We start from the raw sequence: 67363 nt of genomic DNA on the forward strand, positions 1-67363 counted from the left end.
CGCTGAGTGAATCTTTGTCTCGGTCTTAGTCTATCTGGGTCTCTCTCTCTCTGGAACTCACCCTGGAGCTGTCTCTCCCGTTTCCTTCAGCCTGTTTTATTTGCGCCAGGGTCTGGGTCTCTGTCTCGTCCTCGGATTGTATCTGTGACTGCGAATGCTCTCTTCTTAGCTCTAAGTAGTAACCGTGGCCTCCAGAAGGAAACTGTTGTTTAAAAAAACAAAAAACAAAAACAACAACAACAAAACAAACAAACAAACACGTGCATCTATCTATATGCCTGTGTGCGCAGCTGCTGGATTTATTCGGTCAGCCCATATTTATTGGGTGCCTCCCGTGTGCTGAGTACTGGAAGGAGTACATTGGGTCTGGGCCTTCCTGAAGCTTACGTTACAATGGGAAAGACAGACAATAACTGCGAAAGCAAAAAATAACGTAAGATAGCTTCAGATGGTTATGAGGCTGTGGAAAGAAAACAACAACAAAACAAAAACAAAACAAAACAAAAGGGTCATGGCGATGACTTGAAAGTGAAGGGCTACTTTACTCTGGGTGGTCAGAGACAGCCTCTGTGAAGAGTTGATACTTGATGCCAGCGTAGTCAGCAGCCTTGAGTCCAGGTAAAGGGAACTGCAACTACGGGCTCTGAGGCAGGAGAGCTATTTGCTGGTGGGAGCTGGAGAAAGAGGTCCAGCGAACCCGGGATGGGGAATTTGCAGAGTGGCAGAAATCAGATTGGAGAGTCAGGCGTAGCCCATCCCACAGGATCTTGGAGAGTGTTGAAGGGGTTTGGATTTTAGTCTAAAGGCAATTGGAAGCTAGTGGAGGATTTTCATTAGGAAAGTTATATTATCTGACTTATGTTTTAAAAGATCACTTTGGGACCGGGCGCGGTGGCTCATGCTTGTAATCCGCGCACTTTGGTACAGCGAGGCAGGTGGATCACCTGATTTCAGGAGTTCGAGACCAGGCTGCCATCATGGCGAAACCCTCTGTCCACTAAAAATACAAAAATTAGCCGGGCGTGGCGGCACACGCCTGTAATCCCAGCTACTCGGGAGACTGAGGCAGGAGAATCGCTTGAACCTGGGAGGCGGAGTTTGCAATAAGCCGAGATCGCACCACTGCACTCCAGCCTGGGTAACAGAGAAAGACTCCGTCTCAAAATAATGATGATAATAATAATAATAAATCACTTTGGACCGGACGCTGTGGCTCACGCCTGTAATCCCAGCACTTTGGGAGGCTGAGGCGGGAAGATCGCTTGAGCCCAGGAGTTCGAGACCAGCCTGGCCAACATGGCAAAACCCCGTCTCTACTAAAAATACAAAAATTAAATGGGAGTGATGGCGTGTGCCTGTAATCCCAGCTACTCCGGAGGCTGAGGCAGGAGAATCGCTTGAACCTGGGAGGCGGAGGTTGCAGTGAGCCTTAATCGCGCCACTGCACTCCAGCCTGGGCGACAAACCCAGACTCTGTCTCAATGAAAAAAAAAATAAAGAAAAAAGAAAAAAAAATTAGTCAGGGGTGATGGTGCGCGTCTGAGTGGGGAGGTTGCAGTGAGCCAAGATTGCGCCACTGCTCTCCAGCCTGGGCGAGACTCTAGACAGAGATAGATAGATAGATAGACAGACAGACAGACAGACAGACAGATAGATAGATAGATAGATAGATAGATAGATAGATAGATAGATAGAATTAAAAGATCGCTCTTGTTGCTATTTAGAGAATGAAGGCAGAGGGCTCATTTGGGCCTGGAGCAGTCTTCTAGGCAATGCCTTGAGGTGGTGGTGAGAAGAGAAAACATGAAGGGGTTAACTCCCAGATCTTTGTCTTAGGTACAGTCATGCATTGCTTAACGTGTGGATATATTCAAAGAAATGCGTTGCTAGGCAATTTCATTATTCAAATATCACAGAGTGTAGTGATGCAAACCTACATGGTAGAGCCTTCTACACACCTAGGCTACACTGTGTAGCTTATTGTGCTCCTAAGCTACGCGTACAGCTACAGCATGGTACTGTACTGAATACTGCAGGCAACTGTACACAATGGTAAGTATTTGTGTACCTCAAAGGTAACGCATGGCACTACAATGTTATGATAGCTATGCGATCTTTAGGTGATACGAATTTTTCTTTCTTTTTTTTTTTTTTTGTTTTTTGAGTCGGGGTCTCACTGCGTTGTCCAGGCTGGAGTGCAGTGCGGCGGTCCGGCTCACTGCTACCTCTGCCTCCCGGGTTCAAGCGATTATCTTGCCTAAGGCTCCCAAGTAGCTGGGATTACAGGCCGGTGCCACCACACCCGGCTAATTTTTGTATTTTTAGTAGAGATGGGGTTTCACCATGTTGGTCAGGCTGGTCTCAATCTCCTGACCTCGTGATCCGCCAGCCTCGGCCTCCCAAAGTGCTGGAATTACAGGCGTGAGACACCGCGCCCGGCGATAAGGAATTTTTTTAGCCCCATTATAATCTCGCTCTTGTTGCCCAGGATGGAGTGCAATGCTGGGATCTCGGCTCAGTGCAACCTCTGCCTCCCGGGTTCAAGCGATTCTCCTGCCTCAGCCTCTTGAGTAGCTGGGATTACAGGTGTTAGCCACCACTCCCAGCTAATCTTTGTATTTTTAGTAGAGACGGAATTTCACTATGTTGGCCGGGCTGGTATGGAACTCCGGACATCAGGTGATCTGACCACTTCGGCCTCCCAAAGTGCTGGGATTACAGGCGTGAGCCATTGCGTCCGGCAATCACCATTATAATCATATATATATGTGTGTGTGTGTATATATGTATATATGTGTATACATACATGTGTATATATATGTATATATGTGTATACATACATGTGTGTATATATACATATATGTATATATGTATACACACATGTGTATACATACATGTGTATATGGTACACACATATATACACATATACATATATACACATACATGTGTATATAGTACACATATACAGTACACATATATATACAGTACACATATATATACACATATATACATATATACACATAGCCGGTAGAGTGTCCCAGCCTCCCTTCCCCCATTGCGAAGTCTCCCCAGTCCTGGTTTCCAAGACTTAGCTCCTCCCTCTTCAGTTCTTCAAAAGGAAGGCTGGTTTCCCGGGAGCCCCTGGGCCCTGGGTAGAGGGAGTTCCTGGAGGGTTGAGTCCTGGGGCATTGGGGGTTGGGCAGTAGGAGGACCAGGACCCTGGGCCAAGGAAAGACCAGGATAGATGCTCTCCAGGCCCACAAGGCAAACTTCAGGTCTTGCCCTGCTCCCCTTGCCTTGGGTGGCAAAATCAAAGAAAAGAGAAGGGGCAGCACAGACCCAGGCAGAGAAAACAGGGCAGTGAAACCACTTAAAGAACTTAAAGCCCTGCAGACACAAAAGGTCTGGATCCCTGAACCTCCTTTATTCTTCAGCACATATTTACAGGGTGCATACTGTGGGCCTCCATCTGTCCTGGGCCCTGGGGATATAGTCCCAAAAGAAACAGGCAATGATCTCTGCCCTTACAAGTCATACATTCTCCTAGGGGAAACAGTCAATGTACGTTATACAAAGCACATCATTTGTTAGATGGTGCTATAGAAATAAATTAAACATGGGCACGGCGCGGTGGTTCACGCCTGTAATCCCAGCACTTTGGAAGGCCAAGGCGGGCGGATCACCTGAGGGCAGGAGTTCGAGACCAGCCTGTCCAACATCATGAAACCCCATCTCTACTAAAAATACAAAAAGTAACCGGGCGTGTTGGCGGGCACCTGTAGTCCCAGCTACTCGGGAGGCTGAAGCAGGAGAATAACTGGAACCCGGAAGGTGAAGGTTACTGGGAGCCAAGATCCCACCACTGCACTCCAGCCTGGGCGACAGAGCTAGACTTCTTCTCAAAAAACAAAAAAAAAAGGCCAGGCGCGGTGGCTCACGCCTGTAATCCCAGCACTTTGGGAGGCTGAGGCGGGCGGATCACGAGGTCAGGAGCTTGAGACCACGGTGAAACCCCATCTCTACTAAAAAAAGTACAAAAAATTAACCAGGCGCGGTGGTGGGCACCTGTAGTCCCAGTTACTCGGGAGGCTGAGGCAGGAGAACGGAGTGAACCCGGGAGGCAGAACTTGCAGTGAGCCAAGATTGCGCCACTGTACTCCAGCCTGGGCGACAGAGAGAGACTCCGTCTCCAAAAAAAAATAAAAGAAAGAAAGAAAAAGAAAAGAGGCCGGGCGCGGTGGCTCAAGCCTGTAATCCCAGCACTTTGGGAGGCCGAGACGGGCGGATCACGAGGTCAGGAGATCGAGACCATCCTGGCGAACACGGTGAAACCCCGTCTCTACTAAAAAAATACAAAAAACTAGCCGGGCGAGGTGGCGGGCGCCTGTAGTCCCAGCTACACAGGAGGCTGAGGCAGGAGAATGGCGTAAACCCGGGAGGCGGAGCTTGCAGTGAGCTGAGATCCGGCCACTGCGCTCCAGCCCCGGCGACAGAGCGAGACTCCGTCTCAAAAAAAAAAAAAAAAAAAAGAAAAGAAAAAAGCAAGCAGAGAAGGGGAGTGGAGAGTGAGAATTGTAATTTTAGATGTCATCAGGGATGATCAGCAAAGGATTCACTGAGAAGACAAAATTTAAGTGATGACTGGGCAGGTTATGGGATAACTGGGGAAGAATGTTTCAGGCAGAGGGAACTGCTAGCACAAAAGCCCTGAGGTGACAATATGTCTGGCATTTTCAGACTTTCAGAAATTTGTCAAGAATAGTACAAAGAATATTGATTGATTGATTGACTGATTGATTGATTGAGACAGGGACTCGCTCTGTTGCCTAGGCTGGAGTGCAGTGCTGCCATTATAGCTCACTGCAGCCTTGAACTGTTGGGCTCAAGTGATCCTCCTCAGCCTCCCAAGTAGCTAGGACTGCAGGTGTACACCGCAAGGCCTGGCTAGTTTTTTTTATTTTTTGTAGAGATGGGGATCTCACTATGTTGCCCAGGCTGGTGTAGAACTCCTGGGCTCAACGAATCCTCCAAAACTGTGGGATTTGCACAGGCAGGAGCCACTGCGCTTTATTTATTTATACCAGTATTGATTTTGGGTTTTTATTTTATTCAATTATTATAATCCATCACAATCTTTATTTTAATGCTCAAATTGTCCCAGATTTAGCCAATGGGCACCCCTTTGGCTGCAGACCCTAGCTGCTGTGTCTTTTTTGATACATACCAAATATTCTTTAGCATTTCTTTACATTCCGGTGCAACAAAATGTTCCAAAATGTCCCCAGTCCTGGAATCAACCTCTTCTTTTTTTTTTTTTTTTTTTTTTTATAGAGGGAGTCTCTCTCCCTGTTGCCCAGGCTGGAGTGCAGTGGCACTAAGGAAGGAGAGCACTACTACTCCTGCTGCCCTCCTCCCCCCACCTTGCCTAGTTCAAAGACAGGAGAAAAGAGAGAGAGAAACAAAAGTAAGATAAATAGCCAGACAACCTTGGCACCACCACCCAGTCCTAGGAGTTAAACAAAGTAATAATAATAACATCAATGCCTGGCCTAAACTACTTGTGTTATCTGTAAATTCCAGACACTGTATGAAAAAAAGCATTGTAAAACTTTTTGTTAGCTGATGCACGTAGCCCCCAGTCACGTTTCCCACACTTGCTCGATTTATCACGACCCTTTCACGTGGACCCCTTAAAGTTGTAAGCCTTTAAAAAGGCCAAGTATTTCTTTCTCGGGGAGCTCGGCTCTTAAGACGCGAGTCTGCCGATGCTCCCGGCCGAATAAAAAACCTCTTCCTTCTTTAATCCGGTGTCTGAGTTGTTTTGTCTGCGGCTCGTCCTGCTACAGCAGGATCTTGTCTCACTGTGAGCTCCGCCTCCAGGGTTCACACCATTCTCCTGCCTCAGCCTCCCAAGTACCTGGGACTACAGGCGCCCGCCACCACGCCTGACTAATTTTTTTTTTTCTTTGTGGTATTTTTAATAGAGACGGGGTTTTACCGTGTTAGCCAGGATGGTCTCGATCTCCTGACCTCGTGATCCGCCCGCCGCAGCCTCCCAGAGTGCTGGGATTGCAGGCGTGAGCCACCGCGCCCGGCCGGAATCAACCTCTTCTCTAAGGAGTCCTGGTTCATTTTAGCAAAGAATGGCATTTAGTAACCAAGATCTGGGGCTTTTAGTGTGGGATATCATTGTTTCTAGGCTCACTCAGTGGACAGAGCTAGGAAATATGTGTGTGTATATGTTGTGTATGTGTATATATTTATTTCTATATCTGTACACATAAAAACCATGAATTCATATTGATACCTCCATTAGAAGACTTCAAAGAGAAATGACAGAATCTGATTTATTTTTTTGTTTGTTTGTTTGTTTGTTTTTGAGAGGGAGTCTCACTCTGTTGCTCAGGCTGGAGTGCAGTGGCCCGATCTCAGCTCTCTGCAACCTCCGCCTCCCAGGTTCAAACGATTCTTCTACCTCAGCCTCCCGAGTAGCTGGGACTATAGGCGCCTGCCACCATGCCCGGCTAATTTTTGTATTTTTAGTAGAGACAGGGTTTCACCCTGTTGACCAGGCTGGTCTTGAACTCCTGACCTCGTCATCCACCCGTCTTGGCCTCCCTGGTGCTGGGATTACAGGTGTGAGCCACTGCGCCGGGTCCTTGATTTATGTTTTAAAAGGATCAATCTACCCAGTGTATTAAGAGTAGAGGCCAGTTGGGCGCGGTGGCTCACACCTGTAATCCCAGCAGTTTGGGAGGCTGAGGTGGGAGGATCATGAGGTCAAGAGATCGAGACCATCCTGGCCAACATGGTGAAACCCCGTCTCTACTAAAAACACGAAAATTAGCCAGGTGTGGTGGTGCATGCCTGTAGTCCCAGCTACTTGGGAGGCTGAGGCAGGAGAATTGCTTGAACCTGGGAGGCGGAAGTTGCAGCGAGCCAAGATCGCAGCCACTGCACTCTAGCCTGGGCCACAGAGCAAGACTCCCTCTCTCAAAAAAAAAAAAAAATAAATAAAAAAATAAAAGTAGAGGCCAGGAGTGGTGGTTCACGCCTGTAATCACAGCACTTTGGGAGGCTGAGTGGGGGCAGATCACTTGAGGTCAGGAGTTCGAGACCAGCCTGGGCAACATGGTGAAACCCCATCTCTACTAAAAATACAAATTTTAGCTGGGCATGGTGGTGCACGCCTATAGTCCCAGCTACTTGGGAGGCTGAGGCACGAGAATCGCTTGAACTCAGGAGGCTGCAGTGAGCCCAGATCATGCCACTGCAGTCCAGTCTGGGAGGCAGAGCAAGACCCTGCCTCAAAAAAAAGTAGACTGTCATGGAACTAGCCAGGAAATAACTTAGGGGGGTATTGCAATAATCTAGGTGAGAGATGAGGGTGGCTTGGACCATGGTGAAATGGTGAAGGTCATGGCAAATAGTCAAATGTTAGACTTTTTTTCTTTTTTGTTTAAGACAGGGTCTCATTCTATCACCCAGGCTAGAGTTCAGTGGTGTAATCACTGCTCACTGCAACCTCAGCCTTCTGGGCTCAAGTGATCCTCCCTCCTCAGCCTCCCAAGTAGCTAGGACAACAAGCATGCTCAGCTAATTTTTTCCCCCCCCCACAGAGACTGGGGTCTTGTTATGTTGCTCAGGCTGGTCCTGAACTCCTGGACTCAAGGAATCCTCCTGCCTTGGCCATCCAAAGTGCTGGGATTACAGGCGTGAGCCATCACACCTGGCCCTAACATATTTTAAATAGAAATTGCTCATTCGATGTAGAGTGGGAGAGAAAGAGAACAATCAGGGATAATACTAAGGTTTTTAGTCTAAACAACTGAAGGAATGGAATTTCCATTTACTGAGATGAAAGGGCCACAGGTGAAGAAGGTTTGGAGAAGAAGCCTAGGAGTTTGATTTGCACTTTTGTTTTTTGGGGGTTTTTTTTGTTTGTTTTTGGGGTGTTTTTTTTGTTTTGGTTTGTTTTGGGGTTTTTTTGAGACGGAGTTTCACCCTTTTTGCCCAGGCTGGAGCGCAATGGCCCGATCTCGGCTCACCACAACCTCTGCCAGGTTCAAGTGATTCTCCTGCCTCAGCCTCCCCAGTAGCTGGGATTACAGGTGTTTGCCACCACGACCGGCTACGTTTCTATTTTTAATAGAGACGGGTTTCTCCCTGTTGGTCAGGCTAGTCTGGAACTTCCGACCTCAGGTGATCCGCCCGCCTTGGCCTCCCAAAGTGCTGGGATTACAGGCACAAGACACCGTGCCAGGCCTTGGTTTGCCCATTTTAAGTTTGTGATCTGTATTAGGTTTCCAAGTGTAGATGGTATGTGGGCAATAATATATAAGCATCTGTAATTCAGGGAAGAGTTCTGGAGCTGGAGATGAAAATCTGGGATGTATGAATCTGATATGTAAAGCCACGAAACTGGAAATGACCAAGGTAGTGGGTACAGATAGAGAAGAGGCTGGAAAATTGAGCCTTGGGAACAGTCCAACATTCGGAGATCCAGAAGGTGAGGAACCAGCAGAGCAGTCTGAGAATAAGCTGCTGATGAAGTAGAAGGAATATCAGAAGGGCGTAGCGTCCTAGAAGGCAAGCGAAGAGTGTTTCTAATGGAAGAGTAAGCATCGGTATCAACTGCAGCTAAGTAATGGTCTCTAGATTTAGCAATGTGATGGTCATTCGGCAACCTTAACAACGGCAACTTTGATGGGGGCGGGGGACACATGATTAGAAAGCGTCCAAAGGAGAGTGGGAAGATGGAATTGGATAACTTGCTCTGTTTGCTGTAGAAGGGAGTAGAGAAATTGAGTGGTAGCTGGACGGGCGTGTGGGGTCAAGATAGCTTTTGTTGGCTTGCTTCTAAACGGGGAGAAATTCGTGTTTGTAGGCTGATGAGAAAAATCAAGTAGAGAGGGATTTTTTTTTTTTTTTTTTTTTTGAGATGGAGTTTTGCTATTGTTACCCAGGCTGGAGGGCAATGGCGCGATCTCGGCTCACTGCAACCTTCGCCTCCCGGATTCAAGTGCTTCTCCTGCCTCAGTCTCCCGAGTAGCTAGGAATACAGGCGTGCGCCAGCCACCACGCCCTGCTAATTTTGTATTTTTAGTAGAGATGGGGTTTCACTGGGCTCGGACTCCTGACCTCAAGTGATCCACTCGTCAAGCCTCCCAAAGTGCTGAGATTACATGCGTGAGCCACTGCCCCCTGCTGAGAGGGAAAATTTGATGGTATAGGAAAAAAAGCAGTGTCCTTGCTTGAGTGGGCCGGGGGGATGGGAAATCTAGTAAAAGTAGGGGTTGGCTTTAGATGGAAGCATTCATCTACAATAATGAGGGAAAAGAAGAGTATGTGGTCACAGACTCAACTAGGTAGGTAGGTAGGTAGGTAGGTAGGTAGGTGCGATGTGAATGTTGATGGGAAACTCCGGAAGGCTTTATTTTCTCAGTGAATCAGGAAGTAGAAGATGAGGAACGATGAAGAAGGGATTCGCAGTTTGAGGTAAGGGTAGGAATGAAGCAGTCGCATAGGAGAGTAGGAGAGTGAATGAATTGGGGGGAAGTAACGATTGCTGAGTAGCCCTAAGGAGCCACCTGAGCGTGGTGGCGTTAGGAAGTGAAATCGGCAGTAAAAAGGCTTTTGCAGGTCGACAGGAGTATGAGACTCGCAAGAGGGCGCTCGCGGGCTGGACCCTGACGGCCGAGTCCCTGAGATTCTCAGAATAACGCGGGAGATTCTCCAAGGAAAGAACTAGAAAACAGGCCGGGCGCGGTGGCTCAAGCCTGTAATCCCAGTACTTTGGGAGGCCGAGGCGGGTGGATCACGAAGTCAGCAGATCGAGACCATCCTGGCTAACATGGTGAAACCCCGTCTCTACTAAAAATACAAAAAACTAGCCGGGCGTGGTGGCGGGCGCCTGTAGTCCCAGCTACTCGGAGGCTGAGGCAGGAGAATGGCGAAAACCGGGAGGCGGAGCTTGCAGTGAGCCGAGATCGCGCCACTGCACTCCAGCCTGGGTGACACAGCGAGACTCCGTCTCAAAAAAAAAAAAAAAAAAAAAAAAAAGAACTAGAAAACAAACTGCTTTTTCCTTCTCCAGAGACCGAGATACCTATTACCAAAAGCACTGACGCTGTGAGCAGGATTCGAACCTGCGCGGGGAGACCCCATTGGATTTCGAGTCCAACGCCTTAACCACTCGGCCATCACAGCCGCGTGCGGGTTTGGCCCTGCGCAACTATAGCTGCCTATCAACATGCCCGCCTCCAGCCGGCTCCACCCACGCTGCCTCGAGATGCCCGCGCTCGTGCGCCTCGGCTCGGTGGCGCAGACCATGCCTTCTCTCCAGCAGCCGTCAGCGGCCCCGCTGGAGTGGCAGCTTTCCCATTCTCCCTCTCCTACCCGAGCATAGGATGGAAACAAAACGGTCCCAAATCCGAGCCCTGTCTTCCATACCCTTGAGGACAGACCCTGAGATGCCTACTTCATGCTACTTCATGAAAGCGAAGTGAGAATCTGTAGCTTCCAATACACACTAAAAGTGCAGGGGAACGGAGGCCCAAAGACGGATTGGCTTGTAAGAAGAATCTTTCTTAAAACCACACAGAAACGCACTTTGAAAGTGGAGAAGTGCACTTGCAGCAATAATATATCACTCCCCACCAACTCAGGCACCGCTGGGATTCGAACCCAGGATCTGCTGTTTACTAGACAGGCGCTTTAACCAGCTAAGCCACAGCGCCGGGTTAAAGTAAATGTGCCTCAAAATAAATCAACTGTGAGCGGGTGACAGTAAGTGATAATCAGTAAATAAGTGTCTGCAGTGGTTCTTCATCGACTCATCCCTTCCTAAGCTACCTCTTCCTTTTCAGGTTCTGGGCCAGAGAGTTAATGCTTTGCTCCTGCATTCTTCCAAACCTTTGGGGCCAATTCAACCATGAGTGAGCACATGACTCCATGTGTCCTTAGCTACCTAGACTGACCTCTCTGTGTGGTGACCAAGAAGCCAAGGAAGGCCAGGCACGGTGGCTCACGCCTGTAACCCCAGCACTTTGCGAGGTCGAGGCAGGCAGATCACCTGAAGTCAGGAGTTTGCGACCAGACTGAACAATGGTGAAACCCCATCTCTAATTTGTACTAAAAATACAAAATTAGCCGGGGATGGTGGTGGACACTATAATCCCAGCTACTCGGGAGGCTGAGGCAGGAGAATCGCTTGAACCCAGGAGGCGCAGGTTGCAGTGAGCCGAGATGGCGTCATTGCACTCCAGCTGGGTAACAGAGTGAAATTTCGTCTTTTTTTATTTAAAAAAGGAAGCCAACGAAGACAAACACCCTCGAGTACCTCAAGGCACGACGGGGTTAAGCGGGCTTCCTCTGCCTCGGCCACTTGTGACCTGGGCTGGAGCTCACCCAAGCCCTTGGCCACACGTGCCTCTCATCTCTCCTTCCCAGGGTAAACCCAGCTGAGGCCATGCTAGAGGGGACAGCAGAGTCAGAGCTGGGCGTGGATGTAGTAGGCTGAGCAGGGCCCTCACCTGGACAGGATGGGGGGAAAGAGGAATGGGGGTCTTCAGGGGATGGCCCTGTGCACCCTCACTACAACCTTCCTGGAAGCAGGGCCGAGTCCCTCCTAGACGCGCTCCCCTCACCCCAACCCCAAACTTCATTCCACAAAGTCCTGGCCGTTTTTATCTTTTTGTATTAAAAAAGTAGTAACAGACACAAATATCAAAAACACAAATGCCATCGGCAGAGGGTACAGCTGAGAACACCTGGGTCCCACCTGAGGGGCAGCACCAGGGACTCCATGGTCCACCAACCTCCCCCACCCCCGAGCAGCTAGGGGCTGGATCCCCCAGGTCCTGCTTGGGCCTCAGGCTCTCCTCCCATGTGGGGAGGAGGTGGGAGAGACAGCTGTCTCCCCCGATAAATAAGTGCAGCCCCAACCCTCAGGAGTCGGATTCAGGCTCAGCTAGGATATGGAGAGGCCACTTAAGCAGCCTGTCAGCAACTCTGTCCAGGGGAGGGAAGGATTCCTCTCCAAAGGTGGGAGGTGACGCTCCTCTGGGCTGGGCTGGGCTGCGGAGTTCTGCTCTCTGCTCCCTGCGAGGTCAGAGGCAGCCCCTGGATCCTGGGCTGGTGATGGGGGTCCGGCCCCCTATGGTGGGAGAAGCTGGGGCAGTTTCCCACTGGTTGGTCCAGCCACATCTGAGTTCTGAGAATTGGGACACAGGAGAAGAAAGCATCTTGTGGACTCCTGGAGATGGTCGCAGAATGGAGTCTAGCTCGTGCCGTTTCCTGCTGTAGGTAAGGCTGGACTGGCTGAGCTCCTGCTTTCTTTCTCCTCCTCCATGGCCAAGTCCTGAGAGCTTGAGGCCTTGGCCCCACCTTGGGCCCGGGCCTCCTCGCAGCCCTCACCCTCACCACTGCCGCCACTGCTGCTGCCCTGCTCGCCTCCACCCTCTTCCATGGGCTCCAGCCCCAGTCCATCCAGCTCTGAGAAGAGTGGGTCATCAGGGTGACCAGGATCTTGGGTGCTGCTCCCACAGTCCACACAGGCCTTGGTAAGAGAAATGGACATGAGGGAGTCAGAGAGGGTCCTCACTGCTAACCTGTCAGCCCAGCTTCCCACCCCCAGCCCACCGTGCTTCCGGAAATGTACTCCCAAGAAGCACCAGTCCACATATATGCACCTGCAGTCCAACAAGGTTGGAAGGTACCTTGTGCCCTCTACCCAGATGCCATTACAGGAGTGTCACAATGCACATTAGCATAGGATAGGCTGAGAAGAGTTCTGCAAAGACTCATGCAGCTTAATAATAATCCACAGCAAATTCAGTGGAATCAACAGTCTTCAGAATTAATGATCCAAGGATATTGAGACCAGCTCTTGGCCTCGATCCTTTGAACTTGACAAGCTCAATTCTTTTTTCTACCCGTCCCAGGCTTCTCTCACCATCACATCAAGAGCCCGAGGCAGTTGGCCCTTGCGGACCCAGGAGTGCACAGCGCCCAGTTCCCGCCGCTGGTCCTCAGAAAACCGGGGCTGCTGCCTCTGCATGGCTCGGAGCCGCTCCCGATCCTGCTTCAGCACAGAGGTCATGTCCCTGCCCGAGAAGGGGTTCAGAAGGCAGAGGCTGGGATCCAGGACCCGGACCAGGACCTGTGAAGCTGGCATCCTTCCTCTACCACAACTCCCCGCCTCATGCTCCTCCCCTAAATCAGGGCTATGGGAGGTCAAGGCTCCCAAGACCAGGAAACCCGCTCTCCTCCTGGGAGGAACTAGTAACAGAGATCCAAGGGGCAGGGAGGATAGGAACCATCTATCCTATCCAGGACAGAGCTAGTCCCAGAAAAGAAAACTGCCCCCCTACTACCTCTGAAAGGAAGGCCAAGGCGGCCTCTGAAATGCCTCACCTGGAGGGTACCTGGTAAGTCATCATGACGCGCTGGTCAGCATTGGCCATGAGCAGCCAAATGGGATCCTGGAGCACGTACTTAATCACCTGGTCCCCCGGCTCAGCCCCGCCCCGAGCAGCCCCAGCCTCAGCCTCGGAAGAGTCGATGCTGCCAAAGTATTTGCTTGTGTGGCTGCTCTGGCTGCTGCCTGAGAAGTGGGGGGGCAGACCAGTGGAGTCAGGCTGGCTGCATGCCCACTCCGGGGGCCTCACAAGGCCTCCCTCAAAGACCACATGTCCATCCCAATGGCCTTAGGAAGCTCCGCCAAGATGGGGCCTGGGCTCCCGGCTCCCCAGTCATTGCCCGACCCTGGGAGGTATTGGAGGTGGGGCACTCACGAGTGATGCTGGCTGAGGTGCTGCCCCCCTCATGGGAGCCTGAACCAGACCCAGAGCCCAAGCCAGAGCCCAAGGAGCCCGAGGCTGCGGAGCCTGTGCCGGAGCGCGAGTCCTCTTGCAGCAGCAGTTCCAGCAGGTCGCTGGAGCCGGAAAGTGCGTCCTGATTGGAGGACTCAGTGACCTCCACCTGGAGGAGGGGAGGGGGGCAAGGAGGGATGAAGGGGTCAGCACCTACGCTTCCCTTCAACTGCTCTCACTGGTTGTGGGCAGAGGCACATCCAACCCCAGTGGTCTCTGCTCCCCACTTCGTGACAGTAGGGCCAGGCTGAGAGAGAAGAAAGCTGGTGAAGAGTGGGGATGTGAGGCCAGACCCTTTCCAAGTGGCAGATACTCCCTCAGAAGTTATTGAGATGTCCTCACTACCTGTCAGACAGACAGGACTGTCCCTTCAATGAGGAGTTAGCCAATTTCTGCCTCATTCAGAAATTCAGCTGGGGTCTCCCTCCACCTCCTGGAGGCTGAGACACTGGCCTGGCAGAGGCAGCAGGCAGCATAAGGTGGCAAAGGGGCGGGGCTGGGGTGGGGACTGGCGGGCAGACGCAGGGATCAGTGCTCACCAGTCTGGCCTCTGGCTCAGCAGCCTCCTCACTGGGAGGTGGGGGCCCAGCACTGCTCCCAGGGCCCCCTGCACCAGCAGCCCCCTCAGCACGGGGGAGCTCCTCGAGCTGCAGCAGATTAAGCTGGAGTGGAGAGCTGCATCTTGAGTTGAACAGTGGAGAGTCCGGGCGGCGAGGAGGGCTTGGGGGGAGGGCGGGCAAGGACGGAGAAGGGGAGTACGAGGCAGGAGTGGGAGGCCCTTCAGCAGGGGTCTGGGGTGCCCCGTAAGGATAGCTGGATGGGGTTGGGAACAGATAGTTAGGGAGCACCAAGGCCACCATGGGGGTCACCAGAGGGGTGGGGAAAGCAGCCGGGGGCACAGATGTGGGAGCAGGGGGAAGAGGCTGGGGGCCTCCTCGAGGGGAGAACACTGGGAGAGGGTAGGGCTGGACAACTGCTGGGAAGGGGGTAGTGGCAGGTGGGGCAGGCCAGGGGGTGGAGGGTGGCACAGGTGAGGGGTGTGAAACGTAGCAGGGCGCTTCAGCCCGAGGGCTCTGGTGGTGGCGTGAGCGCTTGGCTTTGGATCGGCAGTGGTGTCGGCGGCTTGGGGGTGCGGGGCCGTGGTGGCAGCCTGTGGGAAAAGACTAGGGTTAGCGAGGGCCTCAACCTGGGGTTAGTGCCCCTGCTACCCACACTGCCGTGACACTCTGACCAGGGAGAGGGCAGGCCAAGGCTCCAGAGAGCTTCTCAACCCACACAGAATGGGGGGCTCAGGAGGTGGGGCACCTTCAGGGAAGAATCACAGGAGCCAGGGACAAGGGGATTTATTGAAAAAGGAACAAGGCCAGGGAGAGGTTACAAAAGGGGTCAGGCTGGGGGTGTGCGGAAGATGGAGGCACGCTGGCAGATGGAGGAGGCAGGGTGCGTCCATGGACACATGGACAGGTGGCTCTGGTCCCTCCGCCAAACTCCTGCAGGCGCTGCCAGCATAGGCGTTCCTCCTGCCCATCGAGGCCGTGTTCTGCCTAGCTTGCGATGGAGTGAAGAGGGGGGCTGGAAAGCCCAGTCCTGAGTCCTGCGTCTGCCTGCAGGGGGTCTCCCTCAGGCACCTGGAGGGGCTGCCTTCCACCTGCCCTTGAAGCCCAGACCCCACCCAGAGTTGGCCCAGAGTCTATGCATGTCTCTTCATCAGTGACAACTGACTCCTAAGTGGGCACACTTCCTGCCCCTGCCCCCAGGCTAGGCCTGAAGTCGCCTACCTGGAGCACAGCACTTCCGCCTGCCCGTCCCAGTGCCATCCCCCCAGGCTGCCCTCCTCTGGCTGCAGCCCAGAACCCCGGCCTAGTGGGGAGAAGCTAGCGAGGGACCTGTCCCTAGGCAGGCCTGGTGGTGGAACCACCACCAGCCTGGGTCCCTGGAGCAGAAACACCTCCCTTAAGATCCACCCCCCGACAGTCCAGTCCTAGACTGGGCAAAGGGCAGGCTCCGGCAGGCCCCAGGTGGCTACCTTGCTCACCAAGGGCTGAGGGCGCTGTGGAAGAGCTGTCGAGTCCACGCAGCCTGCCCAGGTCTCGGAAGCGGCTGAGGAAGGCTTGCTCTTCCTTCTGTGTGTGCAGGGACAGCACGGCCTTGGTCAGCCCTACTGGACGGTAGGCATCTGGGGCTGGGTCAGGGGCTACTGTGGGGCTGGGGGCTGGGCTGGGGGCTGGGCCGGGGGCTAGGCCAGGCAGGTCCTCCATCATGATGATGTCTGAGGAAGGTGAGATACAGAAAGGTCATCAGAATCACCTCAGGGGTCAACAAATCCATACCACACCCTCCCTGTCCGATAGCCTAGCCAACCCCTGGTGGCTCTGCCCCACAGCCGAGCCTGGTCCCCATGTACATTTCTTGGTCACCTCTCTGCCAAGGGCTGGCCCTGGGTCCTCTCCTCCATGCAAAGCTGGCCCAGAAGAGGAGACGATAGATACTCAGGTCCCTCCAGTGGCCACTCCCCTCCAGGAACTCTACTGGGATGACCCCCTCACAACTCTCGTTGGAAGAGAAGCCCACCCCTTGGCTTTCCCTCACACATTCTGTTTCTCTCCTTTTTTTTTGAGACAGAGTCTCGCTCTTTCTCCCAGGCTGGAGTGCAGGGACACGATCGCGGTTCACTGCAACCACCACCTCCTGGATTCAAGCCTTTCTCCTGCCTCAGCCTCCCAAGTAGCTGGGACTATAGGCGCGTGCCACCACGCCTGGCTAAGTTTTGCATTTTTAGTAGAGACAGAGTTTCACCATGATGCCCAGGCTGATCTCGAGCTCCTGATCTCAGGTGATCTTCCTACCTCAGCCTCCCAAAGTGCTGGGATTACAGGCCTGAGCCACCACGCCCAGCCCTTCACACATTTTCAAGGTCCATATCCAAAGACCCTTCAGGGAGCTTCAATTTTCCTCGCCTTCAGACCCTCTGTGGTCAGCACCTCAGGGCAAACCCCCTACCCCAGACTGTGTGTTTCAACTAACAGTAACAATACGAGAAGCAGAACAGGGGAAGGGCAAAGTCGAGAAGCCTGGCAGGGACGGGAGAGCAAGAAGCGGTAGCCCCAAGCCCCACGTCAAGGGAGGCCTCCTTCTCTCCATTGGGCTGGAAGGGAGGGGAAAGGCAGGAGGGAGCTCTAGCTGGGAGACTGGTAGAGCCCAAGCACTGCCCCCCAGCTCCACGCCCATACCCGACTCCGGGGGCTTCTTGTCTCCCACATGGACGATGGTGGAGCTGAAGCTACACTGACTGGTGACGGACACCACGCTCTCCGCCTTATTGGCCAGGGCGAGCGGGCTCAGGGTGCCTCCCACCACTGGCTCCTTCCGGGGGGTGGCCCCCTCCCCAGACAGCACTGCTGACGGCGGATCTGTGCAGAGAGATGGTGCCAGTTACCATCCCCACCCCCACTGGGAAGTCAGGAGAGAGGATCCCAGGGAAAAGGGGAAGGGGATGGTGGTAGGGAACAGTCTGGAGACCAGGAGGCTGGGGAGGAGGGCAGGGCACAGCAAGAGGGCCCAGCAGCAGAAGGGAAAAGACACAGGGCCACCAGGCCAGGACGGGGCAGCGGGAGCAGGGTGCACTGGGTCTTTACCTTTCTTGGTCCCCACAGGGACTGGACCAGTCCTCTGCTTCTCATCGTCAGAGGCTGAGGAGGTGGTGTAAGAGGAGGAGGAGGCACATTTACGCTTAGTGGTGCTGGGGAGGTTGCAGCTCTCCAGATACCTGGTGATGGACACAGCAGAGGGCATCAAAGAAGGGCTTGGGGTGGGCAAGGCTAGAGCCCGAGGTGGAGAAGACGCCTGCAGGCCTTACCTGAGGATGCTGTCCAGGCAGTTGATCTGTTGGTAGGAGCAGCTGGAGGCTTCTTTCCTCTCGGCCTCCTCAGGGGCCAAGGCTAGTGGGGCCGGGATGGGAGCAGAACCCGTCTCCAGCTCTGGGTCTGGGGATTGGCAGGGAAGGGCCCTGGCCTTGAATGTGCCTGTAGCTGGGGCAAAGAGAGAAAGAGGAAAATAGTCTTCTCAAGCTCACATGGAAAAAAACAGCAAATAGGTTGGTGGTGAAGATCAGGGGACCCCCCCAGGTCTGTCTCCTCACCCATACATTGTCACCAACTCACCAGGGAGGCGAGGCCGGGGCTGAGGCCGGGCCCGAGACTCAATAAAAAGCTGCTGGCCCTGGTGCTTCACCAGATGCACATCCTTACAGATCTGCTGGAAAGTCACCTGCAGGACAGCACCACAGTGAGCAGCAGCAGGGGGTGTGGCCAGTGTCAGGGGCCAAGGGCACAATAAAACAAGAAAGTACCAGTGGGGAGGCACAGACGCCTTGATGAGAGCAGGGTAAGAAGGAAACGGCAGGAAGGAGAGGGCAAAGGGGGATCGGGCAAGACTCTGGGACTGGCAGTGCTGGTTCCGAGGAGGAGAGGGGAAAGGGCGATTAGAGAACACGGTGGGAGCAGGTCACTCACTGGCGCAGGAGGCCCAGGCCCCTCTGCATCACCCCCGTTGCTATCACTGGAGGAGCCGGGGCTGTGGAGAGGGCCTGGAGATGTCACGGGGCCGACTCCACAGAGTCCTGTGGGGCTGGGGCTGTGCACGGGCTGCAGCGGGGAGAGGGCAGGTTAGATGGCTTGATCCTACTTCCCACCCCCTTCTTCACCTCCCACGCTCCCTCTCCGCTACTCTCACCTGTAGCAGCAGCCGGTGGATCTGCTCTGACAGCTCCTGGATATCAGTGTCCAGGGTCGGAGCTGGGCTGGGGGCCGGGGGAGTGAACACATCCTCATTCAGCGGGGCCCTGTAGGGTGGAGAAGAGTGAGTCCAGCCTGGCCCAGTCCTGTCCCCCACCACACTGCCCTATCCCCAATGCCAGCTCGGGGACATGGCCCCCACTTACGTGCGTACTTTGTGGCGGCCCAACACGAAGGCTACCTTGCGGCTCCAGGGATGCACAAAGCCAGCCCAACTGGTGTCCATGGTGACATACTCCCCGTTGCGGGCACAGAAGCGGATGGGGGAGTGGTCAAAGGGCTGGCCCGCCAACTGCAGGACTGATGGAAGTGGGAAAGGAGGAGGGGTCAAAGGGAGGGAGAGCTGAGTAATGGGGAGGCCATGGCACTGGAGATCCAGGAGACCAAGGCACCAAGAGACCCAACCTGAAGGGCAGCCATTCAAAAGCCCGGGACAGTGGGAAGGGTGAGCAGGGCAAGAGGAACTCACTCTTCTTGTGGATAGCCAGCATGAGGGGTCGGTCCTCAGGGTGCAGGAACAGGAGCACTGGGGCCCCCAGGAGGTCCTGGGGCAGGTAGCCCAGCAGGGGGGCAGCCCTGAATGGGAAGGAGGCATCAGAGTGGCCGTGGCCTCAGCCCTGGCTGCCCTCCTCTCCTCTAGGTCCTATCCTCACCTTTCATCCACATCCTGGAAGAGGCAGCTGGGTGTGTGCCGTGTAGTGAAAATCCTCTTGTCAGGGGGTATCCGGGGAGCTGAGGCACAGAAAGTGTGGGCACTGGGTTTCGTCCAGAATGCCCAACTCCTCAGCCCTCCACTCTGCCTGGGCCCAGGCTGGCTGACGATTTGCCACACAGCTGTGCCCTGGGCACTATGGGCCCAAAGATGGTCTGGGCCAATCCTATGCCCTGTACCAGTACCACGACTGAGAGCAAGCAAGGCATTCTTCTCTGTCCTCCTCTAGCTCAGTGATACTCAACTCTACCTCTAAAAGGAGCTCAAATCCTCATCTTTACAAAAGCTTTTCTTGTTCCAAAATTCAAAGGGTCTGGCTAAGCCTCCCAAATTCATGCCTGACCATGAGGAAATGTCCTTCCTCCCAGCCCCCACCAGGCCAGGGCCCAGACCTGCTCACCTTCGTAACCCGAGTGGATGCGCTCTGCAATCAGCAGGCAGCACGGCTGCGCAGGGGCCCCATCTGAGACCCGGATCTTGGTCACATACGGGGTTAGGCGGAATGGCTGGTACCGAGGCCCTGGATCCCGGTCAGGACCTCCTCTAGCAAAGCAGAGAGGAGCATTAGGGACTTTCAACCCAACCACAAGATCACAGCACACAACAGCAAAGACCCTGAGGAGGGGGCAGAAAGAGGCAGAGGTAGGCCGGGCACAGTGGCTCGCGCCTTTAATCCCAGCACTTTGAGAGGCCAAGGCAGGCGGATCACCTGAGGTCAGGAGTTCAAGACCAGCCTGGCCAACATGGTGAAACCCCATCTCTACTAAAAATACAAAAATTAGCTGGGCGTGGCGGCGCCTGTAATCCTAGCTACTTGGGAGGCTGAGGCAGGAGAATCGCTTGAACCTGGGAGGCAGAGGTTGCAGTGAGCTGAGATCATGCCACTGCACTCCAGCCTAGGCGACAGAATGAGACTCCCTTTCAAAAAACAAAAAACAAAAAACAAAAAAAAAGGAGGCAGAGGTCTTCTCCACCTCCCCTCACCTACCTGATACGGCAGAAGACAGACTTCTCCTGGGTAAAGTCCCTGAGGCCTGAACCTGAGACAGACAGGAGAGGAGTGAGCACAGCCTCCCGCCCCTTCCCTAGGCTGCAAAGAACCCACTAAGGGAAAGTCTGGGTCCCCTGGCCCCTCACAGCAGGAACTTCCTGGGACTGCTCATGCCTCCTCACAGTGCTTGGGCACCTTACCTGCTGAGGCCCCTGTGCCCCAGGTGGGCAGGCGAGATGGAGCAGTGGAACCATAGAAGACTCCCACATCCTGGGGAGCCAGGAGCTCGGAGAAGCGGGTACCCCGGAACACGTCCCGCTTGCAACGCAGCAGGACAGCTGCCTGCTCCGAAATGTAGACGATTCGGCCCGTCAGGAAGGAGACAGCCACTGAGAAGGTATCCTGGCAGGAAGGGGAGAGCAAGAGCAGATTGAAGAGCTGAGGGAGAAGGGGTAGGGGTGCATCGGGATGGAGAGGCCAGGCGGCCGCTGACCTGGTTACGAAGCGTGTACTCAGACGTGATGTGCTCCAGCTCCTCCAGGGTATAGGTGGACATGTCCATGGAGCAAGGCTCGCCCTCCTCCAGGCTCCACTGCTGGTAGTATTCCTGGTTGGCTGCAGGGTGGAGGCAGTGAGGCATTCAGTAAGGAGGCTGCCTCAACACAGGAGCCCAGGTCCTGGCCATTCCCTCTTGGGACATACCACTTACCCTGCACTTGCTTGACACAGGCCAGCGCGTACTGCAGCGTGGCCAGGGTCCCAGAGCGGCCCTTGCCCCGGCGCTCTGGTGGCAGTCGAAGCTTGAGCTCTCGAAGTGCTGTCATGAGTTCCTTCTGGGTCCTCGCCCGGGCTGACTGTTCACTGCTGCGGGGCCCACAGGGAAGGAGATAAAGACATTAGTCCCAGAGTGTGGCCTGGGCCCCCAGACCTCTCCTCCAGCCTCACTCGACGTACCTGCAGCCACTGGTGGACGGGTTGTCCTGCTCTGAGCTGGCACTCAGGAGGCTGTAGGCAATGGAACTGCTAGGTGGGGATGGGCTCTGAGAGTTTGTGCTAGGAGACAGCAACAGGCCCAGTTACAGGTAGGGCCAGCAGTGTGAGGCCTGTCACCCAGCTCTGCCTGCTCACAAGACCACTCCTAGAGCCAACATACACATCCATACGCACCTCTTGCTGCTCTCAGTGGTCTCCAGCAGGGCTGAGTCCTTGCCATTGCCTGAGGAGGAGCTGTGTGAGCTCCGCTGAGATGCGCCCCTGGACTCATGCCCGTTGGACTCATTGCCACTTGAACCATTGCTGTTGGCATCGGTGTCATCGGCCAGGCTGGGGCCTGGGCAAGGCCGGTGCTGTGGGGGCCCAGGGGATGGGACCCCCCCAGGACAAAATGATTCCCCAGGCCTGGGGTCCCCTCCCCCATCAGCCCCTTCTAGGGGGCCACTCATGTCTGGGCCATGGGGAGAACAGAACAGAGAAGGCGAAGAGGCCACCACGGATGCACGGGGGGGCCTGGAGGCCTGGCTGAGGGAGTGAGGTGGAAGATTTAAGTCTCTGAGGGTTGACAAGTTCGAGCACAGCCAGTACCTGGAGAGGGAAACCAGGAAGTAGAGTTTGCAGAAAGCTGGTTTGTTAACTCCAGAGCACCTGCTGGCTTCACTCAGACTTCCCCCTGCCTGGCCTCATGCGGGACTGATGGGAGTGGGACCCAGGCCTGGGGCTTCCAATGGGGAGTCAGGATGTTTCCTGTACCCTTAGGGGGGCTGCAAGTGGGAGAAAGTTCTCCGGAGCCTTCCTTCACATCCTCTGCCACCCTGGCCTAACTACAGCTGTCGGCAAAAACCTGGACACTTCCCATTCCCCAGTTCCCATTAGGTCTCCACTCTGCCTGGGCCTCCAAGGCCTCGGAGCAGGGGGTGAGCTGGTTGCCTCCTATATTTAGGCCTCCAGGCTAATTTTATCCGGGGGCGGTGCCACCCCCGCTGCACATGCGCGCCGACGTGCGCGGCCCCACCACGCGCTTCCGCCGCCGCCACGGTCGCCAGGGAAACCGACGTCAGCTGCTGAGCTCAGCGGTTGCTGGAGGGACCACAGGAGGGCAGAAGGAGCGACCCCTCCCCCATTTCCCGGCGGAAGTGGGGGAACGGCCCACTCTCACACTGGTGGGTGCGGCCGGGGGTCACGCATCCTTTACATATCCCCAGTCCCAGGATGGCTCAGTGGCCGCACGAAGTGGGACGGCCTATTAGGATTCCAGGGTTGTCCTGGCTTCCCTAGGACGAAACACGACGGCCACCGCCCTCCGCGCAAAAGCCCCTCAACCTGACTCTCGCCTGGATCCCAATCATTCTGCTCAAGACAACACAGCCTTTCCTTCTTTAGCCCCTGCGCTGCTTCCCCACCGCGAGGACCGAAGCCGGCAAACTGCCATCGTCAAGGACCCGAGGATCCTCTCAAAAAAGAGTCCCCTACTTTTCTGGCCAGACCCCCACCCCAAGTCTTGGGCAGAAGAGGCACAACACCAACAGATCGTTCTTCCCCTACTCCCCGTCTAACCACACCCCCACTACTGAGCATTTTCTCAGCGCCAGGCGAAAAGGGAAGGTTGTGGCCAACAGCAGGAACTAGCGCTGGGAACGGGATGTTCCAGTCCGAAGTGGGCTGACATCACAGGCGGCGCAGGGCCAGGGACTGGAGAGCAGAGACACGGGGAGCGCCGAAAGCCTAATGGGGTCCTGGTACGGGGGCAAACCTGGGGCCCCTCGAGTAACGAGCAAGAAGACCAGGGCACGCCCGCTGAGTCGGCTGTGGGGCCGGGCAAGATGGGACGGGGAGGTGGGGACAAGCTGGAGGTAAGGTGAGTGGGTCAGGAGTGCAGACTCCCGGTGCAAGATTTCGAGGAGCACTTCGGTCCCTGGGGGCGGGGAGAGGGTGGGTAGCGGTAAGGACGACAGTGTGCCCTCTGACTGGCTGGGCCAAAAGTAGCCCATCAGATTGGAAGTGGCAGCGGTCCGGCTCAGGGACGGAGATCGGCCCCAGGATGGCCGCAGAGATGCCTACCTGGTCGCGGGAGTGTCCTCGGCCCGCCTGCCCGCCGCTGCTCCAGCCCGCAGCCGAGTGGAAGCTCCACCGGGAGGGGAGGCGGGTTGCATAATGCCGGGCACTGCCCCCTCATTGGCCTCTTGCCGACAGAGCCGCAGGCCCCGCCCCCGATTGGCTGGGGATCTCTTCCCGGCGCCTGATTGGCTAGTGGCCTCCACTAAGGTCAGGGCTGTGTCACACACACGGGCGCACGTGGACCTGGGTGCTGGTGCTGGGCTGAAGAGCCTCAGACACCGCCCAGCCAATGGGCGCAGGACGCTTGCACAGTGAATAATGGAAGGGAGGAGAGAGGGAGGTACGCTGCGCCTCTTTAGGGAAAAAACCCGAGCCAGAGTAGGTGCTCAAGACTTGCCTATTTCCTGAACGTACTAGCCTTGCAGAACACAACATCTTGGCATCTTCGCCCTTCCAGTGGTGGGGAAAAGGAATGGCGCTGGGAGTTAGGCCACGCTGGATGAGATGGGTGGTCCTTGAGAGAAGGGGACAGACAGAAACCTGGCTGGGCCTCTCCTGGGTTCCTGTCCCAACCTTGTTCCTTCCCAACCTTCGTTCTACATAATGAAGCCCTTTAACCGAAGCACTTCCTCTGACACTTCAAATCCTGGGAGAGGACAGTTAAGGGCCCACGTGTGATTGGTGGGTGAGTGGGTGGAGGAAAGATGCGGACAATGGAAGGAGCGACCAGAGCCAATAGTGGCTGTGAAGAGAAACAATGGCAGGTGCTTCTATGGCCACTCAGAGAAAAGGTCTCTGGGCAGCCTACGTGGTGTCTAGTACTTCCCTCCAGAGAACACAGCCACCCACAATTAAGGCTGCCCCAAAAGTGGGGGCCAGGAAGCCAGGACTACAGAGGGACCAAGGGGATGGCAGAGAGAAGAGGCTAGCTGGGGCCCTAGACAGAGAAAGGTGGGGTGGCAAGGGCTTCATATTTCCACTGCTTGGAAAAGAGAAAGCCAAACTCCAGGGGCCCAGCCGGAACGTCATCTGTCTCATTCGCTGTACTCTCCAGAGCCCAGGCCAGGACCTGACACATGGCAAGTGATCGATAAATACGGTAACATGATTTTTTTTTTTTTTTTTTTTAACAAGGATAGGTTGGGGAGGTGGAGAAAGAGTGTAAACAGGAGAAAGGGGGCTGGGAATTCTAATTCTTTTAAAGAGGGGAGTAGTCCTAGAAAGAAAACAGGGGAACGATTTGCAAGCAATAAAATGTTAGTCTGGTCCCAGGAGAACTGCAATTACACAGCCCCCTCGATCCAGGACCGTGATGAGTAGTTCCTCGCAGGGCTCCCTGGAAACGTGGGTAGTAGATGAACAGGCCTCCAAGCAGCTGCTGACATAATCATTGTGGGGGCACGCCCCTCACTGTCACGTGGCCTAAACTTTCCTGAACAATGAGGGGAGGGTGAAGGGGAGGGCTCTGTGGAAAAGCTGGGACAAGAGTGTGTTATAAATTAACCCAGAAAAATCGAAACAGGAAAACAAAGATTCAGGAGCCTGGAGGCCGGGCGTGGTGGCTCACGCCTGTAATCCCAGCACTTTGGGAGGCTGAGGCAGGCAGATCACCTGAGTTCGGGAGTTCGAGACCAGCCTGACCAACATGGAGAAACCCTCTCTCTACTAAAAAAAAAAAAAAAAGATTCAGGAGGCTGGATTCTCAGTCTCCTCTCCCTGAAAATGATCCTCCCCACCCCAACTCATACTGTGGCCTTGGCCTTGTCTCATTTGCAGACACCTCTTCCCTGAAAACACAGTTTTTCTCCCCCCTCGGGGATTTAGGTGTGATCCCCCCTGACCTAGGCAGTCCTTGCTCTCCCGCCTCCATCTCCCTATCTGTCTTTTGCATACACAAAAGGCTCCAGCCCTCCAGCAGCCCCCGCTTGCTCCCAAGGCTCTTGTTGTCCTGCTTCACCGTCCCCACAGTAACCAGGCCCTGCTGCCGTCAATGGAGGCGAGGGGGCGGGAGACAGCGGTGACGTCAAAGCGGAAGAAGGGGGCGGGGCGAGGCTGCCGGGGAATGTGGGGCAGGGAGGCTGGAGAGCCTGGAGAGGCAGCGGTTTGGGAGGCGGCCAGCCCGAGAGGGCGGCGGCCAGCGCACTTGGGAACATCATGTTCTCTTGGCTGGTGGCCCAGGACATGCACCCGGCCTGGGCGCCTCCCCCAACCAAACGACAGCCGTTCTGTCCCAAAGCCAGGGATTCCTGGAGAGAGGATTAGGAGGAAGGGGGCCCCCTCCCCACACCTCCTCGCCACCACGCCTGGCTCTCTTTTCAGGACTCCCATCTGCCCGCTCCTCAGCTTGTTCCTGCAGCTCTGGCTTTTCCTCTCTCCCAAACTGTACACATCTGCTGGCCTGGTACCAAAGACCCAGGGCGGAGAAGTTGGAGGCCCAGACTCTGGGAGAAAACACGCACCTTTTTCTCCCTTCCAGAAGCCCTCCTTCAGAGCCTGAATCTCTCGTTATTATGGCAGTGGGGGTGGGCGCGGGAGGCGGGGAGGACAGGGAGGAGAAGGGGCCTAGGATGAGAAAATCAAACTGGGACAGAGCAAGTGGCCCAATCTGGGGCCTGGATCCTGGGAGAGGGCTAGAAGGGAGGAATGAGGGAATTTGGACTGCTGCCTGAAGACCAGAAGAGCCAGGAAGAGAGAAATGGGACGCCATCAAAACTTGCAGAAAAACTTGAGAATGTGAGACTAGTCCCCAGCCACAGCAGGCACATAAATCTCTCACCATGACGCAGGCATTATGATAAGCACTTTACATTATTTCATCCCCAGAACAACCCCGTGAGATAGGTATTATTACCCCCATTCTCAGGGGGATAACTAAGGCACAGAAGTTACTAAACTTGTACAGTGCCTCATAACATGGTCTCAAGCTCTTAACAAATGGAGCCCAGGATTCAAAAATCTGAACTCTAATAATGGCCTGTCATTCTGGTTTCTTACCCTTCAGGAACCTGTGAGGTGTTAACCAACCTGTAAGCTGCATTCCAGAACTGGCAAACCTGGCATCTCAAATACCCAGCCAATTCTAAGTTTGGTGCCAGGAACACAGACTGCATCCAACCCCTTTCTCTGCCTTAGGCCTGATCCCAAGACACTGTTTGCACTCCCCACACACTTAACATCATAGCCCATTTTCCCAGGCTCACAAAGTGCTTGAGACCACCCTAGCAGCCACCAGCCCCAATGATTTCCTACGAAGCCCACTTTCTCACTTTTCTACCTTATGTCAGGCCAACTTTACCAGACGCCTGGCCTGGTTGTTTGTACAGACAGATATCAAAACACCTTGTTGGTGCCTCCCCACCTCCAGCGGCTCAGGAGGACGTGCACCGCCAATCTGCACAAATCCCAACCCTATCACTCAGAACTCAATAGTTGCTACCCCACGTCTATTCTCAAGGACGACTCTGAGGCCTAAACCCTTCCGTTTAACATGAGAAAGACACCCGGAGCCGTAATGTGACTGGCTCTGGGTCTCACAAATTATCACACCATCCTTTCTCATATCAGCATGCCAACCCTTTGGTACCCTCCGATTTGCCCTACCAGGGCATCCCTCCCGTCTTCGAACCTCTGCCTCTTTCAAGTGTTTAAGGCGACCACCCAAACAGCAGCCACTAAAACATTCTCCATCAGCTCTCAAGGGTCCCGTTCCGGTACCTCCCTGGGAGCAGGGGCTCCTTCAGTCCCGACCTGAAAGGGAGCTCCCTCAGGTCGCAGAAGGCTTCCGAGCCCTTCCCCCCGGGCAGTCAAGTGTCCAGGGACTCTAGGGGGGCGAGGGATCTGATGTCACTAACTCCCACCCCGTCCCTCTAGACCTGAGTTCGTGGTCCCTACTCTCCACAACCATCAGAGCTCCCACCGGAGCTATCACGTATTGGCATGATCCCACACACACACTCTATTTAACACCTTCCCAAACGGCCACACCACCCCGGAAAAGTCCACATCGACCGCCCCGCATCTCTTCCCCATCCCCGGGCACTCACCGCTCGGCGCGCACGAACACTCCAAATTTCTTCTAGGACTTCTAGCATTACGCTGGCTCCTCCAAACCCGCCCACGGGCCGCGCTGCCACGCCCCCCACGCTTATTGGCTTAGGGGCGCCGACCCATGCCCCGTGCCGCGTGCAGCCGTCGGCCCCCGCACAGCCTCCATTGGCGCCTCCGGCCGCCATCGTCTTCTCATTGGTCAGCAGGCCGACGGGGGCGGGAGAGATACACGTGCGAGAGGGGCCGCCCCAACGCGGCGATTGGAAGCCTGACCGGAAGCCACGCCCTCCACACTTCTGAGGTTCTTATTGGCTGAGGAAATAACCCCCGACCTGCCAAGATTGGTGACGTCAGTGCCAGTCCTGCTCTCCAAGCTTTCTCATAGGCTGAGAGGTCTTGGAGCTGTAGGGTACACGTGCCGGCGGTCTCACGCGGCAGCTTGTTTACCCAGAGGCTGGGGATTTTCCTTGACGACACTCTTAACCACGGCTGCTAAATCTGCGCAGGCGCAGCGAGCGTGACCTGCACGCAGGCGCAGACGTGAGCGGTGGCACAGTATAAGGCTCACTTTGTACAGAGACCCGGGCATGACGAGGGGGCCTCTGGCGCTGGGGTTCCAGCCCTGGGTCCCCAAGGCTCCCCGAAGCTGGAAGGTCAGAGCATTAGGGTGAAGCGGTCTTCAGATCTCAGCACTGTGTGTTGGTGACCATGAAGATGAGAGAGCCCCTTCCTGATTGTTTTCTGCGGGCCAGGCCAGACGCTTCTCCCAAACTCTGAGGCCAGCTCTCATACTCCCCGCGCCTCACAAATGAGACTGAGATCCAGGGAGGTTACATAATCTGTTTGCCTGTAACACGCTAGTCAGTAACAAGGCTAAAACTTGAACCCAAATTCAAGTTTTAACTTCTAGGGCCCATGGGAACTCTTAAACCTGGAAGGGATTTAAGTTGGAAGTGCGAAATCCTGAGCACTGCCTGGCATATAGTAAGACTTCAATCAAGTTGGACATTCGGGTAATGATTGTGTACCTAATATAAGAATCACGGTGGCTCCCGCCTGTAACCCCAGCACTTTGGCAGGCTGAGGTGGGTGGATCACTTGAGGTCAGGAGTTCGAGACCAACCTGGCCAACATGGTAAAACTGTCTCTACTAAAAAAAAAAAAAAAAACCACGAAAATTAGCCGGGCATGGTGGTAGGTAGCTGTAATCTCAGCTACTCAGGAGGCTGAGGCAAGAGAATTGCTTAAACCCAGGAGGCAGAGGTTGCAGTGAGCCAAGATTGCACCACTGTACTCCAGCCTGGATAACAGAGCGGGACTCTCATAACAAACAAACGAAAAAAGGCCGGACGCGGTGGCGATTCTCCTGCCTCGGCCTCCCAAGTAGCTGGGATTACAGGTGCGTGCCAGCACGCCTAATTTTTTGTATTTTTAGTAGAGATGAGATTTTACCATGTTGGCAAGGCTGGTCTCAAACTCCTGACCTCAAGTGATCTGCCTGCCTTAGCCTCCCAAAGTGCTAGGATTACAGGCGTGAGCCACCGCGCCCTACCTAAAATATACTCCCATTTGTCCAACATCATGTTAAGTGGATTTTTTTTTATTTTTATTTTGAGACAGAGTCTTGTTCTGTCACCCAGGCTGGAGTGCAGTGGGGTGATGTTGGCTCACTGCAACCTCCACCTCCCAGGTTCAAGCAGTTCTCTGCCTCAACCTCCTGAGTAGCTGGGATTACAGGTGCCCGCCACCACGCCCGACTAATTTTTTGTGTGTATTTTTAGTAGAGACAAGGTTTCACTATGTTGGCCAGGCTGGTCTTGAACTCCTTACCTCGGCCTCCCAAATGGCTGGGATTACTGGCGTAAGCCACCGTGGCCGGCAACTCATTGTTGAAGCACCTGGGAAAAGGGATACTAAGATGCCACATCTGGGGCCTCCTGGACCTACAGGCTGTGGCAGTTCAGTGTGGGGTCTAACGTCACGAGTCATACAACAGAATACAGAGGTAGTAGGCCGTCTACCGGCAGCTCCACGACATACTCAGCTGTGTCTCTCTGAGCCTATTTAAACCAGTATTTACTAACCCCATCTGGGCGCTGGCACTGGATTAGGCACAGAGGGGAAGAGATGCTTCACAGAAGTGGCCAGTGACTTAATCTACTGCTGCACGGGAGCCACTGCAGAGCATCTAGAAGTTAAATCGAGTAGAAAGGAGTCCAACAGCAGGAACATGCCCCAGGAAAGGGAAACGAAACCTGGGAACTCTATAGACCATAGGGCTCACGGGGCTTAGAGACACGGGGACTGGCTATGACACTTCCCATTACCAACTCCTACTGCCCCCGTGTGGCCATTTTGAGAATCACATTTTGCCCTGCCCAAGGTCAGGGCCTCTTGCCAAATCCAGTCCTTTACCAATGTATCTTCTCAAGCTTCCTGCTATACCTTCCGATCCAATATTCTTCCCATTGGTTAAGAAAATAACTTATTCTCCCCGCACCAAAAAAAAAAAAAAAATAGAAAAAATAAAAAAGATCTTAGAACAGACAACACTTGGTTACTCATTACACATTTATTGTACATTTTCACAATCTGGATGCGCCACAGAATTGGGGGCATGGGGTGGGGGAAGAGGGGGGCAGGGGACACTGGGATAATATGGGGGGTCTAGAACACAGCACCCCCACCCCCAGCATCTCTCCTACCCTTTCACACCACAGCTTAGATATCCCTGCTCCCCCTCCACACAGAAAACCTCAAGTGTGGGGGGAAGAAAGTTTGGGGGCCCCCTCCCGTGGCAGGTTAAGGGACTGTACCCTCAGACCCTTAAAATTGTGCCATTTAAAAAGACAATAGACCCTTCCTCAATCACTTCACCCAATGAAAAGACAGCTCTCTCTGGGCTCAACAGCCCTGGAGAGGGGCAAGCATCCCCATATTCCAGCAAGTCCCATGCACACATTGGCAGTGACTAGTACCCCACCCTAAATTCGGGGGTGGGGGAAGTCAGAGGAGCTGGGAAGTGATGGGGGCAACACCCCCCAAATTGAGGAGGAGGGTTTTCAGTCCTGCCCCCAGCAGGGGTGAGGCCAGAGATTTCAGGCAGGAATTGGGGGGATTCTCTGCCCTGCCCCACTCCTCCCCAAGGCAGTGATGACCCCCCACACACTGGTAGCCACCCCTCCCAAAAGAGATCAATTGTGGCCAACCCCCAACTCTCCTAGTGGGAGGAGGAGGTGGATCAGGCAGATGGGAGGGAAACCCCATGGGAATGTCAGTTGAGTGCCCCACATGAAAACTGGGGAGCAGGAATGTGGGGAGAATCCCCGAGTGGCAGAATTATTGGTCCATCATAACATACTGAACTCCAAGACACTTACATACCAGCTGGGGGAGGGAGAGGGTACAAGAGGTTTGGAAAATGAGGGTAAGGGAGGCAAACTGGACTAGAAGAGCTAGGAGGAGGCAATGCTGGAGGACAGAGCAGCCTGGTCCCCCAAAAGCCCAGGCTCCCCACCATCTGCAAGTAATGTCGTGCAAATGAAAATGTGATACAAGGACTAATGGGGACTAACTCCTCAGTAAAAAAAGAAACACCAGTTGAGAGAAGAGTGATGGAACAAAAAGAAATGGAAAGGGATGGCAGTATGTAATGATACGCTAATTAACATGCTGGACACTCCCAAAGACCTTGGGATTCTTAGGACCAAGTGGGGCCAGTCTCAGAGCCTCCCAATGGATGCAAACAAGATGCACCTAAGGAAGCCTGGACAGATGCTTTTTGTTTTTTGTGGTCTTTTTTGAGGGCGGGGCAGAGGGAGCATGACCGGGAGAGGGAGGAGGAAAGGAAGGCCAGGGTGGGAGGAAGGATCAGCTAAATCTGAGGGAAGAAGAAGGAGAGGAGAGGGACTATTGCATAGCAGATGCAAATGAAGGGACTTGGGGCTAGTCAGGAAGAAAGGGAAAGGGAAGGCAGGCAAGAGAGAGGAGGTGAAGGGAACCTCAGGAAGGGGTGTTAAGGACAACCAGAAAAATCTTCTAGTAATAAAACTACAAACAGACCAAATATATATAATATTATATATGTATAAATAACAGCTGGCTATTTACAGGGGGACACACACACGGACACACACACGCACGGATCCAGGGAAGGGGGGGCTGAAAGATATGGCTGAGAGGTGGAGGAACGGCTGAGGGTGGGGGGAGAGGCCCTTCTTTAGGCAGGGCAGACTCCTCAGGGATTTAAGTGCTGAAGTAAACTGTGGAGAGAGGGGAAGAAGATGAGGAAGAGGGAGAGGGGAGGGAGAGAGGGAGAAAGAAAGAAAGCAGTGTGTCAGGCCTGGCCCTGCTCCAATCCTCCCCACTCCCCAGCTGGCTGGCACCCCTACCCCTCTCTTGGACTCAGTTTCTCCATCTACAAAGCAAGGGGTTAGACAGGTAGGTTATGAGGTCCCTTCAGTTCCATGGTATGGCCTTGAGGCCACATACCCTAATCCTCTGAGCCTGAGGCCACAAGCTCTCAAATAATGGGGTGGTTGGCTTCCTGGTCACGTCTCAAGCCCCTGGGCCTTTCCTTTCTCCCACTCCTCAATTCCAGGGCTCTCAGATTGGGCTCTTAGGCCCAAAGGGTCCTCAATGGATACACCAACTTTTATATTTCTAAATGTTAACAAAACTGCCAAGAACCAGGCAAAATGCAGGCTAAATAACATCAAAGTTTTTGGCTCTAGGTGAATCAGAATTGCCATTAGCAGCTATATGTGTTTTTGGCTGAAGAGTAAAAACTAGATTAATGACCTTCAAAACCCAGAATCCACTGGGGAAACCTCTCCAGGGAAAGGGCCCCGGCCATTCCCAGCCTACTCACCTATGATGATGATGAGGATGATGGCGCAAATCACTCCCAAGATGATCATCATCTGGGGGTGAGAGGAGAGGATCAGCGAGACTAACTATGATACCCCATTCACCCGCCAGTCCTCCTTCCTGTCCCCATCCTTACCTTGAGGTTTTTCCACCAGTATTTGCGCTTGAGCTTGGCTGCACTTGTTTCAAACTGGGAGGCCCCTGCCTGGAGTGCATCTGCACGGTCGTCCAGCTCCGACAGCTTCTGGTCCCGCTCCAGGACCTTGTCCACGTTCACCCTCATGATGTCCACCACCTGGGAGAAGGGCCCACGGGGCAAGGGGGTGTGCCAAGGCCCACCTCATGAGGGCAATCCTCAAACATGTGCCCACCGTGCCACACATGGAACATGCACCCTGATGCTGCCAGGTTAACATGCCAAGGACACACACAGTACATGCCTAGCACACCTGGGGACATGCAAGGAGCACACATCAGGGGATTGCTGGTGACATCTCAGATATCATAGCAACACCCTCCCTCTATGGCGCCTCAGGCGCTCTGTCCATCACCAGAGCACACCTGCCTAGGCTGGCACACCCCAGGCTAGCAAAGCTGATTAACACCCCCAGCACCCTTCCAAGTGCGTGCTGACAGGGAGACACGGATGGGGCAAGGTATCTTTGTCCGCAAACCCACAGGCGTGAACTGTCATCACTCCCAAACCAACATGGGCCCCTACACCTAAACGCCAACCCCCAGGGTCCTTTCTACTGCTTTTGACTCCCCCCACACTCACCTCATCCACCTGGGCCTGGGTCTGCTGCAGTCTCCTGTTACTGGTGAGGTTTGGAGGGGGTGCAGGGGGGCCACCCTCCCCAGCCGGGGCGGCAGGGGGGGCCGTGGCAGCGGTAGCAGACCTGAGGAGCAGGGACGGATTAGGACCCAGGGCCTGCAGTCTCCCGGCCCTGCAGCCAGGGCTCCGCCCATCCACCTGTCCATCCTCGTCCCTCCAGTCCTCCTTTTCGGGAGGAAGGCCACCCGATGGAAGCCCTGGTCCAGGTCCAGCCTCGCCGCCGATGAGCTGCGTGACCTTGAGCGAGGCCTCCCCTCCCCCCGGCCTCAGTTTCCCCGCCTGTCAAATGAGGGCGACCTCACAGATGTGATCGGGGTCGACCCGAAAAGACAGGCGGCCGCGGTGACAGGGGCGGGGCGCGGCAGGAGGACACAGGGTCCGCTCCTTCCCGCGGCCATCGCTCGAGCCGGCCAGCCCGAGACGCTGGGCTTCTCGGCCGCCCGCGCGCAGTCACCGGCTTGGGCCTGGCCCCGGGGCGCGGGGAACGCGGGAGAGACCCCGGGCACTCCCCACGGCCGGTTGCCAAGGGCGGCGGCCGGTGCAGGGAAGCGCGGTGAGGGTGGCGGGCGGCCGACTCACATGGCGGGGGCAGCGGGTGGAGGACTTGGCAGCAGCAGTGATGGCGGCGGCGACTCGCGCTGGCTCCGACTGGCGCTGGCTGCCCGGGACGGAAAGATGGCGGCCGCGCGTCACCCGCATCCGGGCACTGCGGGCGGGGGCGGGGCGCCGCGGGCGACGCGTCGGGAGCGGGGCCGCGGGGGCGGGGCGCTGCGGGACTGGGGTCGTGCCGGGCGGGACTGCGGGTCTGGCGCCACCGTGCCCCGGCAGCTCTCTGGGCACTCACGGGACCACCAGGCGGGTTGCTGCGGCTTCCCTAAACCCACCGTCACCCCGCCCTGTCTGAGCACAGCCTTCCACAGCCGCCCCCAAACCTCTTGCCACCTGCCCCTTAGGGCACACAGCAGCCTGGCCCCGCACCTAACCCCCAGACCACTCCCTGAATCGTGAACCCAATAAGCCAGACTGCATCCCACACAGCCCAAGGTCTCGCCCCGCGCCCAGGTCCCAGCACCTAGCGACCCGCCTTCAGCACTGGGAATGGGCTGGGGTTGGGAAATCAGAGAGGGCCAGTACAGGCGCTGGGGCAATATCGAGAGCGGGGACCCTGCTGCTAGGGTGGAGGGGAGTGGAGGAGGTTGGTCTCAACCCATCACCCCGCTGGTGGATGTCTCAGAGGAAGCCTGCGATCCCAGGCCACTGGGTAGGAGGGTGGGAAGAAAAGATGAGGCAGGCTCTTCCCGCCGAAACAAGTCCAGGGGGTGGAGGACCGGGGAGTGTCTACAGGGTGTGAGGAGGGGGGTGCCCCGCCTCACGATTGAGGTTCAGACCAGGGGTACTTAACAGCTGGAGCAGGCCCGACTGAGGTGGGGTGAGCTGAAGACCCCGAGGAGGAGGGCACAAGGCAGCCGGGGCTGATGGGGGCAGGGGCTGCTTCACGTGGTGGCTGCTGACTGGCCAAGACCTAGCTTTGCCCCAGGCTTGGGTCAGCGACCCCAACTGCAGGAGAGGGCTCAGGCTTTGGTCCCAGGCACAGGGACCAAAAGGCTTTTTTCTCTCTCATTTTTTTTTCTTTAGTAGTAGGCACAGTGGGTACAGTTTACAAGGTGCTGCTTTACATGCGTATTCGCCTCGCAGGTGTGACCTTGGACAGTTGCCCTCCTCTCTCTGGACCCCAAATACATTGCATATGTAGATACTAAATCCATATTCGTTAAATGGCTTGATGTGGATAACATGGAAGATTATCCCTATCTCCATTAGGCCCTCTAAGCACACCCAGAGGCTGTGTACACTCCCACCCAGCTTGTCAGAGAAGATGGGACCAGGGGAGCTGTCGCTCTGGTGGAGTGCAGGGGATCAAAGCAAGCCTCAAGGGTACAGGAGGCATTTTAGGCGAGGCCCTTTGAACCTGGGGTGGGGGTGCTTACTACATCCCTGGAAGGTGCAGGGAGGCTGATGGCCTTGATCTCTGAGACAAACAGGAACCAGCTTCGTCCCTCCCCCACCCTGGCTTCCCAGGGCCTCCGGGTGTGAGATACTCCCCCACTGCAGTGCCCCACTCCCTCCCCACAGAAGCCCGGGGACTGGCTCTGTCACCAGAGGTGTCATTTCCCAGCTGTCTGGGGGAGGTGAGTGAGCAGGGAATGTGTGTGCTGGGTGTGGGAACTCAGCCCAATCTTAGAGAAGATACTCTTGGCTTCCTCCCACTCAGAGGAGCAGCCGCATCCCTGATCCTTGTGCACTGAAAGTCCCGGGTGGCTCAGCCTATGTGATGAGAAAGAAAAGAGCAGCTTCCATGGGGGTCTCAGATCATGCTATGGGATGCTGGCTCCTGCTTTTTGGTCTTGAGATGATTCTGCTTTCTAGTCAGAGAACAAAGATGCCAAATTCCAGCCTTTTAAGTTCAAAAGCTTCAGTGTCTGTCTGGTTATAAATAAGACAGGGAGGATTGGAAGAGGCAGGCACAGGAAGCCCTTCCGCCCCCAGTTGGACACCCTGCACTAACTGGGGGGAGCCTAGTGCAGGGCCAGGCAAGACATTTGATGCTGGTTTGGGGGTGATATGGAAGGGACAGAGCCCCAGATACACTGTCAAGGCCAGGGGTCGTGCTATTGCTATTGGATTGTGGGGGCGGCAGTAGCAGAGTAGAAATGAGGGCATGTGTGACCCACGCAGATGAGAGGCCCAGGAGGATTCATCTCAGAGAGGGGGCTCTCACCCAGCAGCCCGTTCCCACCCCACCCCACCTAGGCTGTGGCTCAAAGGAACTCCCCAAGTTTAGATCAATGGTGGAGGTGGGGGAAGGAGTGGGATGACAGTGTTCACCTGGAAGTGACTGAGAGAATGTGTTCTGCAGGCAGGTAGAATAGAGACCCAAATAGAGGGAAGTCAAACGATAGAAAAATAATGTATTTGCGTAACTCAGATTTGGCTTCTTCACGTACCTGCTGTGGTAATTGACTGATGAATTTCTAGGGCACACCCCCAAGACTCATTCAAAGGATGTAGGGGCTCAAGGTGATTGTGATGTAGGCAACAGAGACCACACTTTCATAAAGGCTTTCTTTTATTTTTAATTTTTATTTATTATTATTTATTTATTTATATTTGAGACAAAGTTTCGCCCTTGCTGCCCAGGCTGGAGTGCAATGGCGTGATCTCGGCTGACTGCAACCTCCACCTCCTGGGTTCAAGTGATTCTCCTGCCTCAGACTCCCAAGTAGCTGGGATTACAGGAGTGCACCACCATGCCTTTCTAATTGTTTTGTACTTTTAGTAGAGATGGGATTTCACCATGTTGGCCAGGCTGGTCTCGAACTCCTGACCTCAGGTGATCCACCCACCTTGGCCTCCCAAGGTGTTGGGATTACAGGCATGAGCCACCACGCCCGGCCTTATTTTGTAATTTTTTTTTTCTTCAATTACTGGTTTAGAAGTTGGGATGAAAGGAGGCTGGGTCATGCCCACACTGACTCATGAACTCGCTCCATCCACGTGAGTCAAACCTGACTGAACTTATAATTAATTTCAGAGGCCTGTGTGTCCCTCAGTGCAGCTTGTGAAGTAAAGGCCTTCTAATGAGTAATGGAAAGGCTAGCCCCCCACCATTGCAATCAGCTGTGACGTCTGGTGAACCCTCCAAGCCAGAAGGTTCTCAGAGCTGCCTGTCTAGCTCTGGGCTCCTGGAAGGAGGGGACACTCCAGGGACCCACTGTGTACCAGACAGTTGGCATGGATTGCCACGTGTGCTCAATTTTTTATTTTTATTTATTTTTGAGACAAAGTCTCACTCTTTTACCAGACTGGAGTGCAGTGGCGCGATCTCGGCTCACTGCAACCTCTGCCTCCTGGGTTCAAGAGATTCTCCTGCCTCAGTCTCCTGAGTGCCTGGGATTACAGGCGTCCACCACCATGCCTGGCTAATTTTTCTATTTTTAGTAGAGACAGGATTGTGCCATGTTGGCCAGGCTGGTCTCAAACTCCTGACTTCAGGTGATCCGCCCACCTTGGCCTCCCAAAGTGCTGAGATTACAGGTGTGAGCCACCGCGCCCAGTCTTTTAAATTAGTTTTTTTGAGACAGTCTCCCTCTGTCACCCAAGCTGGAGTGCAGTGGCACAAGCTTGGCTCACTGCAATCTCTGCTGATTTTTCTGTTTTTAGTAGAGACAGGGTTGCGCCATGTTGGTCAGACTGGTCTCAAACTCCTGACTTCAGGTGATTTGCCCACCTTGGCCTCCCGAAGTGCTGGGATTACAGGCGTGAGCCAATGCACCCGGTCAAGAATGTGTCTTTTTGTATTAAAGGATAATGTTAACACATAAATTGGTATCTTTTTAATATGCAAAGTTCTCTCTGAACAAGTATCAAGCAGTGCCAGGAACGAGGCAGGCAAATGAACAATAAACGGTGGTGAGCGCATAGCAGGCAGATAGACCGCTAATGGGAAGGTTGGGTTTGGGCAGGACCTACGTGCCCAGTATCCTGTAAGGATGGTCCTAGTTGGGCTGGCGAAGCACTGATCACTTGTTACTGGTTTGACCAGGGAACCAGCTCCTGTCATTGCAGCAGAGCAGGCCCAGGCCCCTGGCCACTGGGAAGCAGGGCAGTGTGGGTGGTGGGGTGCCATATGCCAGAGCCCTATATGGGTGGGAGAAGACATAGGCAGATTACAGTCTCCTGGATTGGGTGCCTGAAAGGACTCCTGGTTCCAGTCCCTCACTCTCCAACCCTCCATTCATTAGAGATTCACCGGGTTTAACAAGCCCCTGTTTTGAAAGGGGGAGGAGTTCCCCTCCAGATAAAGAAGTTGTCAAGAACCCACATCTTCCTTTTTATTTATTTATTTATTTATTTATTTATTTATTTATTTATTTATTTTGAGACAGAGTCTTATTCTGTCCCCCAGGCCGGAGTGCTATGGTGCCATCTTCCGCCTCCCGGGTTCAAACAGCTCTCCTGCCTCAGCCTCCTGAGTAGCTGGGATTACAGGCGCCTGCCATTAAGCCTGGCTGATTTTTGTATTTTTAGTAGAGACGGGGTTTCACCATGTTGGGCAGGCTGGTCTTGAACTCCTGACCTCAGGTGATCCGCCTGCCTCGGCCTCCCAAAGTGCTGGGATTACAGGCATGAGCAACTGCGCCTGGTTGACATTTTATTACCTTCCATTTATATGCCAAGTCTAGAGTCTGGCAGATAGCGGTGTTCAATAAACATTTGTTGAATTGAGTCAACTGATTTGGCCTAACAGACAGGAGACTTGGGTTCTACTCCCAGCTCTCCCACTCTGCATGGTGTCCTGGAGCAAATGCCTTTCTCCTGGGGCCTCATTTTTCTCATTTGTTAAGTGAGGGCTCTTTCATTCTACAATGGCAGGCATTGTGCTGGTATCAGAAGTTACAATAATAAACACAAAAAGAGATTGTTAAAACAGCATGATCTTTGCTGTGATGGACTTAATGACCAAGACACTTGCCAACCCTCCTCAAACAGATTAAACCAAAAAGAAGAATCTTGTAACTAGAACACAGCTAGAAACAGCAGGATCCAGGTCCTCAAAAGATGCCATCGGGAATCTGCTTCTCTGTTCTTCAGCTATGCTTGCCTCTGGCATAGCTTCATTTCCACACAGGCAACATAAGCAGCTGCAGGCTCACATTTGTTTAAAATGTTATAGTTATATATATATTTATATCTATTTTATAGAGATGGGGGTCTCACCGTGTTTTCCGGGCTGGTCTCAAACTCCTGGCCTCAAGTAATCTTCCAGCCTTGGCCTCCCAAAGTGCTGGGATTACAGGTGTGAGCTACCATGCCCCGCCCCAAAAATGTTATAGTTTTTAAATTTTTATTTGTTTTTTCAGAGACATGGTCTCACTCTGTCACCTAGGAGGGAGTGGAGTGGCACAATCAAAGCTCACTGCAGCCTCGAAGTGATCCTCCTGGGCTCAAGTGATCCTCCCACCTTAGCCTCCCAAATAGCTGGGACCACAGGCAGAGACCCCCACATCCACATCCAGCTAATTTTTAAAATTTTTTATTTTTTTTTATTTTTATTTTTTAATTTTTTTTTTTTTGAGACGGAGTCTCGCTCTGTCACCCAGGCTGGAGTGCTGTGGCCGGATCTCAGCTCACTGCAAGCTCCACCTCCCGGGTTCACGCCATTCTCCTGCCTCAGCCTCCTGAGTAGCTGGGACTACAGGCGCCCGCCACCTCGCCCGGCTAGTTTTTTTTTTTTTTGTATTTTTTAGTAGAGACAGGGTTTCACCGTGTTAGCCAGGATGGTCTCGATCTCCTGACCTCGTGATCCGCCCGTCTCGGCCTCCCAAAGTGCTGGGATTACAGGCTTGAGCCACCGCGCCCGGCCAATTTTTAAAATTTTTTATAGAGATTATGTTTGTCTCATAATGTTGCCTTGGCTGGTTTCACACTCCTTGGGCTCAAACAGTCCTTCTGCCTTGGCCTCCCAAAGTTCTGGGATTACAAGTGTGAGCCACTGCACCCAACCTTGTATATTAAACACACACATGTGCGCACACGCGCACACACACACACACACACACACACACAATTTATGTTCAAAATATCAAAAGTTCAAAAGAGCACATGGAGAAAGTTTCTTCCCCACCCTGTATCCCTGCCACTCAATCTGCTTTCTCACAACAGCCAAAACTTCCAGTTGCCTGAGCCTCCTTTCAGAGATGATCCATGCATATGTAAGCAATCATGCTTGTAGTTTTCGCCTTTTTTACACCAATGTGTAAAAAACTACATGCACTTTTCTGCACCTTGCTTTTGTCACTTAATGTATCTTGTACATTGTTCCATTATACTGAATAAAATGCACTTTCTTCTGGTGGCATAGTATTCCACAGTATGGATGTATCAGAATGTAACCAATCCTCTACTGGCAGACATTTAGGTTGTTTCTAGCCTTTTGCCAATACAAGCAAAGCTGCAAAAAATAACCTACACATTCCCCTTTCACCTGTGTGCAAATATGTAGGGCTAATTCTTAGACATGAAAATACCAGTCAGGTGTGGTGGCTCACACCTGTATTCCCAGCTACTTGGGAGGCTGCAGTGGTATGGTCACTTTAACCTAGGATTTCCAAGGCTTCAGTGAGCCATGATCATACCACTGCACTCCAACCTGGGCAAGAGAGTGAGACCCTGTCTCAAAAACAATAAAATAACAAAAATAAATCCTAGGTCAAAGGAATAGGTGTTTGTGATTTTGATTTTCATGGGAATTGCTAAATTGCTCTCCATAAACATGTTACCAGCTTTTATTCCCACCAATGAATAGGCAAGGCCTGTTTGCCCACACCCCCTCCAACACTCTATGAAACTTTTTGGTGATTACAAATATGCTAAGTTGAAACATGGTCTGCATTTCTCATTGATGAATGAGGTTAGGCATCTTTTCATATAGTTGAGAGTTTTTTGTATTTCCTTACCAGTGAAATTTCTGTAGAAAAGTTTTGTACAGTTTTATTGGGTTGTTGGTATTTTTCTTGTAAATCTGTCGATTTATATATGTCAAAATTAGTCCTTTCTCTGCAATATGAATTAAAAATATTTCCCCTGGATTATCATCTATTCTTTAACTTTTGCTTATTTTTTTTACTATGCATAGTTTTAACATTCTAATATATATATATATATATATATATATATATTTTTTTTTTTTTTTTTTTTTTTTTGAGACGGAGTCTCGCTCTGTCGCCCAGGCTGGAGTGCAGTGGCCGGATCTCAGCTCACTGCAAGCTCCGCCTCCCGGGTTTACGCCATTCTCCTGCCTCAGCCTCCCGAATAGCTGGGACTACAGGCGCCCGCCACCTCGCCCGGCTAGTTTTTTGTATTTTTTTTAGTAGAGACGGGGTTTCACCGTGTTAGCCAGGATGGTCTCGATCTCCTGACCTCGTGATCCGCCCGTCTCGGCCTCCCAGAGTGCTGGGATTACGGGCTTGAGCCACCGCGCCCGGCCTTTTTTTTTTTTTTTTGAGACAGAGTCTGGCTCTGTCGCCCAGGCTGGAGTGCAGTGGCCTGATCTCCGCTCACGGCTAGCTCCGCCTCCTGGGTTCACGCCATTCTCCTGCCTCGGCCTCCCGAGTAGCTGGGACTACAGGCGCCGCCACCACACCTGGCTAATTTTTTGTATTTTTAGTAGAGACGGGGTTTCATCATGTTAGCCAGGATGGTCTCGATCTCCTGACCTCGTGATCTGCCCGCCTCAGCCTCCCAAAGTGCCAGGATTACAGGCGTGAGCCACCACGCCTGGCCAACATTCTAATATATATTTAAGTGTGTGAGTGTTTTCATTTATGCCTTCAGTGTTTTATTACCATACTTTGAGACTTTGAGAACAGCCGGGGCAACAAAGCGAGACCCCGTCACTACAAAAAAGTTAAAAAATTAGCTGGGTGTGTTTTTACCTGCCTGTGGTCCTAGCTACTCTGGAGGCAGAGGTGGGAGGATTGCTTGAGCCCAGAAGGTCAAGGCTGCAGTGAGCTGTGATGGCAACACTGCACTCCAACCTGGGTGACAGAGTAAGACTCTGCCTCAAAACAAAACAAAATAAAAAAGCCATCAAAGTTAGCCAGTAGTGGCAGTGGGTGCCTGTAATCCCAGCTACTAGGGAGGCTGAGGTGGGAGGATCACTTGAGCCTGGGGCAGTTGAGGCTGCAGTGAGCCATGATCATGCCACTGCATGCCAGCTTGAGCCACATGGCAAGACCCTGTCTCAGAAATAATAATAATAATAATAATAATAATAATAATAATAATAGGACTGAGCACGGTGGCTCACATCTGCAATCCCAGCACTTTGGGAGACTGAGGTGGGCAGATCACCTGAGGTCAGGAGTTCGAGACCAGCCTGGCCAACATGGTGAAACCCCCCCAGTCTCTTCTACAAATACAAAAATTAGCCAGGTGTGGTGGCACGCGCCTGTAATCCCAGCGACTTGGGAGGCTGAGGCAGGAGAATAGCTAGAACCTGGGACGCGGAGGCGCCAGTGAGCTGAGACTGCACCATTGCACTCCAGCCTGGGCAACAGAGGGAGACTGTCTCAAAAAAAAGAGAAAAAGAAAAAGAAAAGGAGGAAAGAAGGGAGAGAGAAGGGGAGGGGAGGGGATGGGAGGGGAGGAGAGGGGAGGGGAGAGGAGGGGAGGGGTGGGGAGGGGAGAGGAGGGGAGGGGAGGGGAGGGGAGGGGAGGGAAAGTTAAAAACAAAAATACAAAAATCAGCCAGACGTGGCAGTGTGTGTCTGTAGTCCCAGCTACTTGGGAGGCTAAGGCAGGAGAATCGCTTGAACACGGGAGGCGGAGGTTGCAGTGAGTCGAGATCCCACCACTGCACTCCAGCCTGGCGACAGAGTGAGACTCCATCTCAAAAAGAAAAACGAAAAAAAAAATTTAAGTTATTCAAAATATAAAGGTTAAAAGTTCCAAGATTTATTTGAATACTTTCATGGTTTTGTATTTGTTTTTTAGACAGAGTCTCCCTCTGTCACCCAGGCTGAAGTGCAGTGGGCGATCTCGGCTCACTGCAACCTCCGTCTCCCGGGTTCAAGCGATTCTCCTGCCTCAGCCTCTAGAGTAGCTGGGATTATAGGCACACGCCACCATGGCCGACTAATTTTTGTATTTTTACAGTGCTGAGATTAAAGGCATGAGCCACTGCACCCAGCCTAATTATTTTATTTTATAGCATGCTTTTATTTCCAGGAAGAGTCCAGGCTTCTCTTTTCCCAAAAGTTCCAGCAATAGTCCTATGTTGTCAAGGTTTATGCTTGAACCAGTCACCACGCCCAGGAAAACAGAATGAGTCTAGAGAGGAATGGTAGGGAAGGAGTGGCTGTCAGCCTCTTCCTAACCATGGAGACTAAGAATAAGGGAGGGTCTCCCGAAAGAAAATGGTAGTGCTGCTGGGCGCCATGGCTCACGCCTGTAAACCCAGCACTTCAGAAGGCCAAGGCTGGCGGATCATGAGGTCAGGAAATCGAGACCAGCCTGATCAACATGGTGAAACCTCGTCTCTACTAAAAATACAAAAAATAGCCGGGCTTGGTGGCAGGCGCCTGTAATCGCGGCTACTCAGAAGGCTGAGGCAGGAGAATCGCTTGAACTCGGGAGGCCGAGGTTGCAGTGAGCCGAGATTGCGCCATCGCACTCCAGACTGGGTGACAGAGCGAGACGCTGTCAAAAAAGAGAAAGAAGAGAAAAGAAAAGAAAAGAAAGAAAATGGTGGTGCTATTACCAGAAATAAAGGATGGATACTGAACTGGCAAAAACAGCAGATATCCACTATGATGGGAGAATCCCAAGACCCAAATCAACTCAGGGAAAAGGCACTGAGCAGTTACCACAGGCCTGACACTCTGCTACCCTTCTCCCCTGACAGATAACTGGATTGTCTCAGTTAATTCTCTCAGCGATCCCATGAGATATTGTTGTGAACCGATCTGAGCCAATCTGTCCCTTTGGTGGGTATCAATAGCATTTCCCCACCGCCTGGTAGAAGTTGCAGATGCAGGAGAATTCTGCTGCACATACGAATATCTACCACAGAAAATTAGCAAGCAGGTTCAAAACGGTTCATGCAGCCTTGATGAAGTCCCTGAACCCTGCAGGAAAAGGTCACCTGAGGCAGACACAGCAATCCCCCAGACACAAACTTGCTACTCACATAAAAAGTATGAGTGTGGCCGGGCGCAGTGTAATCCCAGCACTTTGGAAGGCCGAGGCAGGTGGATCACGAGGTCAGGAGTTCGAGACCAGCCTGGCCAACATGGCGAAACCCCATCTCTGCTAAAAATACAAAATTTAGGAGGGTGCAGGGGCTGGCACTTGTAATCCCAGCTACTCGGGAGGCTGAGGCAGGAGAATCGCTTGAACCAGGGAGGCGGAGGTTGCAGATCGCGCCACTGCACCCCAGCCTGGGCGACAGAACAAGACTCCATCTCAAAAAAAAAAAAAAATTATGAGTGTGGATGAGGGAACTGAGGCAGAGAGAGGGCAAGTGACCTCCTGATAAGAGAAAAAAACGCACTGGGACCCCGGCAGGCAGTCTGGCTGCAGAGGTTATTCCTATAGTCCTGGCCCTGGGCTAGGGCTCACATAAGCGAGCTGAGATCTGGAAACCAGCAGCATCTAGTTGATGTTTGAAAACAAGAGATGGATGAAGTGACCCGAAGAGTAGTGATCACCAGCACTTTTGGGGCAAGCAGAGGAGACAACCCAGTATTATGTCCCCAGTAACTGACACACTGCAGGTACTCTAAGTATTCATTGAATGAACATAAAAAGGAACAACCAGAACAGTACAGTAGTAGGCAAACCAGGGGAACCACTGTTTCAAAACTAAGGGAGAAAAAAGTGCAAAAGAGGGGAGTGGGCCAAATGCGGTGGCTCATGCCCATAATCCTAGCACTTTCGGAGGCCTAGTGGGGAGGATGGCTTGAGCCCAGGAGTTTGGAACCAGCCTGGGCAACACAGTGAGACCCTGTCTCTATAGAAAATGTTAAAACTTAACCAGGTGTGGTGGTGCTCACATATAGTCCCAGCTACTTGGGAGGCTGAGGCAGGAGGATCATCTGAGCCTGGGAGTTCGAGGCTGCAGTGAGCTATGATCCCACCACTGCACACTACACTCTAGCCTGGGCAGCAGAGTAAGACTGTCTAAAAAAAAAAAAAAAAAAAAAAAGAGGGGGTGGTCAACGTACCATATGCTGAAGAGAGGTCAAACTCAAACTCAAGTCTGAAAAGTGACTCTGGATTTGGGAAGCAGAAGTCATTGGTGATGATCAGTTTCTTGGGGGTGTACTGGTAGATTTTTTTTTTTTTTTTTTTTTTTTTTTGAGACGGAGTCTCACCCTGTTGCCCAGGCTGGAGTGCAGTGGCGCGATCTCGGCTCACTGCAAGCTCCACCTCCCGGGTTCCCGCCATTCTCCTGCCTCAGCCTCCTGAGTAGCTGGGACTACAGGCGCCCGCCACCGCGCCCGGCTAATTTTTTTTTTTTTTTTTGTATTTTTAGTAGAGACGGGATTTCACTGTGGTCTCGATCTCCTGACCTTGTGATCCGCCCGCCTCGGCCTCCCAAAGTGCTGGGATTACAGGCTTGAGCCACCGCGCCCGGCCAGGTAGATTTTTAACAACCAACTCTCCAAAAACAAATGTATCCATGTATATACATAAGTGTATGATAAATTGTACTGGTATAAAGTATGGATAGCACAAAATTTACAAATAAAAAGGCCAGACGCAGTGGCTCACGCCTGTAATTCCAGCACTTTGGGAGGCTGATCACCTGAGGGTGATCATCAGGGCAGATCACCTGAGGTCAGGAGTTCAAGACCAGGCTGGCCCACATGGTGAAACCCAGTCTCTATTAAAAATACAAAAAATAGCCGAGCATCGTGGCACCTGCCTATAATCCCAGCTACTTGGGAGGCTGAGGCAGGATAATCTCCTGAACTTGGGAGGCGGAGGTTACAGTGAGCGGAGATCAGTGCAGTGCACTCCAGCCCTGGCGACAGACCAAGACCCTGCCTCAAAACAAACAAACAAACAAACAAACAAACAAAAAACCGTTCCTATTGAATGAGTATCATCCTAAGGGGAACCATCCTATGCACTAGATTACAGATTTTTACTGATGAGCAGTGTTTCTTGAGAAGAGGTGAAGAGTCAAAGTATCAAACATCAAAGAACAATGGGAGTCCATTTGCACAATCCTACCTCGTAAGTTCCAGTAAGCAACAAATACAACTCACAATTTTCAAAACCAGATAAATTTGGCGAGATCACAAAATAGCGAAATACAAAAACTATTCCCCACACCGCATGATAACTATGTTAACTAAACTAACAATCAACACAACAGAAACATAAGTGATCGTCAGGAAGAATCAGATAGGAGCAATCAGGGTGTTGCAAGTCCTGATTACGCAGAGACGTTAATCACGTTTCATGCATTCTCCAATCATCATGTTCTAATCTGCCCTCCAAAAGAGGAACAGGTAAGGATTATCCCACCTGACGATATTTCTGAAGAGCCGACATTCCGCACTCAGTCAAAAAGATTCCGTTATCAGCTAGGGTGAGTTCACGACGCGTTGGTATAAGTAACCCTACTATTTAGCATCCTTCCAGTTGTATTGCCATATTTGCTTGCACATTTTTAAAAAAATTTTTTCATTCGGCTGCCGAAAAGGAATAAATTTCTTTTTCCCAGAATGCTCCGATCATTTACGTGCTGGGCGTTCTAACTGTAAGCACTTTCTATTTACATATCTCCGCCCACTCCCTTCCGCCAGACAACTACCGTAATAACCAAAATAGAAGCGATACCAAGTATCTTACGGTCTGCAGAACTAGAAAATAACGTTGCTTCTTTTTTTTTCTTCAGTAGTTTCGCCATCTCAATTGTGCCCTGAAAACTGTATATGTCTTAATCTTACTACAAAACATATTTTATTACAAACCACTAAATACAATGCGGATAATCCCAGACTCAAGACGTAATTATTCCAACACATATCCTCCAGCAGAAGCAGTTTCCGAGGGGAGGACCGAAGCCTATGCCTTCCTTCTTCCAGGAATACGAAGCGGCCCTTGCCCCTGTAGCCTTCGTCCTTAGGTTCCCGTCATGAAGGTGCTCAGAAAGGTTTCTTTTTCAGCCCAAAGACGGTGACGAATAAAGTCATTTCAGTGACAGCTGGAAGGGCACTACCGAGGCAAGTGGTAGATTCAGAAACCCTTTCAATATAAATACCCAAATCTCCAAACCAGAGACCCCACCCCTGAAAGTGTAGGACAGGTGGCATGGGGTAGGGAATGAAAATTCAAAAGACTACAGGATGTTAAGTGGATCTGGTATCTCACACATAGAGGAAAGGGCTGGGTGGGGGAAAAACCCTCAGGTTTAGGGTCAGCCTTCCTCCCTCATTCCCGAATATTGGATGCTACCACACCTGCAGAAGACAAAAATGTACCAATACATAGTGCACTCCCAACGCTCGAATATGAAGAAGGACAGGGCCACGGATGCACTACAGTGAGCCCCAATGGCTTGGGAAGGCACCAGAGTTAAGGAAAGTCTTTGGATCGACAGATAGTGAGGGGTCAGAAAAGGCCAAAGGCCAGTGGTGGGGTTGGCATCTGCATTCAGGTTCATCGTTTGCTCCCTCACCATATTGCAAGGGCTAGAGTCAGCATCCCCGACTTCTGAATTTTAGGACAGTCATGTGAGGAGAGACCAGAAGTGACTGCGCAGATGGGATCTCAGGCTACCCTACCCCATATCTAGGGGCCAGCCTGGATCCTTCAGATGAGAGGTAAGAGTAGGCTCTCCTGCTATGCCACACAGGAGTGCTGACAGCGACTTGATATGCGCTGGAATCAGCCTCCAGTGTCCTGGTCCTCCTGGTCTACAATTCTCTGACCCCTGTGCCTGGCTTCCGTTGCCTCTTCTGAGTTCCCAATGTGCTTTATATCTTTCGTTTTTTGCCAGAGTCTTGCTCTGTCGCCCAGGCTGGAGTGCAGTGGCACGATCTCAGCTCACTGCAACCTCTGCCTCCTGGGTTCAAGCAATTCTCCTTCCTCAGCCTCCTGAGTAGCTGGGATTACAGGAGTGCACCGCCACGCCCGACTAATTTCTGTATTTTTAGTACAGACAGGGTTTCACTATGTTGGTCAGGCTGGTCTTGAACTCCTGACCTCAGGTGATCCACCTGCCTCGGTCTCCCAAAGTGCTGGCATTACAGGCGTGAGCCATCGCACCCTGCCTGTGCTATCTTTACACACTCCCATAGCACACTGCTTATCACACTGAATTACAAATGTGTATCTACCTCCTCCTCATGGTTAAAAAAAAAAAAAGTGGAGTTTTTATTATTACTATTTATTTTGTAGACACGGGGTCTAACTATGTTGCCTCCTGCGCGGGCCTCCCACAGTGCTGGGATTACAGACGTGAGCCAACGTGCCTGGCCAAAAACTGTATTTTACTCTCATTTCGGAATTTTACGTGCCTAGTAAACAGCAGGATTTAGCACATGGTTGAAGATCTTTGAACTGGAGAGACTGGCTACAGCAGACACTATTGTGTCAGGTGGCTGAAGGGAGTCCTGATAGAAATGGGTCGTGTGGGAAAGGTGGGCAGGCAGAAAGGATACAGATGAGGCTCTGGGTGCTGTTGAACATGGAGACTCCTGAGAGGAAACCGGCCAGCTCCACTGCAAAGAGGCCCAGGGTGACAGAAAGCGCGGCCACCAGCCTGCAGAGAGGAAGTGGACTGGCCCAGGCCTTTGGACTTCTTCTAAGACCCCTCCACTCCCACCACCTCTTCGTTCTGGCCACCCCGTCCCAAGAGCTCACTGAATGTCCTGCTTGTCATACTCCTCGGGGGTGAACCTGAGAGGCAGGCAGGCCTGAATGTTGCTGTCCTGGGAGCAGGGCAGAGAGGAAGAGAAGTGAAAAAGGGGCAGGCTGCTGGGCAGGCCTAGGGGCGGCGGAACACGAGAAAACCCAAGTGGGTAAGACACTGGGAGAGGGGCAGGGTGGGGCGGGGACGACTCCGAGATGGGAATGGGGGCGGACGGAGGGCAGCCGTGGGTCTTACCCGGGACCAGAATAAGGTGATGACGACCACCAGATGCGCCAGGAGCGTCAGGAAGCGAGAGGGCACAAGCCCTGAGACCCGGCCCATGGCCCTTGGGAACAAGAGCGGCGGTCTCTGAGGCTGGAAGTTCAGAGACTGCGACTCCCGCAAGTCCACCAGCAAGCGGACAAATCTAGACGAACTCCTCCTTTCCGCCAGCTCAGGCACCGCCCAGTTGCCTTGGTAACCGCGTACGCGGGCGTGCTGCCGCGTTCTCGGAAAACCTCGCGAGAGCAGTACATTCTCCATCTGCTGTGGGTCTTTCAGGGCTAACTCAGGTCAGGGGTACCCGAAGGAGCTTCTAACCCAATGGCTGGGTACCCGTGCGCAGCCAGGCCCTTTGTTTCTCAGAGGGTGAGGGGTGGCACAGCCCCGCAGCGCCCGATCTGCCCACGCAGGGCCGACGAACGGAAACCCACCCTGGCCTAGCCTGGGGACTCCTCTGCTTCCGCGGTTGCCCACGCCGGGAGCGGCCCCCAGCCCCAGCTACGCTGCCCAGTTGTGGATCACTTGAGATCACTCCCACCGCCACGCCGGGCTGAGGTCCCCGCCATGCCGAAGACTCACACCCGCTCCCCTTCCTCCTCTCCTCATGCCTTTAACTTCCCACCAAGCTGGGCCTGAGAAACAAGGGACCCGAACGTGGAGAGGCCGGTGTTCCTGGACTGCTCGGCAGTTACAGATTGTCACAGAGCCCCTGGTTGTCTGAGGACCCTAGGCCTGAACCTTCCTTGAGGAAGACTGATTTCTCTCAGACTACTTTGCTCAGTTTGGTGAAGGATTTGCAGAGTGCAAAAAGTGGTCAGCGTCCTTAAACTAGCGTGGGAATAAGAGCAAAGCAAGGTGGCTGGAAAGGTGGGAGTGGACGAAGGGAATGGTACCGTCCCTGCGTCTCTGGGAGGCTTGGAGCCTACGGGAAGGGAAACTCAACTTAGATTTCTTTATCTCTTGGAGGTGCTGGACCTCCGACATTGCCCAGCTACAGTCCAGGAAGCTCTTATCACCGGCGACGTCATGACCTTTGGGCCTCAGCGCAGGTCCCTGCAGATCTGAAAGTTCTTCTCTAATTGCTCAGTCAAGTCCCATCCTCAAGGAAACTCCCGGCCCATTTCCCAGGAGAACAATATCTTCCTACTTCCCACTCGACATCTCAGTGCCTTTAGCCAGACTAAAGTACAAGCCCAAGAGGCATTTCTCATTCCTTCAACAAATATTTTTATATATTTATTTATTACCTAGTAATAGTATTCTAGTCAGGGAGATCAACAACAGACATGCAAACAAATAAATCCGTAAGATAATAGGTGCTACAAACAGGGATACGCGGGCCAGGCACAGTGGCTCACGCCTGTAATCCCAGCGCTTTGGGAGGCCCAGGAGGGCAGATCATCTGAGGTCAGGAGTTCGAGACAAGCCTGACCAACATGCTGAAACCCCATCTCCACTAAAAATACAAAATTAGCCGGATGTGGTGGCGCGTGCCTGTAATCCCAGCTACTCGATTACTACTACTCGATTAGCTACTAAGGCAGTGGAATCGCTTGAACCCGGGAGGTGGAGGTTGCAGTGAGCCGTGCCATTGCACTCCAGCCTCTGCAACAAGAGCACAACTCCGTCTCAAAAAAAAAAAAAAAAAAAGGAAACGCTAGAATTATAATTCTATAAAAGTAGGGCATTTATAATTCTATAAAAATAGGGCATTTATTCTTAAACTTTATTTTAGAAACTTTGGCCAGAAATTGACCGGGAGTGGTGGTTCGCGCATATAATCCCCGCACTTTGGGAGACCGAGGCAGGGAGATCACCTGAGGGCAGGAGTTTCAGACCAGCCTGGCCAACATGGTGAAACCCCATCTCTACTGAAAAAAAAAAAAGCCGGGTATGGTGGCGCGCGCCTGTAATCCCAGCTATTCAGGAGGCTGAGGGAAGGAGAATTGCTTGAACTCGGGAGGCGGAGGTTGCAGTGAGCCAAGATCGTGCCACTGCACTCCCGCCTGGGAAACAGAGCAAGACTTAGTCTCAAAAAAAAAAAAAAAAAAGGAAGAAAAAGAAAATGCACTCTGGGACCAGAAGCGAAAGTTCATGCCTGTAATCCCAGCACTTTAGGAGGCCAAGGCGGAAGTATTCCTTGAACCCAAGAGTTTGAAGCCAGTCTGAGCAACATAGTGAGACACCTCTCTCTAATAAAACAATAATAAAGGCCTGGAGTGGTGGCTCACGCCTGTAATCCCAGCACTTTGGGAGGCAGAGGCGGGCAGGTCACCTGAGGTCAGGAGTTTGAGACCAGCGTGACCAACATGGTGAAACCCCGTCTCTATTAAAAATACAAAAAAAAAAAAAATTAGCTGGGCGTGGTGGCATGTGTCTGTATTCCCAGCTACTCGGGAGGCTGAGGCAGGAGAATCATCTGAACCCAGGAGGCGGATGTTACAATGAGCCGAGATCTTGCCACTGCACTCCAACCTGGACGACAGAGCGAGACTACATCTCAAAAAATATATATATGTATTTATATATATATTTATACATATTTATATATTTTAATATATTTAAATATATATTTATAGATATATATACACACACACACACACATACACATTCAGATATATCTTTTTAATGAAGTTTTAGGCTGGGCGCAGTGACTCACGCCTGTAATCCCAGCACTTTGGGAAGCCGAAGCAGGTGGATCACCTGAGGTCAGGAGTTCAAGACCAGCCTAGCCAACATGGAGAAACCCCATCTCTATTAAAAATACAAAACTTAGCTGGGCGTCATGGCACACACCTGTAGTCCCAGCTATTTGGGAGGCTGAGGCAAGAGAATCTCTTAAACCCACGAGGTGGAGGTTGCAGTGAGCTGAGATCGCACCACTGTACTCCACCCTGGGTGACAGAGTGAGATTCTGTCTTTTAAAAAAAAAAGTTTTAAACAATAAACATTAATATTTTCTGAGTCTTATATAGTATTATCATTAAGACATGAAATTGAGGAAAAAAAGGAATGATTTATAGGATTGAGAGTCCCTAAAGTGTTGAACTCCTATATATTGAAACTATGTGATGACATTTTCATATAAATCATCTCTTTAAAAGACAGCACAGCCTTTTCTTCATATTGGAGACAATGTAATCACCAAAACTTGCTTTTATTCCCATGAAATAAAAGATTGTGATTTTTTCTAGACTTTACTGAGGAGTTATTATTATTATGTTTTTTTTTTAATTTTTTATTTTTTATTTATTTATTTATTTATTTTTTTTTTTTGAGACGGTGTCTCGCTCTGTCACCCAGGCTGGAGTGCAGTGGCCGGATCTCAGCTCACTGCAAGCTCCGCCTCCCGGGTTTACGCCATTCTCCTGCCTCAGCCTCCCGAGTAGCTGGGACCACAGGCGCCGCCACCTCGCCCGGCTAATTGTGTTTTTAGTAGAGACGGGGTTTCACCGTGTTAGCCAGGATGGTCTCGATCTCCTGACCTCGTGATCCGCCCGTCTCGGCCTCCCAAAGTGCTGGGATTACAGGCTTGAGCCACCGCGCCCGGCCTTTTTTTTTTTTTTTTTTTTTTTTTTTTTTTTTTGAGACAGAGTCTTGCTCTGTCGCCCAGGCTGGGGTGCAGTGGCCGGATCTCAGCTCACTGCAAGCTCCGCCTCCCGAGTTTAGACCATTCTCCTGCCTCAGCCTCCCGAGTAGCTGGGACTACAGGCACCCGCCACCTCGCCCGGCTAGTTTTTTGTATTTTTTAGTAGAGACGGGGTTTCACCGTGTTAGCCAGGATGGGCTCGATCTCCTGACCTCGTGATCCGCCTGTCTTGGCCTCCCAAAGTGCTGGGATTACAGGCTTGAGCCACCGCGCCCGGCCCCGGCCTTTTTTTTTTAAAGAGCTTCAACAAAGTGTCTCTCTGTTTCTGTTTTTTTAGACAGGGTCTCACTCTGTCACTCAGGCTGGAGTGCAGTGGTATGATCATGACTACAGTGACCCTCGACCTCCCGGGCTCAGGTGATCCTCCTGTCTCAGCCTCTGGAGTAGCTGGGACTACAGACACGTGCCACCATGCCCAGCTAAGTTTTGTATTTGTAGTAGAGACCGGGTTTCACTGTGTTGGCCAGGATGGTCTCCATCTCTTGGCCTTGTGATCTGCCCGCCTCAGTCTCCAGCACCCAAAGTGCTGGGATTACAGGCGTGAGACACCATGCCCAGACTTTTTTTTTTTTTTTTTTTTTTTTGAAACGGAGCTTTTACCTTTGTCACCCAGGCTGGAATGCAATGGCATGATCTCGGCTCACTGTAGTTTCCGCCTTGCGGGTTGGGGCGATGCTTCTGCCTCAGCCTCCCTAATAGCTGGGATTACAGGTGCCCACAACCATGCCCAGCTAATTTTTGTATTTTTAGTAGAGACGAGGTTTCACCATGTTGGCCAGGCTGTTCTCAAACTTCTGACTTCTGACTTCAGGTGATCCACCCGCCTTGGCCTCCCAAAGTGCTGGGATTACAGGCGTGAGCCACCATGCCCGGCCGGTTCTTTTCTTAACTGTTGGACCCCGTCAAAGTTCTGAAGATAGTTTCAAACCTCCCTGCTCTCAGGATGGACAAGGAAACCTATCAAGTTTTCTCCTTTGAAATGATCCCCATTGCATTTGATTCCTAAAATGAGTGATAGTAATGACACCTAATTTACAATGAGAGATGAGCTTCCTGTATTCTCCAATGCAGAAATTACAGCATAGCAAGCATTCAAACGTTCTTAGGAGACAGGATAAAAAGACTGAAGGTTCAGCCTAGGCAACATGGCGAAACCCCATCTCTACAAAAAAGTACAAAAAATTAGCCAAACACAGTGGTGCACAACTGTAGTTCCAGCTGCTTGGGAGGCTGAGGTGGGAGGATCACCTGAACCCAGGAAGTAGAGGCTACAGTGAGCCGTGATCACACCACTGCACTACAGCCTGAGCAACAGGAGTGAGACCTGTCTCAAAAAAAAAAAAAAAAAAAAAAAAAGACTGAAGAACTCTTCATGCTTTTCTTCCCTGTCTGTAACTTACATGCATTTTTTACCTAGACCTTCAGAGGTGAGCTCCCTTAGTGAGGGGTTCATCAAATATAAGTGTTCACAGATTAAAGAAGTTGTCATAGGCCAAAAGTGAGGAAAATCCAGGACCTGCTTTTGCAAGGTTTTCCAAGGTCGCTGAATAGAAGGAAGTGAAAGAGTCAGCAAAGTGAAGATCTAGGAAAAGAGCATTTCAGACAGAGGACACGGCAAGTGCAAAGATGGTGAGAACAAGCCAAGTGTGTTTGTTGAACAGTAAGGAAGCCAGCATTTCAGAAGCCTAGTGATGGAAGGGGAATAAAAGATCAGTGTGAGGTTGGTTAGGTAAACAGCAGAGTTCAGATGAAGTCAGGCCTTGCAGCTACAGGGAGGGACATGGTCAGGTCGGTGTTCTAGATCATGACTCTAGTTGCAACATGGATGATGGATTTTAAGCAAATTTTATTTTTATTTATATATATTTTTTCATTTATTTGTCTTTGTTTTAAGCAGATTTTAAACAGAACGCTAATGAAGAAGCCATATAATTATCCAGAAGAGACAGGATGAGGCTTGGACCAAGTAGGTGGAGGGTATCAAAAGATATTTAGAAGATAAAGGAAGTTTGGACTTGGCGCTGTGGGTGAGTGGGGAAAAGGGAGGGTCAGGATGACTGTTAGATTATGGGGGCTCTGACAGCTGGAGGTTTGGGACATTCTGCTTATAATAGGCCTTCTGGGCTGGGCGCAGTGGCTCACACCTGTATTCCTAGCACTTTGGGAGACTGAGGCAGCCGGATCACGAGGTCAAGAGATCAAGACCATCCTGGCCAAAATGGTGAAACCCCATCTCTACTAAAAATACAAAAATTACCCGGGCGTGGTGGTGCGCGCCTGTAGTCCCAGCTACCCAGTTACTCCGGAGGCTGAGGCAGGAGAATTGCTTGAACCCGGGAGCTGGAGGTTGCTGGGAGCCGAGATGGCACCACTGAACTCCAGCCTGGTGACACAGCAAGACTCTGTCTCAAAAAAATATATAAAAAATTAAAAAAATAGGCCTTCTGCATAGAGGACTTACTATATAAGTAACAACAGGGTAGTCACATTTCATGTCCTGAATTGATAAACAGTGAGTAGCCTGTCCTGTCATTTTCCATGACCTTGATTCACAGAAGCCTGCCCTACAGAGATGCTATTTCTAGCCTGCTCACAAAACTGATATTTAGAGCCAGCCAGTGGCCATAGGAGGTACTGCTGGTGATGAGGTGTCCCCCAAGTGACTACTCACTCCAAGACTGGGAACTGCAAGTACTAAGATTTGAACTCTTTTTTTTTTTTTTTTTGAGACGGAGTCTTGCTCTGTAGCCCGGGCTGGAGTACAGTGGCCGGATCTCAGCTCACTGCAAGCTCCGCCTCCCGGGTTTATGCCATTCTCCTGCCTCAGCCTCCGGAGTAGCTGGGACTACAGGCGCCCGCCACCTCGCCCGGCTAGTTTTTTTTTTTTGTATTTTTAGTAGAGACGGGGTTTCACGGTGTTAGCCAGGATGGTCTCGATCTCCTGACCTCGTGATCCACCCGTCTCGGCCTCCCAAAGTGCTGGGATTACAGGCTTGAGCCACCGCGCCCGGCCAAGATTTGAACTCTTAATAAAAGGAGTTAAAAATTGTTTTTTTATCATGGACAAATTCAAACATGAAAAAATAAGGAACGGCCGGGCGCGGTGGCTCACGCCTGTAATCCCAGCGCTTTGGGAGGCCGAGGCGGGCGGATCACAAGGTCAGGAGATCGAGACCACGGTGAAACCCCGTCTCTACTAAAAATACAAAAAATTAGCCGGGCGCGGTTGTGGGCGCCTGTAGTCCCAGCTACTCGGGAGGCTGAGGCAGGAGAATGGCGTGAACCCGGGAGGCGGAGCTTGCAGTGAGCCGAGATCGCGCCACTGCACTCCAGCCTGGGCGACAGAGCGACTCCGTCTCAAAAAAAAAAAAAAAAAAAAAAAAAAAGAAAAAATAAGGAAAATACCCCGGTGCGGTGGCTCACGCCTGTAATCCCAGGACTTTGGGAGGCTGAGGCGGGCGGATCACGAGGTCAGGAGTTTGAGACCAGCCTGGCCAACATGGTGAAACCCAGTCTCTACTAAAAATACAAATATTAGCTGCGTGGTGGCAGGTGCCTGTAATCCCAGCTACTCAGGAGGCTGAGGCAGGAGAATCATTTGAACCTGAGAGGCGGAGGTTTCAGTGAGCTGAGATGGTGCCATTGCACTCCAGCCTGGGTGACAGGGCAAGACTCCTTCAAAAAGAGGGGAGGGGAGGGGGAAAGGGGAGGGAGGACGGAGGGGGAGGGGAGATAATGAACCCCTCTATTCTGCTTCAACAATTATCAACACATGACCAACCTTGTTTCAGGTATACCCTCCCTTGTAGCCCACACCTGGTTATTTTGAAGCACATCCTAGACATTATCAAACAGTTCAAATTGCCCAAATGTCTCCTACATACTTTTTTCTTTTACAGTTTGTTTGAATCTGGGTCCAAATAAAGTCCACACACTGCACCTGGTTGTCACGTCTCTATTCATCTTGAGTCCTGCCTCCTCCCTACCCCCTCACCTCCCTTCTTCTTTTCTTTTCTTGCAATTTATCAGTTGAAGGCATAGAGCCATTTCTGGGCCTTATTCTTGTGATGTCATTTAACACGTTCCTCCATGCCTTGTATGTCCTGTATACTGGTTCTTAGATCCAGTGGTTGGTTAGTGTCATGTTCAGTTTTCTGGTAAAAATACATCATGAGTGGCAGTTTGTCCTTCCCATTCCATTGCATCAGGACGCCTGCTTTTCCCTCTTTTTCTGGTGTTAAGGCTGAACATTGGGTTCAGGTGTAGTCAGACTAGGTAACAATTATAAAATTCCCCATCAGTTTTTCACCTGATGGTTTAGTTGATCATCACTGCCTAGCTCCATTATTTCATTAGGAGTTGCAAAATTAAGATGTCCTAATTCTACCATTCTGCAGTAAGAACTTGCTGTCATCAATTTGTTTACCATGAGATACAGGTCATACAGGAAAGGCAGGATAAATGTGTGGGTTTTTTCTTATTATTTACCAGTTTTCAGAAAAATGAATTGATTCTCTAGCATCTTGCAAAAGTAGTTGTTTTTAATATCATTGTGAACTTGGACATTTTAACATCTTTTGTGTATTTCAATCCATTGCAGTTATTCTTTTTGATGTTCAAATTGTCCCAATTTTGGTCAGTGGGAGCTTCTTCTGGTTGGTGCCCAAACTTTTTTTGTTTTGTTTTGTTTTTTGTTGTTGTTGAGATAGAGTTTCACTCTTGTTACTCAGGCTGGAGTGCAATGGCGCCATCTCTGCTAACCACAACCTCCGCCTCCCAGGTTCAAGCGATTCTCCTGCCTCAGGCTCCTGAGTAGCTGAAATTACAGGCATGCGCCACCACACCCGGCTAATTTTGTATTTTTAGTAGAAACGGGGTTTCTCCATGTTGATCATGGCTGGTTCGAACCCCGAACGTCCTAGGCCTTGGCCTCCCAAAGTGCTGGGATTACAGGCATGAGCCAGCGGGCCAGTCTCCTCCTCTTCCTCCTCCAGACAGAGCGAGACTCCATCTCAAAAAACAAACAAACAAACAAAACAAACAAACAAAAAAACCACGATTCTCTGACTATTTGGGAGGCAGGGAAATTAGACAGGAGTCCGCTACAATAATCCAGCAAGAGAGGCTGAGGGGTTGTCAGTGGGATGGGGAAGGACGATTGACAGGGGGATAATTGAGGAAATAGAATTGACAGGATGTGGTGACTGGAAGTAAGACGGAAGGGGGAGGGAAGAATCAAGGATGCATCCCCCAGCCTGGGCCTGGCCACTCTCTGGGAGTGCAGAAAGACGGGAAGGAAGTATGGCAGGGTCAAGTGAAGGTATCAGGAGGCACTACACATCAGAGTCCAGAGGTGGGAGCCAGATTCAGGAGTCCTCAGCACGCAGGAAATAGCTGAATCCGTGCAACATGTGTAGCATGAGGAGAGAAAACCTTACCCGAGGAAAACCAGGATTTACAGGGAGAACAGAAAAAGGAGACTGGAGATGGGCGAGGTGGCTCAAGCCTGTAATCCCAGCACTTTGGGAGACCAAGGCGGGTGGATCATCTGAGGTCAGGAGTTCAAGACTAGTCTCTCCAACTTGGTGAAACCCCGTCTCTACTAAAAAAAAAAAAAAGAAAGAAAGAAAGAAAAAAACAATTAAACTAGCCGGCACCACACCTGTAATCCCAGCTAGCTACTCGGAAAAGCGGCGAGCCAAGAATGCGCCGTACCACTCCAGCCTGGGCGACAGACTGAGACTCCGTTTCAAAAAAATTTTAAAAAGAAAAAGAGACTGGAGCGGGGAGCCATTTAGGAAGGGCCAGCAAACTAGTGTCAAGACAACCATGGGAAATGAGGCTCATGGAGAAGACGTTGCCTGGAGTCAGTTAAGGTCAGGCCTGAGAATGCCTGTGGGCGTTGACATCTCTGTGGTCCCTGATAACTTTCGAAAGAGCCACTGTGTAGAAATTTGGCTTGGATGGGAAGGAATGAGATACAGGCATGACCTCTTGTGGCATCTCAGCCTGTTGAACTCCTTTCATTGTTCAAGAAACATAGGCGGGCGAGGTGGTTCACGCCTGTAATCCCAGCACTTTGCGGGGCTGAGGCGGGCGGATCACGAGGTCAGGAGTTGAAGACCGGCCTGGCCAACATGGTGAAACCCTGTCTCCACTAAAAATACAAAAATTATAGCCGGGCGCGGTGGCGGGCGCCTGTAATCCTAGCTACTTGGGAGGCTGAGGCAGAGTTGCTTGAATCCGGGAAGCGGAGGTTGCAGTGAGCCGAGGTCGCGCCGCTGCACTCCAGCCTGGACGACAGAGAAAGACTCCGTCGCAGAAGGAAGGAAGGAAGGGAGAAAGAGAGGGAGGGTGGGAAAGAAAGGGAGGAAGGGAGGAAGGGAGGGAGGAGGGGAGGAAGGGAGGGAGGGAGGGAAGGGAGAGAAGGAAGGAGAGAGAAAGAAGAGAGAGAGAGAGAAAAAACAATTGAGACCTCTTTCAGCTCCATCGCAGAAAGAAAGAAAGAGAAAGAAGGAAAAGAAAGAAAAGAAAAGAAAAAACAATTGGGGCCTCTTTCAGCTCCAGGTGTCTCCCTTCAGAAGTTCCCAATTTTGTCTCACCCGGGGAGCTTAAAAAAAATGCGGATGTTGGCCGGGCATGGTGGCTCACGTCTGTAATCCCAGCACTATGGGAGGCCGAGCCGGGGGATCACCTGACATCGGGAGTTCGAGACCAGCCTGACCAACATGGAGAAACCCCGTCTCTACTAAAAATACAAAATTAGCCGGGCGTGGTGGTGCATGCCTGTAATCCCAGCTACTCGCGAGACTGAGGCAGGAGAATCCCTTGAACCTGGGAGGCGGAGGTTGCGGTGAGCCGAGATTGCGCCATTACACTCCAGCCTGGGAAACAAGAGCGAAATTCCGTCTCAAAAAAAAAAAAAAAGAAATACTGATGTTTGTGGTGGTCAAAATTAGAACAGAGATTGCCTCTGGGAAGGGAGTGGGGATCCGTAGAGAAGGGACATGTAAGAACCTTGAGCAAGGGAAATGTCCTATATGTTTTTAAAGAGTTGTGATTTGCGCAGGTGTATGTATTTGTCAAAACTCATAAAATTATAGACAATATTTATGTGCCCTTAAACAGGTGAAATACCGATATTTTTCAAAAGTTTTACATCTCGATGCCAGAGCTCTTCCCTGGACCGTTTAAATCAGAACCTCCGAACCCGGGGGTTGTGCATGGGTACATTCAAAGGCTCCGCAGACGATTGTAAAAGTGCAGCAGGGGAGGAGACGCGCTGCTGGGGGAGCAAGTCTCTCACCCCTTCAGGTGCCCTAGGCTCTGGCACTGCTCCATCACTTTCCTTCTGGTTCAAATCCTTCCATCTGTTTCTAGGCAGGTCGACCCGGGCTGGGCTGTAAGTAGCTCGGGACTCTCTATCCGGGCGTTGGCAGGACGCTGGGGGCCAGGAGGTGACAGACCGCTGAGCCTGGATTCCATAGTCACTGCCCTGGGGTGCCACCCGCCCGACTTGCCCTACAGGGCCGCTCGGCGAGCGCAGATACGATCCCGCAGCTGTTCTGAGGGACAGGAAAGCCCTAGGTGCCCATTCATGCCTCGATCAATGACCCCGGCCTCCTGGGGGCACAGTGGTCATGGGGAGAACTGAGCTGCCAAATGGCCGGCCGACCTCGTGGCGCAACGGTAGCGCGTCTGACTCCAGATCAGAAGGTTGCGTGTTCAAATCACGTCGGGGTCAGCGAATGCTTTTCTTCTACTTTTATTAACTCCCCTTAATTTAAACTACGGTCGAGCTTCAGCGTTCAGGTCATTGAAGAACCAATATCCTCTTGGGTCCTGAAGGGGAGGGGTTTCTGGCACGAATTTCCGAGGCCACCCCGTCTGGGCAGCCCAACCTTCTCGCGGGGGTTTTTGCGATGGATCCGGGTACCATAATTCTGGGCGGATAACGCGCCTCCTCAGGACAGGAGCAGTTCTAGACCTCTCAGCAGAGGGAGGAGGTTCGGACGATCACGCATGGGAGAAATCGGTCTACGATCTGTGAGTCCTCTTTCCAGTGCTGAGCTGGTTCCTTCAAAATGTGCAGCCTTCGCGACAGAGGCGAACCCCACTTGCGGGAAGTTCAGGTCCCAGAGCTGTGAGATGCGGAGGGCTGTCTGTACACTGTGAGCTATCCGAAGACGAGGTGGCCGAGTGGTTAAGGCGATGGACTGCTAATCCATTGTGCTCTGCACGCGTGGGTTCGAATCCCATCCTCGTCGGCTACGGAAGCCCTGTGGTCTGAGCTCAAGTTTTGTAATACCAAACTAGGATTTCTATTGTTACTCCGAGTCACTCCATTCGGTTTTCGTGTCTTTCCCAGCTGCTTCCATCCTTTCCGCACTTTCCAAGGCGGCCGACTTTTTGTGACATTTTTGTATTCATGCTCTGCAATTGAGCTGACCTGGCCAAGGAAATAAGATCCCAGGAGCCCTTCCGGCGGCGCCGTGGCTTAGTTGGTTAAAGCGCCTGTCTAGTAAACAGGAGATCCTGGGTTCGAATCCCAGCGGTGCCTAAGTGTGTCCCCACGCTTTTGCCAACATTAAACATTGCGGGGAGAGTTGCAGAGCCTCATAACTTCCAGTCTGTATGGTTTATTCACATAATCATCTGTCTTCTCTCGGTGCATCTGCGACACGCTGTTGGGAATTTTGCTCTTCGTGCACAGTGTACTTGCGCCTCGACCTGCAACTACCCCAGTCGCATCATCTGTACTTGCCAGTACTGTGACTTGTTACTCGTCTAGGTGCTCAGTCAGTTTTTGTATTCTGTTTTCATTTCTGACAAAGAAGTCACACAATTAAAGGTTTATCACGAGAGGACTGAACAGTATTGTAACTAAATAACTTTATTTCAAGCGGTTCTTAACAGCTGGCCGGTTAGCTCAGTTGGTTAGAGCGTGGTGCTAATAACGCCAAGGTCGCGGGTTCGATCCCCGTACGGGCCATAGTTGAAACTTTTCAAAAGCGGTATTCCGCAGTGTTTTAGAGCCAAACAACATCACTGGTGAAAACCAGCGAAACATTTCCAATCCCAGAAGAGGAAGTGTTTTGGAGCACATTCTAAATGTGGGTGTGTCTTGAGAGGAAGGGATTGAGAGAAACCCGGGTTGTTTCATGATCTATGCTTCCGCATCTTAATGGCCATAATATATGGCTCCTGAACTTACTGTATGAATTGTAAACAAAAGGCTTTGGGACTAATTTGTCTCAAACCACGTGACACTGATCTGCAGAGTGTGGGAATGGTCAGGAATGGAGCTGACAAGTGTTCCCAGTCTTCCTCCAGAGGTAAGATGTCCGTCCAATCCACCCAGTCCCTGCCTATTCATCAGGACCTGAGAAGACAATTTCTTCCCCTTCTCTTCTAGAGCACTTTGTTTTTACGTTTCTGTGGTTACTGGATCTCTGGGCCCCTGTGAGTGATGATCTGTGTCCTCACATTTCCCCTCAGACCAGATGCTTGAGAGCAGGAACCATATCCTTCCCCACGGAGCCTGAGACACCCCCACCCCCACCCCACTTCCAGCACCAGCCCCAAGGGAGCTGCGTGAACAACACCGACCCTCATTCCCATTGCTTTGGCTTATTAATCACTGCAACCCCACACAGACTCAGCCTCAGCCTTCGCAGCAGCAGCACTTTAATTCCATAAAATCTCAGAAAGCCAAAACTGATGAGAACACTCCACAACAGGTGGGCTTCAAAACCAGCAACATTCTACCTGAACCCTGAGAGCAGTGAGACGCCTCCCACCTCACCCACCTCCGCCGTGCAACCCATTCCTCCTAGCTGCACCCCGGTTCTGGCTGGGGAAGTGGTATGGTAGAGGGCCAGAGGGCAGAAGCAGAAGGCTATCCATCCGCAGGGGTGCATCCTTGCCTGCGGTGTGTTTGGCCAAGGACGGCTCAAGCTCCCACAGCCCCTGGCACCTGAGATGTGGCCACTGAAGTCAGGATAGCCACAGTGGGGGCTGGGGCTTCCTCTGTCCCTTTCTCCTGATTATATGTGGGAGTCACGTCCTCACCTTGAAGCAGACCTAAAGCCCTGTGTTCCCAGGGCTGGTGCTCTAGCTAGGGAGGAGAGTTGGGAAGAACAGGGTAGCTACAGATGGCCAACTGTATAAAAGCAGAGCAACATCCCTTCCCACCAGGAAAGCCGTTACAACTTCCCCGTATACACCAGCCTAAGGCCCAGCGAGTGGGCGCGGGCCAGCTGAACGCATCTGGAAGAGCCTCCAACACACAGGCTTCCCCTCAGTGGGCACTTCCCACCAGGACTCCCTGAAGAGTCCTTAGGGTCCTGCTGGGCCCTGCCCTGGCCAGGCCCGGCCTCTCCTGTCCTCCTGGTCACTTGCACAGGGCCTCCAACACCTCCAGAGTACGTCGGATATCCCGGACTTGGCGAGCCAGCCCCTGAACCGGCTGCAGAGCCCGCTCCAGCTCCTCGCAGCGCGCCAGCAGGGTGTACATGCCCTTGATGCTCATGTCCACGGCTTCACCTAAGGAGTCCACAGCGTCGCGGTAGGTCTGGATGCAGCCCACGCTGAGCGCCGTCAGCTCCTGCACCGCGCCACCCAGACCGCGAAGCAGACGGTCCACCCGGCCTCCCAGCTCCCGACTCAACCGCTCCAGATCCCGCAGCACCTCGGGGTCGATGGGGGGAATGGCTGGTGTGGGTGTGGGTGCAGGCGCTGGGCAGGGCCGCGCAGGGGCAGAAGGCGGGGGTGGAGGGGCGCCGCTCAGACGGATCTTGAGTTGCAGGTTGTTGGCGACAAAGTGGGTGAGGTCGCCGTGGCGGCTCACTGTGCCCTCGAGCTCCAGGGGACTGGAGATGGTGGCGCGGCGTCCGCCGCCCGCGCCGGACTCGGCACTCCCTGAGGACCCGGCGCCACCGCACGCCTCGCTCAGCCCGTCCAGGCTGCGGCTGTCCTGAAGGCGGCTGGAGAACGAGCGGCTGGCTCTGCCGCCCGCGGCCGCCTCCTCGTCGTTGTCCTCTTCCTCCTGCTGCTCAACATCCATCCCGCCGCCTGGTCCCCCTCGACGGCAGTCCCTCCCGGAGGCGGGCTTGCCCTCGGGCGGCGCTGGGTCCTTGTGCCGGAAGGACGGGGACGGTTCGTGCTCTGCACCCGGCGCCCCACTGAGGCTCCCGGCCCCAGACGGCGTCCCTTGAGGGCCGGGCTCTTTCTCGAGAGCCTCCCGTTCCGGCCGGTGGACGACGCCGCAGCTTGACGTCTTCGGGGACGTCCTGGGGTGGCGGTTCGCGCCCCCAACGTTCTCGGCCTCTTCCTCCCCGGACACCCGGAGGCCTGAGGGCGGCTCAGAGGACGTTCGGCCCGGTCCGCCGCCGAAGATTGCGGCCTGCTGTTCCGCTACAGCCAGAAGGTCCGTCTCGGGCCCGGGCCGCCCCCGAGACGACTCCATACTGCAGGTGGGGGCCGCAACCGAGGAATTGGTTCGCCCCGGCTCCGGAGGCGGTGGCTGCGCCTTTAAGGGGCGTTGGTAGAGGCGCGCCGATTGGCAGCGGCTGACAATGGTAAGGACAGGAAAAGCATTTTGATTGGCCGTGGCGACCAGGAAGTCCCGGAAGAAGAGCTGTTACTGCACAGCGGAACACACGTGAACGCCGGCTGGGTGGAGAGAAGGAGATGACAGCTGCTCTCGTCACCCCGCCCTTTCTGAAAGCTGATGGGCCAGATCTTAAAGACCAAGGTCCTCAAATTTCTGAGTCCCGCGGGGTGGGGCTTAGATTTTTTCTGCCTGCAATTGTACCCCCCCACAGTGATTGCTTAGCAAAAACACCAAGTGGGGAGCCCACTTGGGGTTCCTAGAGAGGTTCTTAGGATGGAAATGACATATCCTGCTTGGACCATCGGGGTTGAACCTACTTAACTAAGAAGGAGGAAACCAGAAGTCCAGCATGAGCGTGAATGGTTTGCTCTATCTTTCTTGGTTAACAGACCTAACCATTGAACTGCTCAGAGCGATCCATTGTGGTCAAGGCAGCGGCCTCTGGACTTTCCTATGCTTTTGCCACTCTTGTTCTGTGTCTCTTGCCCCTTTCACATTGAGGGGTCTCGCCCCTTGGAAGATGGCGTGTGATTTTGCCACGAGGTAAAATATTCAACAAATGAAATGATCACAAATTTTGATATGTACTATACAGGAAATAAAGTGTTATGATTGAGAATATAACTGAGGCCGGGCGCGGTGGCTCAAGCCTGTAATCCCAGCACTTTGGGAGGCCAAGACGGGCAGATCACGAGGTCAGAAGATCGAGACCATCCTGGCTAACACGGTGAAACCCCGTCTCTACTAAAAAATACAAAAATCTAGCCGGGCGAGGTGGCGGGCGCCTGTAGTCCCAGCTACTTGGGAGGCTGAGGCAGGAGAATGGCGTGAACCCGGGAGGCGGAGCTTGCAGTGAGCTGAGATCCGGCCACTGCACTTCAGCCTGGGCGACAGAGCGAGACTCCGTCTCAAAACAAACAAACAAACAAAAAACAAACAAAAAAAAGAGAATATAACTGAGTAGGCACTAGTTTAGATAAGGGGTCAGGAAAAGACCTCTTCGGTGGGACTTTTAACTAAAAAGAACCAAAAAGACCCAGCCACCCTCCAGGCAGAGGGAAGAAAACTTGAGCTACCTCTCAGAGACAAAGAAGTCTTGACGTATTCAAGAAACTGAGATGAGAGGGCAGGAGACATTGGGACTAAAACAAAATCCGCAAGGTAAGGGGAAGGATTTCGAGCTAAGGAACTGAACAGGCAGCAGGGGCCACGTCATGCAGGGGGCCTTGCAGTTCCTGTTGGGGAATGGAGATTTCCTCTAAATGCAATGGTGCAGCAGACATTGGAAAGGTTGTAAATTGCAACACGTAGCCAAAGCCCAGAGACATCAGTATTTTTATTTATTTATTTGTTTGTTTGTTTAGAGACGGAGTCTCACTCTGTCACCCAGGCTGCAGTGCAGTGGCGCGATCTTGGCTCACTGCAACCTCCGCCTCCTGGGTTCAAGCGATTCTCCTATCTCAGCCTCCCAGGTAGCTGGGATTACAAGCGCCCGCCACCACGCCCGACTAATTTTTGTATTTTTAGTAGAGACGGGGTTTCACCATGTTGGCCAGGCTGGTCTTAAACTCCTGACCTCAAGTGATCCACCCGCCTCGGCCTCCCAAAGTGCTAGGATGATAGGCGTAAGCCACCGTGCCCGACCAGACATCCGTATTTAATAAAAACAGTTTGCTAACTCTCCTTAGCTGACAAAGGATGTGGTTGTTTTTTTCCATTTGGATAGAGAGATGTCTTGAGGCAGTGTCATGCCAACATTCAGAAGTGCAGCTCCCCAGAACTTCCCAGCACTGCTATCCCCAGGTGCCTGCCAGGGTCCTAGCCAGCCAACCCTAATGATAGTAGCTCACTGTTTCACTACGCCTGAGGAGTCCACAGTTGTCAGCTGTCTGTATCTTATAGTCGCCTGCAGCTTGACAAAACCCGTCATTCCTTTGCTCTAAAAAAACAACCACCACCACCACCACAACCTGAAAAGCTCATATATTGGGCTGGGTAGGTAGATATTCTTTAGAAGATGGGAGGCCTTCCCTTGAGAATGGGAAACTGAGCACAGGAAGAGAGTGATGTGATGGGATTCACGTTTAGGGATTATAGGCTGTTGTAGAAAATGTTTGCAAGGGAGACGGTAGACCAGTGAGGAGGTGGTTCCAAGTACCAGGTGATAGTAGCTCAGTCTAGCATGATGTGGATGGATGCATTCTAGATGTACCTTGAAGTTGTTGTTTTTGTTTTTTGTGTTTTTTTTTTTGAGACGGAGTCTTGCTATCTTGTCCAGGCTGGAGTACAGTGGCACAATCTTGGCTCACTGCAACTTCCGCCTCCCAGGTTCAAGCATTCTCCTGCCTCAGCCTCCTGAGTAGCTGGGATTACAGGCGCGTGCCACCACGCCCAGCTAATTTTGTATTTTTAGTAGAGACCGGGTTTCACCATGTTGATCAGGCTGGTCTCGAACTCCTGATCTCATGATCCGCCCGCCTCGGCCTCCCAAAGTGCTAGGATTACAGGCGTGAGCCTGTATCTTGCAGTTTTTAGCGGACAAATGGGCTACCCACCCTCTGTCTGTGTAGGGGAAGCTCCTCACTCCCCAACTCTCCATTCCCTGAGTTGTTGGTGCAATGACAGCCAGGGACAGGCACGTGACCCAAAGCTGGCCAATTAGAGTACTTCATCCTTCTGACTGCAGATTGGCGCAGGGAAGAGCACATGACCCAAGGTATGACCAGTAAAAATCCTCCAGTGTTGGTTGGTTGTTTCTATCTTTGTGGACAGTGTGAGACGCCTTTCTGTTCTCTTGAGAACTCAAGCTGGGTATCAGTTTTTCCATCTTTCATGTCCAGGAGATAACTGTCTGTAGAAGGAAAGAATGAGGCTGATAAGGAAGAGAACCAGAGACGAAAGATGAAGAGGCATGAATTCTGAGAGCGTTTGAAATCCCGTGCCAGCCTGAAGATAGCCCCACCTTTATCCTTCCTGTGATTTGGTTCCTTGCCCCACCCCTATCGCACCACCTCCCCGGCAAAACCTTGTTTTTTCCTACGGTGACTTCTGTCTCAGTAAATGGCAACTCCATCTTCCCAGTGACTAAGGCCAAAAACCCTGGAGTTGTACTTGACTCCTCTTTTTGTCATAATCTATGCCCAATCCTTTAGGAAATCTTGTTGGTTCTGCTCGAAAATACATCCAGAATCTGACCACTTCTCATCCTTACCATTG

General features: G+C 52.4%; 4 protein-coding genes and 7 non-coding genes across 16 annotated transcripts; 4 read left to right on the top strand and 7 right to left on the bottom strand.

Annotated features, from left to right (window-relative positions):
* Positions 1-10127: 10127 nt before the first annotated feature.
* Positions 10128-10209, bottom strand: TRNAS-CGA (transfer RNA serine (anticodon CGA)). The gene has a single exon. It is a non-coding gene; the product is annotated as a tRNA-Ser (tRNA).
* A 456-nt stretch (positions 10210-10665) lies between these two features.
* TRNAT-AGU (transfer RNA threonine (anticodon AGU)) lies at positions 10666-10739 on the bottom strand. The gene has a single exon. It is a non-coding gene; the product is annotated as a tRNA-Thr (tRNA).
* A 943-nt stretch (positions 10740-11682) lies between these two features.
* On the bottom strand, positions 11683-27620 carry LOC105473894 (period circadian regulator 1). Of its 3 annotated transcripts, none has more exons than XM_011728096.2 (23): positions 27465-27620; positions 21538-21951; positions 21325-21423; positions 21080-21234; positions 20864-20985; positions 20571-20772; positions 20368-20419; positions 19780-19922; positions 19321-19399; positions 19137-19243; positions 18814-18967; positions 18606-18714; positions 18386-18517; positions 18035-18140; positions 17731-17902; positions 17510-17640; positions 17105-17284; positions 15901-16143; positions 14414-15024; positions 13797-13983; positions 13417-13606; positions 12956-13106; positions 11683-12559 (listed from the first exon to the last, which is right to left on the bottom strand). In XM_011728096.2, the coding sequence occupies exons 2-23, from the start codon at positions 21810-21812 to the stop codon at positions 12281-12283; spliced, it is 3879 nt and encodes a 1292-aa protein (XP_011726398.2). In that variant the 5' UTR covers positions 21813-21951; positions 27465-27620; the 3' UTR covers positions 11683-12280. The 3 variants fall into 3 exon arrangements, with proteins under 3 accessions (XP_011726398.2, XP_011726389.2, XP_011726384.2); XM_011728087.3 differs by lacking the exon at positions 27465-27620 and adding an exon at positions 23425-23553 and having other exon boundaries at positions 15910-16143; XM_011728082.3 differs by lacking the exon at positions 27465-27620 and adding an exon at positions 23425-23553.
* Positions 27621-30021: 2401 nt separating this feature from the next.
* On the bottom strand, positions 30022-33881 carry LOC105473909 (vesicle associated membrane protein 2). Its single transcript, XM_011728109.2, has 5 exons — positions 33752-33881; positions 33116-33236; positions 32474-32632; positions 32339-32390; positions 30022-31730 (listed from the first exon to the last, which is right to left on the bottom strand). Coding segments are annotated over exons 1-5 (351 nt in total). The 5' UTR covers positions 33754-33881; the 3' UTR covers positions 30022-31713.
* Positions 33882-46142: 12261 nt separating this feature from the next.
* On the bottom strand, positions 46143-46277 carry LOC112425329 (U8 small nucleolar RNA). The gene has a single exon (XR_003016392.1). It is a non-coding gene; the product is annotated as a U8 small nucleolar RNA (small nucleolar RNA).
* Positions 46278-46689: 412 nt separating this feature from the next.
* LOC105473917 (transmembrane protein 107) lies at positions 46690-49080 on the bottom strand. Of its 4 annotated transcripts, none has more exons than XM_011728136.3 (5): positions 48858-49080; positions 48614-48681; positions 48412-48530; positions 47230-47305; positions 46690-46963 (listed from the first exon to the last, which is right to left on the bottom strand). In XM_011728136.3, the coding sequence occupies exons 1-5, from the start codon at positions 48942-48944 to the stop codon at positions 46894-46896; spliced, it is 420 nt and encodes a 139-aa protein (XP_011726438.1). In that variant the 5' UTR covers positions 48945-49080; the 3' UTR covers positions 46690-46893. The 4 variants fall into 4 exon arrangements, with proteins under 4 accessions (XP_011726438.1, XP_011726420.1, XP_011726444.1 ...); XM_011728118.3 differs by having other exon boundaries at positions 47209-47305; positions 48858-49079; XM_011728142.3 differs by having other exon boundaries at positions 48412-48512; positions 48858-49077.
* Positions 49081-60205: 11125 nt separating this feature from the next.
* Positions 60206-60277, top strand: TRNAW-CCA (transfer RNA tryptophan (anticodon CCA)). Its single transcript has one exon. It is a non-coding gene; the product is annotated as a tRNA-Trp (tRNA).
* A 441-nt stretch (positions 60278-60718) lies between these two features.
* On the top strand, positions 60719-60800 carry TRNAS-GCU (transfer RNA serine (anticodon GCU)). Its single transcript has one exon. It is a non-coding gene; the product is annotated as a tRNA-Ser (tRNA).
* Positions 60801-61019: 219 nt separating this feature from the next.
* Positions 61020-61093, top strand: TRNAT-AGU (transfer RNA threonine (anticodon AGU)). Its single transcript has one exon. It is a non-coding gene; the product is annotated as a tRNA-Thr (tRNA).
* A 358-nt stretch (positions 61094-61451) lies between these two features.
* Positions 61452-61525, top strand: TRNAI-AAU (transfer RNA isoleucine (anticodon AAU)). Its single transcript has one exon. It is a non-coding gene; the product is annotated as a tRNA-Ile (tRNA).
* A 678-nt stretch (positions 61526-62203) lies between these two features.
* Positions 62204-64078, bottom strand: LOC105473935 (BLOC-1 related complex subunit 6). The gene has a single exon (XM_011728155.3). The coding sequence runs from the start codon at positions 63998-64000 to the stop codon at positions 62927-62929; it is 1074 nt and encodes a 357-aa protein (XP_011726457.1). The 5' UTR covers positions 64001-64078; the 3' UTR covers positions 62204-62926.
* Positions 64079-67363: the final 3285 nt, after the last annotated feature.

This window comes from Macaca nemestrina, chromosome 17 (assembly GCF_043159975.1).
Source record: "Macaca nemestrina isolate mMacNem1 chromosome 17, mMacNem.hap1, whole genome shotgun sequence".
Classification (NCBI taxonomy): domain Eukaryota; kingdom Metazoa; phylum Chordata; class Mammalia; order Primates; family Cercopithecidae; genus Macaca; species Macaca nemestrina.

Coding starts and splice junctions, on each gene's coding strand:
- LOC105473894 (XM_011728082.3), bottom strand. CDS start 23,516: ATGCAACCCGCCTCCCCTCCCGGTGGAGCTTCCACTCGGCTGCGGGCT. Junction 18,968..19,136: donor GCTGGCTATCCACAAGAAGA/GTGAGTTCCTCT, acceptor CACTTCCATCAG/TCCTGCAGTTGGCGGGCCAG. Junction 16,144..17,104: donor CAAGAAGCCCCCGGAGTCGG/GTATGGGCGTGG, acceptor CACCTTCCTCAG/ACATCATCATGATGGAGGAC.
- LOC105473909 (XM_011728109.2), bottom strand. Junction 32,633..33,115: donor CCCAGGCCCAGGTGGATGAG/GTGAGTGTGGGG, acceptor CCCTTCTCCCAG/GTGGTGGACATCATGAGGGT. Junction 32,391..32,473: donor ACTGGTGGAAAAACCTCAAG/GTAAGGATGGGG, acceptor TCTCACCCCCAG/ATGATGATCATCTTGGGAGT.
- LOC105473917 (XM_011728118.3), bottom strand. CDS start 48,944: ATGGGCCGGGTCTCAGGGCTTGTGCCCTCTCGCTTCCTGACGCTCCTG. Junction 48,531..48,613: donor TATGACAAGCAGGACATTCA/GTGAGCTCTTGG, acceptor GGCCTGGGCCAG/TCCACTTCCTCTCTGCAGGC. Junction 47,306..48,411: donor CAGCACCCAGAGCCTCATCT/GTATCCTTTCTG, acceptor TGCCTTCCCAAG/CCATTGGGGCTCACTGTAGT.
- LOC105473935 (XM_011728155.3), bottom strand. CDS start 64,000: ATGGAGTCGTCTCGGGGGCGGCCCGGGCCCGAGACGGACCTTCTGGCT.